Source organism: Chelon labrosus (genome assembly GCF_963514085.1).
Source record: "Chelon labrosus genome assembly, chromosome: 16".
NCBI lineage: Eukaryota > Metazoa > Chordata > Actinopteri > Mugiliformes > Mugilidae > Chelon > Chelon labrosus.
Window position 1 is genome coordinate 19520850 of NC_140349.1, and position 64602 is coordinate 19585451.

The 64602-nt window shown below is 41.3% G+C and overlaps 2 protein-coding genes across 3 annotated transcripts in view; both read right to left on the reverse strand.

Annotated features, from left to right (window-relative positions):
• Positions 1 to 6969: 6969 nt before the first annotated feature.
• septin7a (septin 7a) lies at positions 6970 to 32328 on the reverse strand. 2 transcript variants are annotated; one of them, XM_084563769.1, is made up of 13 exons: positions 32208 to 32328; positions 26168 to 26274; positions 18024 to 18124; positions 17792 to 17926; positions 14771 to 14888; positions 14446 to 14538; positions 14163 to 14259; positions 11145 to 11196; positions 10524 to 10649; positions 10091 to 10111; positions 8837 to 8972; positions 8588 to 8733; positions 6970 to 8093 (listed from the first exon to the last, which is right to left on the reverse strand). In XM_084563769.1, exons 1-13 carry the CDS (start codon positions 32215 to 32217, stop codon positions 8057 to 8059), a joined length of 1179 nt encoding a protein of 392 aa, XP_084419895.1. In that variant the 5' UTR covers positions 32218 to 32328; the 3' UTR covers positions 6970 to 8056. The 2 variants fall into 2 exon arrangements, with proteins under 2 accessions (XP_084419895.1, XP_084419896.1); XM_084563770.1 differs by lacking the exon at positions 10091 to 10111.
• Positions 32329 to 64259: 31931 nt separating this feature from the next.
• The window catches only part of lrrc3b (leucine rich repeat containing 3B), a 2373-nt gene continuing 2030 nt past the window's right edge, over positions 64260 to 64602 (reverse strand). The window contains exon 1 of the mRNA XM_084562701.1: positions 64260 to 64602. This exon is cut by the window's right edge and continues 2030 nt beyond it. The gene's annotated coding sequence lies outside the window, so the exon portion shown is untranslated.

The window sequence follows — 64602 nt, forward strand, 5'->3', positions numbered from 1 at the left end:
ATGTGGACACGGCGAAGGCAGAGCGGCCAACAACACCTCTGGAACTCCTTCAAGACTCCTTCAAGACCGTCCCATGTGACTGCGTCATGAAGCTGATTGAGGAAAAAGCCAAGAGTGAGCAATGCTGCCATCAAAGCAAAAGGTGGATAAAACATATTCTGGTTTGTTGAACACCTTTTTTGTTCCTTGTAGTTTTGATGTTTTCAGTATGAATCTACAATATAGAAAAGAATAAAAAACAAAGAAAAACATTTGAATGAGAAGCTGTCTCCAATTATATATATATATATTTTTTGGTTTATTTCTACATTTATTGCACCATATTTATTATACCAAAACTGTAGCCCAATATTCTTAATTTAAGGCCCATCTTTCATTATTTTTGATTGGATGTCTGTTATCATACACATTTTCTATTCATTCACTTGTTTATCACAACAGTGGTACCATGGCAACCAGAATTGGAATTGAGCAATTTCCCAAACTATAATGTTACAGAACTCAAATGTGATTTCTCCTTAAATGCACACATTCACTGCAGCTTGTGCTGGTGTTTTTGGAGTCTGAGAGTCCACAGCTGCAAACAAACAATTTTTTTAACTCGGCTTTTATTTTGAAACCAGAAACTGGTCTGGTTAGACGCTTCCTTCTTTCCCTCCTTTATTAACAACCAAATACTTTATGTCATTAAGGAAGAGGGGCTGATTACATGGAAATGTTTACAGGCTATATCCAAACCTCCATTTTAATTTTGGTTAATCATTTATTAACCAGGATACAAAGCATAAAACACAGCTGTGCTGTATATGTACACACGCAGAGAAGGCCTCAAAGGCAATTTAACTTTTCTTAAGTCACCAATCCATTTACTGCAAACCTAAAATCATGACTTCTTAGAGGATGTGGGGCCGTATCTCAGAATTTCTTGCATGTAAAGATTTTGTCCTTATCAGTCCAACAGAAATACAGGGCTAATTAAGTCTGAAGCATCCAGCATCCAGTTTGCTGCACGTGGTCAAAGCATCACATCCTTCCATCAATGCAAAGATTTAATTACCACTCCGGTTCCTTCCGCTGTGATCCTGACTGACTGGATTAGCATAGCATCATCATTTCAGATGAGACACGGGCTTTGTTTTCATTATTCTTCGACAAAGCAAGTGATTACCTACTGATCTTATCCTTTCTCTCACGGTGTTGCAAAAGCCCTCATTACTTCATCATGCTGTGGTTTACGAGTTCAGCTGGTTTAAATGCATAAATCCAAATGAGAAACACAACAGGACTGTTATGTAATCTTTACACTGAGGAATACTGTATGGGCACCGTTGTTATGTATCAACATTATTTAATGTATGGTAATGTATTATGTATTACTGCCACACCAGCATACTTGCTTCAGAGCAGATTAGATTCAAAGACCATCTCATGACGGGGACCTAAGAGGGCCCGAGAGAAGATTAAACATATTTGAAGAGATTCATGGGTTCTTAAAAGTGTCCCGCTGATCCCTAAATGAGTTCCCTGGGAGATCACACTTTAAGAAGATTGCGGTGGTTCGTGGAGACCTGAACAAAATGAGGAGTTTATTTGTTTTGTATTCCCATTTTTGCTAGATTCTTCTATAGTGCTTGGTTTTAGGGTCTGGATTTGAGCGAGACGGGGGATTCTTGCCAACTCCAGAACTCTTCTGGAGGTGTTTAATGAATTCTCAAGGGGTACCTGTGATGTAAGAACGGTTGTTGGAGGTGATGGAGTAGGCTGACAGGAGGAGTTTGGAACTTCCTAAGTAGTTATAAGGGCATTTGAAGGGGTTCAAGTTAACAGTGGGTGACTTTTAGTATGAAAAGAGTTTTACAGTGAGAATACCAGGGACACCAGAGTCTGACACTCATCAAGGTAATAATACACTTCAGTTGGGGTTTCTCTTTTAGGGTTTTCTTGGGACTCTTGAGGCGATTACAATGCTTGCTGGTGAATGGTTCCAGGGAGGATCCTTGTGTGAGCCAGCACGCTTCAGTAGCACTTCAGAATATTTCCCTTGGTGTACTAGGAATTTCCTGTTGTACCGGGAGTTCTCAGAAGCAGTCCGCAGCCTCTCCTGACGATTCATACCGGCATTGAACCTACATTACCCAGGGTACCACTATGAGTCGCCCTAGAGTTCTGCATTGCAGGCCTGATGCCTTCACTGCACCACACACTAAAGCTAGTTTAAATAGTTAACCTTCACGACACACTAAGTTGGTGGAATACGTTTATGCTGTGAGAATCAGCATTACGTTCAGGTAAATTACACCGTAGCAAGTCAGGATGTAATATATACAGTGGCTGTTTGCACATAATGGTACACACACCAAAAGGTGAGTAAGGGGATAATCAGCACTCACATACGTTCATGGTTCCGTCCTTGTGGTTGAGAACAGGCTCCTTGAGGTGGTTCCTGGCACCTTGAGAGGATAGGCAGTTTCGAGGCCTCCAGGAATTCTCGTTCTCGATGAAACAAATGAATTTAATGAAAGGTTTCACGATTGGCGCCGTTCCCTACTCTACTAACCACTGTGTGATATATGAAAAATCACATCCGTCAAAAGCTAATTCTACCACATGACACCGTTTTATTTTACCGCTGGCACTGACGGAGGCATCTGGTGCAGACGGTCAGCTGTGTAACAGGATTCTCTGGTCGGGAAAGCGTAAGCAGCAGTCCAGACCGTAGCTCTATTTACAGGCTGTATGCCCCATGGCATCATACTGAACATTGCCACCTCTGCCTGAACTCATCTCTTATGCAACATGGACGAAGCAGAAATCTCAGGCACAGGTTAGAGCCAAAGGGAAAGAAACCATTCAAAGGTGAAGGCACCCAGAGCCCTTAAAAGGACAAATGGAAGAGAGGAATGACTCTGACTGATCCAAATCAGTTATGGGGGATTTAGATTTTATGGTGATATATAGCCAAAGCACATGATAGCTGTTTAGGAATCGTGTTCTCTGATGCTATCGTATCTTGACCCTTGGCTGACAGCTGAGATTACAAATCCTGTGTGTACTGTCGGTCACCCTTCTTGCCCCGCTTGATTTGGTAAGTGAAGTGAGTGTGCTGTAATCTAGGCTGGGTATTTATGTATTCATTTTGCTGTGTACCAGATATGACGGGCCGCTGTGTTCTGGTTTGAGATAAATATTACCTGCACCGCAGCAGACGAGTATGTTTGAAAGAAGCAGATTCAATGTCACGACCGTTGACACACAAACTCATTGGAATTTAAATAAAGATCATGGTGGTCATAAAATCCTAGTTACAATTTGTCACCTGATTCTACTGCTGGCTGCTGCAATGCTACCTGAATAACATGCTTTTACTGCCGTTACAACACATTTAGATGGAGCGAGTGCTGTTAGACTAAGGTACACCTTTCCAACAGACTTATCATTTTGCTCTGGGCTCAGACTAACCCAGAAACACAGTAGCTCCCTGTGCACCAGGTCAACGTCAGAACATGTACCAACACGATTTCATCTGATAAGGGAGAGAATATGGCAGCAGTAGTGTGGGTGTTCTACAAACCTTGTGATGTGTATAAAATATGTAATGCAGTCAGGGAAGTCTGGGTGGTTTATGTTCAGTGGTACTGGGCAGAATTAGATTCGTGACCGCTTCTTGATTTGTCATGTGGGCTGATGCACCAGGATCGAGAGTAGGCTTTTGTAATTGGCCGAGAGTGTCTGTACCTGGTCGACAAGGGGGGGAGAGACCGGCCAATCAAAAAGGAGAGAGCAAAAAGCAGACCAGCAGTCAGACTGGTGGAGCTGTGGCGTGATGCTGCAGCACAGCAGTTTGTGTGTGTCTTTCGTACTGCACACCTCAAGTCCAAAGAGTCCAACTTTTGTTTGAACACGCCGGAGGGGAAAGACGAATTTCAGATCAATTCCAAAACACGTAGGCCCGGTCAATAAACTGGCTGTGGGAAGACCTAACGTTGATCCGATTAAAAGGCAACGCTTAGGTTAACAAACTTTCCGAATGGTCACACTTTTATCTTCTGTTGCAGTGTTTGCTGGAATCACCCATGCACAGTGCTTAAACCAGGACCCAAGTGGTTTCCTGGAAATCCCTAGAAATTCAATTTAAGCAGGAAGTGTCCCACAATGGTCTAAATACAGTCCAATTTATTTGATCCCGACAAACGTACTGGCAAAACATTGTGAGAACTCTGTTTGTATATCCCATTAAGGATATTGTGCTTTCCTTTGTCCACTAAAAGACAACATGAAGAGGGCCGAAGTGCACCGATCTGGCATAACATTATGACCACTTTCCTAACATTGTGTAGGTCTCCCTTGTGCCTCCAAAACGGTTGTAACTCAACAGAGAATGGACATGGGCCTTCTGAGGGTGTCCTGTGGTGTCTGGCAACAGAATGTTGTTAGTGGGGGCCTTTGGGTCATATGGGTTGAGGGGCCTCTGTGGACCATCCCACAGATAGTCGATCAGTTTGCGATCTGTTGAATTTGGAGGCCAGGTCAACACCTTGTGCTGTTTTTTATGTTATTGAGTTGTTCCTAAACCATTTTTGTGTGTGTGTCTGTGTCAGGCTGCATCCTGCTGGGGATGGCTGCTGCCATCAAGGAGTGTCATTGCTATGGGGTGGGGGTGCCTGGTCTGATCTAGGTGGGTGCTACATGTCTAAGCAACATTCACATGAATGCCAGGTCCAAAAGTTTCCCAGCAGAACATTGAATTGTCACAAGATGGTCAATGTTATTCACTTCTCCTGTCAGTGGTCATAATGTTATGCCTGATCAGTTTAAGAATGAAAAAAAAAAAAAAAACATGTGTATACAAAGGGCAGACCAAGAACCGCCTCTAGTGTAGTTGAGAGGCCACTTAAGAATCATTAAACGTCTCACAATAACTAAAGTCTGTGCTTATACAATATCCTATTCCCAGTACGTTACCCTAACAAGGATTCCTGTCAAAAATGCCAGAAGCCTCTTAAAGACTCAAGTATTCCAAGAACCAGTTCAACACACCCTTAAAACCAGATAATAACCCCTCACATCACCTCAGTGACAACCAAAAGTTTGAACCCCCAAAAGATTCACAAGGATTAATGTCAAGAACCCTCGCAAAGCCTTTAGGGATTGGATTCCAACAACCAGCTATGGGGAGGCTGGACGCTCAGAGAGAAGGGGGGAGGAGGAGGAGACATCCGATCTCCTCTTACCTCTCTGGAGCCTCATGAGCCTTGTAAAATCTGTGAGGAACATTGTATACTCCTAAAAGGCTCCCCCGGTAACTTGGAAGTTTCTTCAAGAATCATCCGTTACCCGTGTGACCCTCACAGAGAGCCCAAGAACAACATCAAGGATCTGACGTTCTAAAAAAGAACAGCTCAAGAAACTCCTTATCCCTCGTTATTTCTTGATTTCTCACAAGGAACTCAGGAACTGCTTCAAGAGCCCAAGGAGTCCTTTTAAGTGCATACAGAGTGCTCTCAAGAATGGCCACATGACCGCTTAAATCAACAAGAGCTGTCTCAGAATCAGATTTTAAAAACAAACTAAGCACTCACGTTGAATAAAATAGGAATTTCAAACCATTATAAAACATTTAGTTTTACTTGAATGTTAGAAACCATTTGCTTAGTCGACATCAAAACCTGCAGTCCTCAGACTAAAGTACACCGTGTCTCTGATGTAGCCTCTAATCAGGTCTGTTTAGGCAGAATGACAGTACGCCAGAGGTCAGAAAGGAAAAGCTTTTTGGCAGGTCAAAGGTTATGACAACACAAACTGACAGGGAGTCCTTTGCTCGGCATAGCTGGGGTTTTAAGTACGTCAAGACAAAACCAACAGGGTCATGGTAAAAGCTCGGAGAGACGCTGATAAGGCTGATCAAAAGCATAGCTCGTGTCCCTGAACCTGTCAGCAGGAGGAGGATCAGTGTGTTGTTGTGCTGCCACCTGCAGGACACACAGCAAACCTCTGAACATTTCAGTATGTCCATGACGTTTAGTTTTATTGCCTTCTAGTTCTTTTGAGATTGCAAAATCAAGAATGCCTCTCCCTACTCACTGCTTCATTGCTGCATGGCGGAGCTAAAAATATACTAATACCCCAGAAGAGCAAAGGAAGCCATCTCTGTCAAACTGGAAAATCCTTCTCTGAGCAGGGGAGGTGGACTGAGATACAATACTAAACTTCTAACAGTTCTATCAGTTCACACCTTGATACTGGAGCCTTTGACTAATAATGGGACATTAGAGCACAATTCACTGGAGATAGAGGACAGGGACAAACAGTCTCTCGAAACTACAGGTAAGTATCTAGTCGTCAACAGACACTGGACTAGCCAAGCAAGTTTCTGACGGGTAACATCCACAGATGTTTCTGTTGAAACCCCAACTCCCCATCAGTCTTTTAGAACGCAAGAAAATACTTCCACGAGTGGAAAAACATCTTCAAGAATCTCTACAAGTCTAGTTGCCTTTCTTTAATGTATTTGGATATAATAATACGCCAATATTGTTACTCCCAGCGATTTCACCACCCTCCACATTTAGTCACTTTTCCAGTGTAACTACATTACATTCTCAATACATTCTTGCATTCAGTATATAGTTTGGTATTAGGAAATCAAACTAGGCAGCCAAACAATAGCCGTTGTTAAAGTAATGAATGTCTTAATGCTGCAGCATAAATGTGCACCAACAAGTATTTTTTGTTTCAGTTCTAAAGTGTTTCCTAGTTAGGTGTGCAAGAACTCAGCTGGTCTGGAGTCCTGACCTCAACCATATCCATCGCATTTGGATGAACTGGGACACTGACGGCGAGCCAGGTCTTATCTCCCAACATCAGTGTCAGTGTTGACCTCACTAATGCTCTTGCAGTAAATCCCTGCAGCCAGGTTCAAACGTCTGGTGCACAGCCTGAAATCACAACGTGGAGGTTGTTAGAGACGTGTAGCCAATTTACCATCACAATTTTATTATGTGACTTTGTACAATTAAAAACAAGACATTGCAAAACAGAGCTGCAGCACAACCAGTGTTAAATGTGACGTAAAGAAAGCCAGCCTGCAACAGTGATGCAGTTTCCTGTCGTTTGACCGAAGCATTTCAGCCCCAGCTTTCCCATCCACCAACATCTAACACAGGCCTCTCCGCATCCTGCTCCTTGAAAGATTCAAATCTGTTGGACATTTTGACACAGAAATCTGCACAGGAAGTTCAAATAGTTTCGTGTGGAAGCACCTCATGAGCAGTTGCTTTCATTTGTTACACTCTTACACTTGAGTGAAGTCAGGAATACATGTTTGGTTTTCGAGAGCAAGGCTGGAAAACAGCAGCTATAATACTCAAAAACGAAATGAAACAATTTCTATACCAGGGCCAATACAAAAGAAGAAAAGAAATGAACAACAAGTAAGAAAATATCACGCACGGTTGAAGTTAAACACTGCAGCTCGAGGTTAGACAATTTACATTAGAGGAGTAGGAGGTGCCTAATGTCTTGTGAGGAAATTAAATGCGATACCAATATAAGTGAACTGAGAGATATTCATATATATAAAAAAAACAGTGCCTGAGGTGAGCATCAGCCTGACGCTGTCTACCAACGTGCAGAAAGTGAAAGGCTGGCCTCTTGGTTTGTTTGTATTTTTTTTGGATTAAAGGGATGCATTACAGAACAGTGCAGCATCAAACATTCCCAAAGTACAACAAGAAAAGGGGGAAGAAATGACTGGACCCTGAACTTTGCCCTAACTTTTATCAAAAAAGGTTGAGTACCAGCTGTGCTTTCCATGTGAACATACTTGTTTTAGTGAGCGGTGACCCAAATATAGTATACCGATACAAAGATTAGAACAGTACTTTAAGGAGGGGGAATTCAGAGTCCAGGCAGTGCTGCCCCCTGTCTTTAATTTGGTTATTACACAGTAATATTGTCAGATGATGGATGTAGTTCATTGACGGATGTTCTGACAATCAAAGCTGGCAGGTTGGCAGAGAATAATAGGCTGTGACATTGGGAAGGTCCTCCAGAGTTATTAAAATATCTTCTTCTTCTTGATCTTTTCCAAGGTCCTGAATAAACAAGAAGAGAAAAGAGAGGTCAAGCATTTAACAGAAGCTGCTGCCATCATGCAACAACAACAGTCTGGTTAGTCTGAACAGGCTCAATATATTTTCAGGGGATCAGAAAATCAAAAAATATTCTCATCTACAAAAGGGGGCCCTTGCAGAAAAACCTTGGGAACCACTGAGTTATTAAGTTCACTGCTATTCGTCGTGGATCAACCTCCACTCAAAGTTACCTAGATTCCCTTTTTATATTGCTACATTATTACAGACAGATCAAAATGTTCCGTTTTTATTTTTCACATTTTTGGTGATTCTGTAATCTAGTTTGTTGTCTAGTTGGTCTGCAGAAAAGCTTTCCTCCTTGGTGAGCAGCTAGCAGTATTCAGGCTCAAGCTGAGACTTGTGCTTAAGTTGTATCTTCCGTTTAAACCTCTATAAAACACAGCCCTTTCACTCTGTAAATCATTACTGGATATAATGCAAGGAGGTGCATTTACTTGGAGGAGTCTAGTTTCTGCTGTTCCAGAATCCTCTGCTCGGCCTCCCAGCTGGCTTTCTCGTCCTCGTACTGACGGCGCTTCTCCTCCAGTTCTCTGTGCTGGGCGTCCAAGTTCTTTTTCATCTGCTCATGACGTCTCTGGAGCTGCAAGGACACGGAAGTACAGTCAGAGGTCAGCCAAGAATTCAGGAAGGAACACAACACACAAATGAAAATAAAAACAAACAGAACTGCGTCGTTAATTTACCTCAGCCTCAGAGTCCCTAAGCTTCTGCAGCTTCTCTTTGACCTTCATTTCGAACACCTGTTCCATTTCTTGTTCCATCTTTTTCATTTTGGCCACGTGCTCCCGCCGTTCCTCCTCCATCTGAGCAAGAGGACTCCTGGAGACACAAACCAGTGTTCATACAAACAGCACATGGCGGTGGGTGCCCACACATAAAGGCTGTCACTGCAGAGTGAGTGCAGGAGAAGAGACAGGACCAGGAAAGGAGAAAAGGCCTGGCATCAGTGGAAGCCCTCTGTGATAGATGGCTTCCAGAGAGCACTATAGCTGGAAGGTAACAGGGAGAACAGGCATTCTGAGAATAGACTGATACCACCTAAGGCCTGCTACAGTGGTGTCTGATTATGCTGCGTACTTGTTTGGTTGAAAAATAAAGTTACGAAGCTAACTTGCTGAGGTCCAGTGTGGCAACTAAAAACACAAAGACCTTTACTACAGCCTGACAGTAAATATGACTAATATGACAAAATATCAACTACGTTGTGGTTACAATGGCACTGAGTTTAAAGCCACTGTGCCTCTTTCAAGCAGAGTATGAACTTGGCAGAACCTCAGCTGCTTTATATAACATTCCTGAATTCCTTAATTAGCAGCTGTTGTGCAGGATATAGGCATGGGTTGCACTGTAAATTCTTCAACAGAAATGCATGATGAAACTGCAAAGCAAGTAGCCAAGCCAGATGATTGCGTAATATATCTAATCGGTGGCATTATCTAGTCCCTTTTGGCGGCGATCATGTGGGGCTTATAGGCCAGTGGTTCTTAACCCTTCAGAGTCCAAAAACACAAGCTGAAACAATGGCAACTGGACTTTCTTGAAGGTGAAACATCTTGAAGAAACCCTACAAGTCCAGTTACCCTTGTTCCAGTTTGTTTTTTTTTGGATATACCATGACCTGAAAACCCGAACACACATAATCCCTTTAGAGGATAACATCACCCCCCGGTGCCTGCAGAGTGTCCCTGTTAAGAACCACTGTTATAAGCCATGACCATATTTGATGACATTACTGTCTCTGGTATCAAACTATTTAAAACATGGTCAAAGAGGACCTCTAAGTATAACATTTGTTTGCATAAAACAATAGATTAAATATTGCAGAGAAAAAGGAAAAATAGCAAATGATGCAGGGGAAATTGAAAATGATCAGAGAGAGGAGTAAAATCCATTCTTTGTGAAAAGTAGTTGTGATGAAGTAGTGAAGTTACACTTACATGCCATCAGCCGTGTCAGGTCTAAAAACAAACAAATGCAGACACTTAGCATGCTACTGTAAACCATGCATTAGCTTGTGAGAGTGTGCTGAGTGTGACGGCTGCAGCCGGTGGATTAGGAGTCAGATGGTGCCTGAGTTAGTGCTGTCAGATTAGACACAACTGATACTGGTGGTCAGTTAGTCGGGGGGTTGGAGCTGGCTTGTTGGAGTCGGGAATGAGTTTAAAGGTTTGCTCCGTTTAGTGACAGCTTGCCAGCTTTAATCTGAGGGTCATTTGCCACGGACTTCGACCCCTTCAGGGTTAGGGTTAAACAATAAGTGAGCAGCTCAGTATGTCCTCACAAGACCAGTAGTCAAATCAGCAACATTATTCAACTATTTATGTGCATTTCAGAATCAAGAAGCTGTGAAAACTACACAGATAAACTCACTTGGTTAGCTGTCCCTTGGTCTTATTGTTGTCCACACCGTTGTAGGTGACTGCAGCCAGTTTCCTGCTGCGGTAGTTTTCGTAGTGAACATTGTTTGTCACATCCTTCAAGTCCTGCATGTGTGTCCTGGACAACATCAGGAAGAAGAAGGAAAAGGAGTGTCAGTAAATAAGCACGTTCACTCAGTGACACCAGTCCTGTCTTTCCACCAGAATCAGACTGGTTTACTTTAACTGGAACTCGTGAAACTTTCAGTTAAAAGGAAAACATATCACACTCTTCTACAACACACTTTCGGATAGCAGTTTAAATACTACAGCGTCAGTACACAAAATATTACCATCATCTTTTTTAAACTTCTCTGTACAAACACCACATTTGCTCCCTGCGAATACTTACATGAGAAATGATAATAATACAAACATTGCAGAACGGTACATGATTAACTCTTTGCTTTTTTCAACTTTATTTCTCAGTATTACAGTATCAGCAGAGACAGAGGTTGCTTCTACTTGAGACACATATAATGGAGCTTATTTGTAGCTTAAGACTACATTCAGCATTTATGACCAGAAGTAAAGGTCAGTGTTACTGTCCTACTATCCTGATGGTTTTCCTCACCTTATGAGCATATTCCGGAGGATTGTAAAGTCACAGTGCTCCCCATTTTCCACTGTCAAAAAAAAAGAATAGAGTTTAGAAAGTGCCCCTAACATCAAGAACACCCAAGACATTGAAGGAAGTCCTGTTAAACAGGAACCAGGTAACAATGTCATTAACTGTGGGTTTTCTTCTGAAGATGTAACCCTGAACTCTAGGACACCAGGACGGATATGTTCTACATTATACATTGTAAAGACAAACCTATGAATAAGAAAACAAACTAGCAGACTGATCAGTAAAGAAAACGATCCTTAGATGTGGCCCTATGGTGTGCAAAATAATAAACGATAGTAGGATAGTAGGTGTCTCATAGTGAGAAAGATTATAAGGCAAAAAGTTACATGAAGTTAAAGTTAAATATATGACAGTAACATGCATGATATGGTTCATGCTCCTCAGCTTCTCATTTTATATTTAAATATCATTTGGATTTATATTCCATATCAAAACTATACAAGAAGTTTGAAGCAAAAGTCATCCATGAAATTAATTGTACATGTAGGTACTTAAATCAAGAGTTTACACAAATTTGTAAGTATAATATGTGCCCTTTGGGTAACCTAGATGGTGTTAAAAATCTGCAATTCAATCCCTTTCAAACCATATATTCGTTCCCCAACCTATATCGATTTCTATTTTTCTCATGTTGAAGGACTTAATAACGTTTGCAGTAACTTACACTGATACATTTGTTTTATTACACTATACAATTACATTAAACTCCTGGTCGCCATGCTTATCGAGGCTCTTCAGGCCCTGCAGTACCAGAAACGGTCAGCATGTGGCATGACGTGTTGCTTTTTCCGTCCCTCCTACAGTGACGCTCACCACAGTCCTCTGAGGTTTCTCTGTGGTAGAGTGACTTGCATAGCTTCTCAGGGACCTTGCCCTCTTTCTCTCTCTCCTCCGCCCTCTCTACATATTTATGCTGACAGGGAGCCAAAAACATTTTTGGTATTCCAAAACTCACTCCCCATGGTCGACAAACCCCGGCAGCAAACCAGTTTCATAGTAACACTCCCGTTCCTCGATCTTCTGCTCTTGTGTCTTTTTCTTTGTAACATAAACAACGACTGTATCTTTATGATCTGGAATGTTCCCTTCACTGCCTCCGATTCATCCGTTACAGTAAATACTTGGCTCGACCACTTTAACGTGTTCTCATCACTTCAGGCTGTATCTGTTGTCATATTTGATACGTCTCGCCACAGTGTGACAGCAACTTCCTGTGTCACGTTAGACATGACTCTCATATCCTGTGCAGAAGAGAAGAATGTAGTTTGCAACTATGCTTTATATGTCACTGCTCTTCTGTCATTATCAGGCCTTCTTGCTGTGCGGGGTTCTCACAACGGCTAAATGTGTGGTAAAGAGCATGACTGGCAGAAACACTAAGGCCTACTCTCTTGAGGTCAGTTCATACAAAATATATATAATACAATGAAATATGGAGAAAATACTATTTTTATGACTGGACATCTATACATATGGAAGCTGTAACTAATGATTAATTTGATACTTTTGCCTAAAAAGTTCCTTTAACAAACATTTTTGTTAATCAGCAGTTACTTCACTGACTGTTTCTGATCTTCACCAGATGTCTTATGATTATGGATATGAACAATAAATAGACTAAAGAATTTCAAAGCCCTTACTACATTTTTGGGCATGTTGCTACCAGCGATTAATAAGAAGACACGTGAGACACTAAGGAATGCCATATAGATGTGTTTAAATAAAAACTTGAAGCCACGTGAAGATGCCAGTTTCGTTTACCATCACATCATGATGAGATTAAAAAATGTCAAGAATGTTCTGGAGCTTCAGTTACACAATCATTTTCAGATCATCGTTAACAGATTGCGTTTCTCCATTGCTGTTATTGCGGACCCATTTTGTCCTGAATACCTTAAGGGCGTCTTGTCTGGGTTGGCCCAAAAGATTTGAAGTTTATTTTTTTTCCATACTTCGTTCAGCTGGACAGTTGCTTTTGCAGACAAACATGTGATACACAGTAGCGAAAAACTATCAACCTTGTAGTGGGACTGCTATTCTGCCAATAACTCATGACATACAGTAGTCCCTCGCAATAACGCGGTTCACCTTTCGCGGCCTCGCAGTTTCGCAGATTTTTTTTAGTGCAATTTTGCATGCTTTTTTTTTTTTTTTTTTTTTTTTAATTATTTTTTACAGCGCATTGTTTTCTGCGTCCTGATTGGCTAAGGGACTGTAGACCATTGTCAATCAATCTCCTCTTACGGTGTCTCTTGTACAGTACAGAATGCGTTCAGCTTTCCAAATTTACATATACAGTATCTTTGATCGCTGGCAGTGTGACTGAAGTGCGGTATGTTTGCAAGTTATTGAGAAAAGTGTATAAAGTGTGTAGTGAGGGGTTTTGCAACCTTAAAACATGTATCCCGTTGATGATATTATTTTTGACCATAATTATAAATTCTAATTTTATATATCACCTCCAGCAACCAGTCCTTTAATTTAGAGGTGAACTAAGCATAACTACACTGGCTACTGATCGATTTTGGGATTGATTTGAAGGAATAATAACTCATTTTAAGGCTATGCTCAAAACTGTATTTGAAGTTTATCTCCTCTCACTAACCTGAGGGCCTTAGGAAATAGTTTAGTAAACGTAGTAGACATAAAATAAACATACTATATACGAAACAGGATACAGGAAGTCATCATTTCCTCTGCATGATGGGCAGTGATGCATATTATCGCCGTCTTTCCACCATCCCTTTGTACGTGTACTGGTGTCATAAAGTAGTGCTTGTGTTTGGGGTGAGTTCACTCATGAGCACGTGGATTGCGTTAGTGCTTTACAAACACATGAAGCCTGCTCAATAATGCTATACAACAGTGGAAACATCAGTGTGCTAACGCACGTGTGTGAGACACACTCTATTTTAGTGGATCAATTTACAGGCTGGAATCAGTTGACCTTTGTCCTCTCACCTTCAGCCACACCCCAGGGGTACTGCCTCCCACGAACACGCTTTCCATTGACCTCAATAAGGGTGTTACTACCGACCACAGCCAAGGGTAAACGATCCTGCAGAGGGGAGGGAGGGGGCACAACTGTTACATAGCTCACACAGACACAAGGGCTAAAAATACACGGCAGGCTATGGATATCCATGGATGTTAGTTCACAGAGGAACTGTACACATGCTGTAATTCAACATATGCAGCATAAAAACTGTTTGGTGCAACTAAAAAAGCATCATCCAGGGCTGACCTTGATTTTCCTGACCATCTTCATTTCCTCCTCATCGTCCGTCTCGGGGAACTCGTAGATTTTGATTTTATGCTCCTGGATTTCTTTCATAATCTACACATAGCAAGGAAGGCACAGAGAGAGGCAGTGTTAAATAGGTGAAATGGAAAATCAGCATGAGAGCGGGATCTACGAAGGGAAAACATGTCCAGAAAGACCACGAGTCAGAATGAAGGGTTGTCGATACACACCTGTTCATCCAGCCAGTGGTTGAATTATTTAGCCACATTAAATGGGTACAAACCTATGACATTTAAGGCAGGAACAATGACACACAGACACACACCTGTTTCTTGAACTGTTGACACTCTTCAGGAGTCATTGTGTCAGCTTTGGCGATGAGAGGGATGATGTTAACTTTTTCATGTAACCGTTTCATAAATTCAATGTCGAGGGGCTTCAGTCTGCAGAAAAAGAAGAAGTGACAGTTTAAAGGTTAGTGATGCAGTAAGGTTTAAAGGTTACAGTGAACAGCTCTGGTGAAGCTGGTAAGTGGAGCTTGAGGGCTGGTTGACCTCAAACTGCACATCTGGATGGACCAAACAGCAGTATAAATCTGTCTGTTTAGACTGTTTACTGTGGGCGAGAGACTACCATACACACATAAGATCCATATGCACTGTATATACCCTGACCCAGACGAGCAAAAGTTTCCAAAGGTTGTTATATTTAAAGGAACCGAACTACACTTAATGCACATAATTCAGAAGAGTCTGTGACTGAATAAAATATAGAGGCTTCTATTTTTCTGGTCACATTATTCAACATAAAGGGTTCTTGCTACATACAAAATATATAATGTAGTTAAAATATGTAACAGAAGTAATAATACTAGTAATTGTTGAAACACAGTGGATCTGAAACAGGATTAGTGTGTCATGTGTTGATAATACATTTGTCATATTGTGCACAGAGTGTAAACCATTTTAAGTGCTGCAGTAAATCACATGATGTGCAGGGATAATTATGGGTTTTCTTACATTCTCAGTAATCTCAAACAGGAAATTCATGCGAGTTTCACTTTGACAAAGCTTAGCATTGCATCTGAGAATTTTCATATCCTTTTCCATTAAATTAAATTGTTTGCTTTTAATGTCAAGTAAACGCTGGCATACCAGACATGCTTGCCGGTAATTGGTCACCTCACATCAGGTCACAGAGAAACACATAATAGAGAACTGGGTATACATTAAGAGTTGAGCAGAGTGGATCTCTCTGAGCACTTAATGGAAGGTCAGATTCCTTTAGTTGTTGTGCATTTGTACAGCATCACACTGGATGAATACCACTGACTGCAGCTTGAAGACAGTGTTAAATCCAAGTATTTATCTAGCCTGGGATCAGGCCAACTTCCCCACCCCCAAACATTTGCGGCGGAAAGTTGGTCTGAAACCCCTCGGTTGGGAACTGACTATGCTCCAGTAGTGATGGAAAGAACAGTATCTGTGGTGTTGAATTTGTTTAAAACCAAATCGTTCAGACTGGCTGTAGGACTATCTAATTTTGTGCAGAGCTATTTTTTTCCTTTGTACTGTTTGAAAGATGCCCCTTAATGAAATCCAAATGGTGTTTCCAGAAAATGAATACCACCATAACAATTCAGAATATACTGTGCAGTATTCTAAATAGCTTCATGTTAAATCTACTTATAAATCGTCAATCCTGTTCTCCTGAAAAGTGAATATATACAAAACTAAACTGTGGCAATTCCCATAATGCAACTCACCATTGTCTAATGTAAGGGGCCATTAACTTTAAGTATGTTGGACTGAGACAGGAGCAGAAACAAGGAGCAGAGCTGCAGTTTTCACCTGCTGCATGATTCTCTGGACTGCACTTAAGTAGTTCAAGGCTGCCTGTGGCTTCCTACCAGGCTACCATGCAGGAATAACATTGGTGTAATCTGCCCTCTGTTCACTGACCTGGAGACCTCATTCCTCCCATCTGTGTCTTGGCTGTGACTGCTGCCAAACATACACACAGGCACACCCACACAGTATTCACACACTAGGCCTACACTGTGCTGCGTACAACAACAAAAGGTGGTTTTGCAGTCCAGTGCTTGTTGAGCCCGTTGAGCCACAGAGACCCAGTGTGGGATACTGACCGCAGCCTTGTTGGTTCTCTTGGCGAATGAAGAGCACCATATGGCTCCATTTATTTTCAACATCTGCCCTGGAACTGTGTTTGTTTTTGCGTGTATGTTTGCACATTCCTCATCAGGGAATTAAAGCAGCATTTTACCAATTTCTAAATCCACAGAAAATGTTTATAAAAAGGGAGGTCCTGTTATTAGTGATGTGAAGTAATACTGTGTGAAAAGCCACAGTCACTGATAAGGAGGTGAATTATAAACCTTTGAATCTTCATGAATCCGTATCTCCCAGTGTGCTCTGCTGGTTTCCCGGGAACTGCTCTTAACGTAGGCATGAAAATTACACAGCAATCTGCTTAAGTTATGTTGTTTTTAAATGTGTCTTGACTTGATATTTTTTAACCGAATGCTGCCCGCCCAGTGTTCTTCACGCTTGAACTTTTGGTCTCTATTGTCAGCGATGGCGAATACAACCCAACAGGTGAGCAAACCCCCCTTCAATATGATTTGAATATTTCAGTCACAGACTCAAAGGCCATTGAAATACTAATGCTCATATAATTAGCTAATTAGACACGCTTTAAAGACAACATTTTGCAAAATTTAATAACACACGACCTAGAGCAATATTTAGGACTTCTGGTTTTAAAAATCTCATATTTCTCAAGTTTGTACTCTGCTTTTCCAACGGTTGTTTGATATTCTCATTATTCTTGGTATTCTTTGTCTGCAGCATGATGACAGCATTATTTTACTTCAAATGAACTTTTCCTGCGACTAACACATTGCGGCCTGCTACCATGACTCAACAATTATAACACAAGTCACTGTTTATGAGACTGTAGTGCAGCAGAGCTTCTAATTCTATTCCAGGCATTAAAATGTTAAGAGTTATACTGCAAATGTGGACAAATATTTGCTGAATGGCTTTAGTTCAAGTAATCATAAGCTATCCCATTCTGTCTGCCATTTAAGCAATCTGAAATCACACGTGTCATGTCAGCAGCCATGTGTAATTTCATTCCAGCCTTCTTGATTATCAGGTCTCTACTCTGAACCTGTTGTTTCCATCTTGATGCAAAGTTTGTATGACAAAGCCGGTCACATAAGACTATATTCCATTGAATGTCTGTGTATAAAATTCTATTTGAAATATATACTAAAAATGTCATGACTTGGCAGAAATTCCAGTAGGATATGTGTGGTACTCACCCATGCCCTGACGGGGCGATGAAATACAGGCAGCAGTGCACCCTGTTGTCCGGCATCTGACGCCTATTGACACGCGACTCAGCGTTGAGGTAGTCCTCAAACTTACTGTCGATGTAATCGATGACCGGCTGCCAGCTGAAGACCACATACCATTCACATGAATGTCAAGCAACGTATTACATTTTTAGCCTATGGTGGCTTGCATTGACCAGTGGCAGATGGCTTAGCTCACCAGTTACTGTTGTCAACCGCATCACCAAAGCCGGGGGTGTCAACGATGGTGAGCAGAAGGTGCACTCCTCCTTCCTTTACCAGAACCCTCGACTGTTCCACCTGCAAACACAAGAACAGGGGCACAAATCCATCAAGATACGTTTAAGTAATTTCAAGTTTTCTGTATAAAACAGGCTCTTTACTTGTTGGCAACAGCAACTATTTTAGTTTTGTAGTTTCGCATGTCGTCCGATTTACGTTTAGCATTACTGAAAATACCAAATTCAGAGAGATGACAATGACTGTCCTTGATTTGCAGTATCTTGGTGAAAAATTCAGAGACACACACACAGAAGAACATAAAGGCTGTGCAAACCAATCAACCAAAACCAGTCAAAACCATTTAAAGCTACTAGATGGTCAATCTAAGAACTATAAAGAGCATTGGACAGATAGAAGTTGGATGGTAATGGGGTGGCCGCAGTGGATTAAGAGCAAACCTGCCTCAGAACAAACCAATGAGGTCCCGAAGAGGTCAGGCTTTGATCTGGTCGAGGCAAAACTCGTGATCAGCAGATGAACAGATTTAATCAACGGATCTGAATCATACCTTGTCTGCTATTGCCTTGTATCAGACACAGTTCACAGACTGTGAGTGAGTGATGAGAAACAGTCGGTGGGGCTGAGGTCAATCCAGGACCACACAGCAGTTAGCAGACATTTCACTCCCCAGAAAACAGATGCTGCATGAAGCCTTTGATTTCAGTCCAAGTGAGAACATAAATTTTCCGTAAACTGGTAACTCCAAATATATATTCAGAATGCAGTGACTGTGTGTAGTCCGGTTGAGAAATACTTTCTCTGAGGGTAGGCATTTAAGTTAACCATAGCCGATAGCTCTTCTTATGCTCACACACTGACTGGGGCTGGGCAGTTGCACTGTAAAACAATGTCCTCACAACACAAAGCTTCGCAAGAAAAGGGTGGTCAAAGAGCAAACGTATAACAGAAACTTGGTGTCTGAGCTTATACACTAGAGAGACTGCTGGACTAAATGAACCAGACTTTTTGACAGTTGCTTAACCAATAGACACAACACTCAGCTAGTGGAGGATGTGAGACAGTTTTAATGTAGTGTTAAAGTACCGCAGTGGGACACTAAAACCATGAGTTCCAACACACACAGGGTAACTCCAAGATGATGTTCACCTGAATCATATACTAATATCTGTCAGCTTTCATAATAGTCAACTCATTTTAGTCCGTTCAACATAGGCCTTCACAATTTCATCAACTAAAGTTTAAATCAGTCATCTATATTTTGCTTGCATCAATATGTCTAAACTGTATAGTTGTTAATCAAGCCTTAGTAATGACACTGACATACATAACGGTATGAACAAATGAGCCATTATAGACATTTTTAACACAATACAATTGGAATATGTAGAAAAATACAACTCATGCCCAGTGTTTTGCTTAATAGTATAATAACAATTATGTCATTTGTTAGGTTGAGGAACTGAATCGTGGAAGTTGCTAGTGAAATTGAATTCTGGCGGTTGGCCTATTTCTGTTTCCCATGATGAATGCTCTTACTTTCACCTGTCATGTTTGTTATTCTATTTCTTTAAGTAATTTTGCAATCAAATTTAAGATTAGAAACTTGATCACAGTAAAGGCCCTCCTCAAATTCCTGTATCTGCAGCCTGCCCAAACTATGACACAAAATACTGCAGGACAAAACTCCCAAGCGGAGCTTCCACAGCAGACCTTAATCCCTATGACCCCCACCCAGCACTGTCATGGCCTGGAATCCATTATGGGCTGGCTGTCTTTAAACTGACCTTTGTCCTCTAGAACTGGCTACCAGGAGGGTCAGTTGGCCACACAGATGCTGACAAATCTATCATACAGACAGTGCAAGTTCAAAATGGCATTCAGGCCTCTTCCACACATTGAAAACTACAGCATCTCTGAACATACAAAGGTTTTCCTTTTAAAAAGCATAAAGGCCGGATACTGACAGAACCGTTCTAAAGCTAACTAGTTAGGCTACACCTAAAGACCTTGATGATCGCTTGTTATTTTCTCCACTCCTTAACCTTAAATGCACTGGTCACAACCGGTTCTTCCCACACAAATGTTGTAGCATTGGTTGGGTGGATTTCCTAAAATAACTAATGTAGTTAACATTGACCAAACCTGCTCTGCTCTCTCAGCAGGTCTGAACATGCCCAAGGACTAAGGGGGGTGGGGGTGGACAATAGGGATGATACTGCAGGGTATTTCTTCTACTACTTATACTGCATAACAGGATGAGTCAAGGCACAGGCATTCCAATTAACTACACAGACAGTGACCTCATGGGAAATGGAAACCAACACTGGCTACACTGTGTCATTCAGGGAACGCAAGTATTAAAGTCAGTGGCTGACAGGATCACAGGACTAGAAGATTAATGTATTATACTGTGACTGTACTGTGGTCAGTCATGTCAATAATCTTGGTTAGTTCAATAACACAATAATTAATTACAAACTACAAATTCAGTACCTACAAATAACATATTTTTTTAAGGCTGGACAGTTTCCCTGAAGGGTTAGCTAAGTATTATTAGCTGAATTTAAGCTGGTCCCATTGTCTGATCCTGTTCAGGGGTGCATTTACATCAATCAATACTTCACAAATACTGCAATGCTGAAACAATTTATCATTTGCATTTGCAAGTGAGTTCTTACAGTAGTGGCCAGACTCAAAAGTTCAACAACAATCATTTATCACTCAACTGAACATGGTCTCATTTACCTACAATAGCAAGTGCAAGCATATGGTGCAATTATTAAGAGTTTTTTTATATATAAAATTTAAGAGCTACATGTGCTTATTCTCCATTTGATTCCATTAACAATGCAGAAGAAGACGAGATGAAGGAATTGAAAGAGTGCCCGTCAAAATGCTGCACATGATGTCATCTCAGACAAATTTTTGATTTGTTAGTTGCTTGGATACAGTTGTTAGTGTCATTTCAGGTTTCACATGTATGATATCATTGACTAAGTCAAATACACCTTTTCACAACAATCTGCTGCAATCTCAACCAAGCATAACAATTCTGTTTTTAATTTTTGAAGGATTTTTTGTTCGAATTTTTTTATGCCCAAATAGAATAAGTGTCATAAATCCTCCAATGGGAAATTATATGATAATATATTTAATGGCACATACTTTATTTTTACGTGTTTGCACATTAGGTATTTATATATCTACTACATCTTTTAAACACACTGTTTGTTGAAAGCTGCTTCAGCTGTGCCTTGTGTCAATTCAACAGTTTATCTTGTTATTGTAATCTTAAAATTCCAATGAAGCAGGAGCAGGTTCGTGATATAAAAAGGAGGGCATGTCTGTGCACCGGCAGGACAAGACTGAGCTCATGTGTACGCCGTCTTGCTGGCTATTAACCAAGGCCGCGTCCTAGTATGCTCTTATTAACCAGGAACAACAGAGACCATCTATCCACTCAAGGCATTTATCTCCTCCAGTTAACACCCTCTCTGTCAGCAGGCCTTGACATCTTTTCACCCCCATTTTAAACAATGAACTGGATTCTGTTACAAGCAGCATTCGTCATGGTTTCAGCACGTTTTGGAAAGGTTTGGAAAAAAGTGGCCACAGTTATTTGAAATGTAATTAGCTTGTGGTCCCTGGAGAGAGAAGAAGAGTTCTGGTCTCCATATAATCATCTCAGTCCTGGCAAGGATAAACAAGCAATGCATGGTTTCACACACAAACACACTTAACTTTAATTACTGTTAAGGAGGAGTAATGGGCAGGTGAACAAATTGGAAGAAGCAGTATGTTGAGGGCAAACAGAGTCCCTCAGTGTGTTACCAAGGATTATATGAGATTTAGGGTACAGAGCTAGATAAGAAGGAACAGGTGAAGAGAAGATCCTCAACATGCAGCTGATCTACCATACAGCAACTCTTATAAATCCCCTCTTCGGGCCGTTGAGAGGAGAGGGGAACCCGTCGGATCTCCTTCGCACTAACAGTATCACCTTTCACTGTTCAAAAGGAAGCTCAAGAGAAACTATGCAGCTGTGAGCTTTGTTTGATGCAACTGCCAAATCCTTATCCTCTGCTCTGTCACTGCAAACAGAATCAAAGTCTGGAAGGCTCAGGGCGCAAACCACATGCCTCACACATTCAGCATAATTCCGGGTAGAAATGGAGTATGTCTTGGCAAAGTCACACCTGCAGCTTTGATGTGTCTGCTGTTGCTTGATCTATGACAAAGATTCGACTTACAGAGGTCCCGGGAGGGTTTAAACATTTGCTATTATAAACAGATGTCTGGTACGAAAAAACTTGATGAGCTTTAATCAGACTCTAACTGTAGTCAGTAGGGCTGGGTCATGGTTGCGGTTGGGAGTGATGGTCTTAGTTTCAGGGCTCTGAAGTCGCTTACGAATCCAATATCAGCTTTAGAAAGTGGTCAACAGAGCAAAGATCTCTGTGCGTGTATTTATGCAACATGTACTTGATGTTGCACTCCAAGAAACACACACTACATGAATCAAGCATTCATTCACCAGTAGTGTAGGTCTTAACCTTACTACCATGTGTCTTCAGATGGCTTTGCTGTCCGGATCAAATTCTTGTGGCAGTAACACCACTAAACTTTGGAACAGACACAGATTCAATTATTTACTGTTAAGCTGTGTAAATCAATATATTTCACCTCAACACTGTATCAAGTTGAGCATCATTAAGCATCTGCTTTTGGCTTCATAGTACCCAATGTTTATGTTGATGTGGCAGTTTTCAACACTTAGTTTTCTGGTATAGAACAAAACAAAAGATATAGGTGGCTGACTTAGTTTAGGATAGTCCTTCAAAGTCTAAGCAATAATATACCACAGCATGGGAAAAAAAAAAAGTTGTGTAATGGTCTAATCCACTGAGGGACGTCTCAAGTGGATAAATGTGCTGTATGACTGACGTAATTAGCACTGTCATGGCACTAACTGACAGATAACACAAGCGAAATTAGACTCAAATTAGCCTAGGATTAACTTAAAGGGCCTGTGAAGCAAATGCTTTTCGTCTTGGGGCTGAGAAATGAGAGTTTTTATCGTCACTAGAGACTCATGCTGTCATCAAGTCATGAAAAGAACACTTCTTGTATTGGAGGGGAGAGCCAGTGTACTGTATGCTAAGGCGCGTGCCTTCTTTTATCAGTACATCTCCCCAGGAAGTTGTCTGCTTGTTTGGGGTCTGGTGCAGTATATACTTGCGTACACAAGAGTACAAGATCTACTATCATCTTGGAAACACAGGAAACACAGCGCCAGTCAAGTCTAATCTTTTTAATGAAAGTCGTTGTAGCTCTGATGTCAGTGCATATTTTTCTAAATGTACATAAGTATACACTGATCAGCCACAACATTAAAAACCACTGACAGGAAAAGTGAATAACATTGACCATCTTGTGACAATCCAATGTTCTGCTTGGAATTTTTTGGACCTGGAATTCATGTGGATGTTACTTAGACATGTACCACCCACCTAGACCGGACCAGACACTCCCACCCCAAAGCAATGACACTCCTTGTTGACAGCAGGATGCAGCCTGACGCAGGCACACACACAATAATAGTTTAGGAACAACCAAAAAAAACATGAAGAACAGTACAAGGTGTTGACCTGGCCTCCAAATTCACTAGATCCCAAACTGATCAAGTATCTGTGGGATGATCCACAGTGCCCCCTCCCCTCAACCCATAGGACCTAAAGGCCCCTAACTAACAACATCCTGTTGTCAGACACCACAGGACACCCTCAGAAGGCCCATGTCCATTCTCTGATGAGTCATAACTGTTTTAGAGGCACAAGGGAGACCTACACAATATTAGGAAGGTGGTCATAATGTTATGCCTGAAAGATGTATGTATGCATGGCTGTAATTGAAGATTAATTTAACCACCAGTCATCGTCACCTACCTGAAATTTGATGGATGCAATGGATTTTGTTTGATTTTATACATGGAAGTTGAAAAGATACTTAAATACAAGCAGAAAGTGTAATGCTAAAGTGGAAATACATTAGCTGTAGCCTATATTTCTCTACAATCTGGTAAATCTGGAAGCCAGCATGCTCACACCTGGAAAAGTTTCTCAATCTGCAAAGGATATTCATTGGGAAAAGAAATAAATTCAACAATCCCATCTGACCTTGTGATACTAAACAGATGGCTGCATGTTGTCCAATGCATGAAAAGTGTGCAAGCACAGATCCGTTCCAGTACAAGTACACGCATTCAGGAAAAACAAAACCCAATATCCCCACCCTATGTTTTGAGAAAGTGAAATCATATCCAACCCTTGGGGAGCATAAATAAATAAACACAGTGTCTGTATCCAATTGGGCAGAACCACTTGACATGACTAAACTATCTAATGTCATGACTAGCATTGGCACACCTTTCTATAAAGCAGCTTACATATGACACTCTATCACTCTGACTGTATACCAGTGCTCCCCTTCAGCACATGACACCATTATTCTTTTACCTACAACCTACTGTGGCATAACCTCAGCCAGCCACTCAGAGATCAACAGCATCATTTAGTACGGTAGCTTCCTTTTAACAGCATTTCATCTATGCTCCAGCCCACATGAAAGAGTTCCTGTGGGGACTGATGTGCCAAAAATAGATTTGTTTGTCCACTGGTTCTGGTCCAGTGTTGTGAACACTGATATATACAGATAGAAGACTTAAACTAATAATGAATTTATCCTAGTGAAAAGCAGTGATTTGTCTTATTCTCCTATGCCACAAAGGCTCCATTGTTAACGGTCAGGGTAGTTACTGTGTCAGTTCATGATTCTGTCTGTTGCTCACAACAGAAAAGTAAAAGAAAAAAATATTCTTGAATAGCACCCTGTGTCTTTTTAAAGTAAATGGTCTTGGGTGTATATAGGGCCGCTCTACCGATTTATTTGGATCTTCATTAGTCACTACAAGGCAACAATTATTCCACATCATCCTTTAAAGAAGTAAATACAACATCACAGTGCATCTTTAAGGTTAAGTTTGAATAATAATGCTTACCAAAGCACTGTTGACCTCAGAGCACTACTACAGTAGATAAAAACTTACTTGACGACTATTTTTTAACCAGATTACGTGGGTGTGGCATGAACACATTTAATTGACAATGGACTAGCAACACACCCTTCAGGTTTCATAGTGTAAATACCTCAACAGAAGCTGCTTTTGAACAACGTTAAACACTGTTCGAAAGCATATTACCTACTAAACGTTGAATGTTATTCCCCATTGCTTAGTTGAGGCATTTCCTGCAAAAGCAGCGCAAAGGTTCTGGCCAGAGCCACACTACAATATGCAGTGAGTATGCAGTAGCTTTATGTAAATATCTATGAGAAAATGAATGAATGTGTTTTGTGTTCATGAACAAAAACAGACAGACTAAGAAATAAATTTGCAGTGTGACTGACTCTGTGGACATCAGTATGATACTGGTGAATTATTACTTCTAACTATTCCTGGGTTATAAATCTTACTTAGTGTCCTTTTTCACTTTTTCACTATCTCCAGGAATTCCATTTAGATCAAAAGTCAGAGATGGTGTAGACAAAACAGGAAGAGACTATTGATACATCTTCATTTACATGAAAGATTAAAAAGTATCAAATATAATGCGGCCATACATTTTCGTTTCCAAACAACTGAATGTGGCAAAGTGCTCCGAATATGGAACCTAAAAAAACTACAATTTTATTGGCTAAATTGATATTATGACAAAGCAGACAAACTGGTTTCGCTGTGTAACACAAACACATGGATAGCAACAGCTCAGGGGAGCACGTTCACAAAACAAGAGCAGCTATTTAGCTGTGACGCTGAGAGACAGAAAGGTTAGGGCACACCTGTGTTACAGCAGCCTCAGGCTCTGACACCTGAACTGGTCAGAGTCACAGTTCAGGGGGAAATAACCCTTAAATCTTTATAGGATAAACACTGAAGTAGTTAATTATCCAGACTGAGCATAGAAATATACCAATATGTGCTCATGCTTGAATAGAAAAAATGAAAGATGGCAGGTTTTGTTCCTGGAATGAAAAGAAAATTACCTGTACAGTTTTTTTGATCCTATGGGAAGGACCTGGGTATTCAGTGGAGTATAAGTCTGTCAGAAAGAGTGAGTTGATCAGCGTCGACTTCCCCAGCCCAGACTCTCCTGCAAGACAAAGAAGGGGCCAGAGTGAGTGGGTGGAAGCAAACTCCAGAGAAGCATTTCACACTGTGCTTGTTTTCTAATCCTCTTCTATGTCGGACTGAGGCGCAACATGACACAATTTCCAGATGTTTATCGACTCCATTTCTAATGCAGCCCTTTGTTGTTTGCCATTCTTCACATATTTATGAATCAAAATATATTTCAGTACAGGAAGTCTACCCTTAACCTTTGTTATTTTTTTTAAGAGAAGGAAGAGACAGGGTGGAAGTTTTGTCTCCCCAAATTCTTTTCCTGTCTGCATTTCAGGAATTTAATCAGAGAGTAATGAGAAGGGAGGAGAAGGGAAGGACGATTTTTAAACCAGTCAAGAATTCTTGTCTCTTCACAGAAGAAAATCAGAAATCACATATTCCATCACACTGCAATAAAAGAAAACCAAAAAGCTAAGATTGCATGGGGCTAAAGCTTCACATGCACTCAGACTAAATGTTTTTGTGAAATGTTCAGATCATTTTGTTTCACTTTCAGCAGCTGGACTGAATAAGACGGACTGACGATTCTCATCCGAACAATCTTCAAATGAATTGAAGGAAAGCAAACGTTCTCAGTGTCTTTGTGGAGACAATGATAAGAGGGGGCTGTTCACAAAAATAGTGTCACAAAGTATTAATAAATAAAAAAAAGAGAGCTAGAAAGATGAATCCCTGGCTTCATTCACAGACAGTGGTGCAATCATAGTGTGAGGCAGGGGTGAATTGAGGGTGATGGATTTGCAACACAATCTGATCATCACACATGCAGTTCGGACAGATCACTAAGCAAGCTTCAAAACCCAGCTACACTACAGGGGGAAAAAAAATGGGAAAGGGAGAACTTCTTGCATGTATCTTCTGATGCAATACATTTTCAACAAGAACTATAACGTGAAAAGTAATGTCTTCAAGCAACTCAGGAAATAAGTTGTGCAAAAGGAGAAAGAAGTACTACACATACATAGTAATTAATTTCACACTACTACGTCTGATACAAAGAGCATGTCTGCTAACATTATCCTAACTAAACCCTGTATGTACTTACTTGTAATGCAATATAATAATGCACTGAACTAAATATAAACTGACTGCTGGCTTTGGAAGTAGTTAGTGATAATTAAACATGCTGTCACTTTTACTTCTGTATTTCCGTAAAGCCAAACCCTTGAATAATCCATCTATAAAATGAATCTGACATATCCTCTCTCATTCACAGCTCTCTCCCTTTCCACTTCTCTACTCAGCCTACTACGATAGTTTGCAGCCTAAACTCTCAGATCACGTCATTGCTGCAAAACTTTCTTCTGCTGTTTGTAGCCATCATTTCAGTTTGAAACTGCTGTGACCCTCCTCTACCCAGTTCACCTCCAGTCTTCACACCCACATCCCAGGTCAAGCTCAACAAACCCTAACTCCTGGTCACATCCGGAGCTCCAGCCTTATCCTTTACTCATCACCACCACTGGTGTCTATAACCAAGGATTTATCAATACCAAGTACGGCCTTACCCTCTCGCCTGATGATGTTTGGGTCTGATTTTCAAAAACTCTCAAATTTCTCTTACATAAAATCTTTTGTTGTTAACTCAGGAGAAATTCTTTCCTGTTTAAAATAAAATACAGACATGGCAGTTAGTTTCTGAAACGTGATGATTTATTACTTTTCTTTTTTTTTGGCATCTGGAACATTTTTTGGTTGGAATGTTGGGGGTGGGCTGTACCAACAACATACAAACAAATCTATTTAAATATGACAGCTTAGATCATTTGTATGAAGTAGTGATTTTGTGCTTTTGAATTTTGGAGCTGCAACAAATATGCACTCAAGAAAAAAATCCTCAAAAACTAGAAAAAAGAAACCTAGAGGTTTTGACTGCGGTAAACCAGCACCATCAGTGGAACGCCTGTTAACACTGGGGTGAGCAGAGGGCTGCAAGGAGCTGCTGAACAAAAGCTCCAGTGTGAGCGAAGAGGCAGTCATATGCCGGCCTGGCACCGCAGCCAAGGATCTCCTCCCGACCTTTACAAATGGCCTGGGACACAGCGCTTCGGGAACAAGGAGGAGGACAGCAAGATGGAGTAAGCTTTACACAAAAAGATCCTTCACTCAACAGAATCTCAGAGTCTTAAATATTATCCTTAGAGGGTACGGCCTCTGTTTGATAAAAACATAAGTGACCACTGTAAACATTTCTTCAAGGATACAAGGGAACGGAGAACCCTCATGTAGTGGAGGCTGAGGTTTTGAGTAAACTGTGGGTGAAATGCACGCGATAAAAACGTCAGCTTGATTTAGGCTAGCTCAGAAATGACAAGAACAGCTGAACCACAGAGCTGGTGAGATCCAGGTCCAAGTCTAGAGACTAGTGCGAAGAGGGGGAAGATGAAAAAAGAACACCTCATCAAACTTAAACTTGCGATGGTGGTTGTGGCTTATTTGGCTTGTGGCTGCCTGTTTGGATGGGAGTAGGTCGTGAAGACTGCACCGTTGCAATAAAGGCAATATGAGCATCGGAGATCTGATCAGCTGAAAATTGGCTTTGACTGACTGAAAAATATTCCCTATTTCTCCTCTGAGACAGAATTACCCAGTGAAGCGTGACGATTCAACCACAACACTGAAGTAAAGATGTTGAGCTGAGATGCACAAAATGGCGTCACATGTCTTTTACTCCATTTTAGCTGTACAAGAGATCTTTGGATGTCAGCCTCTAAAGCAGGACTAAGTATTGCATGGATTTTTATTCTACAGAATGAGTCTTGGACAGGATGCAACTCATGGAAATGTTTAATATTAGACGATAATAATCATTTATATGTAATTTTTAGCTTGTTTACAACATAAGCTGCAACCTCTCTATAATAGGTCAGACTCAGAAGACGGGTGCATGTGACTGCCCTCTTTTTCTTTTACACGGGGTCTATTTAGGGGAAAGAAAAATCACACGTAGAAGCTGTACTGGTTTGAACTAAAATTTCTTATGTCTGCGGTGCCAAGGGGTGCAGCACAGCCGACCATTTATAACAAAGTGTCAATCACACTGCGGAGTGAAAGCGGAGGAAGCGGTGTCAGGGTGCGCTCAATTTTAGTCAAACTGACCTCAGACAGAAGGTGAAAGGTGGAGAGACGGAGCTTGTGTCACACTGCTGTGCATTTGTTTCTATCATGCTCCATCAAGCAGCCATTACAGTGATGTTTGCAGCTGGTTAGGTTTGCTGTGATCGTGTGAAGTTCTGTGTTTGAAGTCCTCAACTGATCATTTAACCAAATGATGTTTAGAGTATGAGATGCTCAGTTTCTACAAACAACATAAGGAGTGATAAATAATCAAACAACTGTAGGCAAAGTGACTGAACTTTTTTTTTATATGCTAGTGTACTGTTGAGAGCTCATTCAACTGCAGCTTGCAGGCTTTTTGCATTGCTCAGCACAAATACAGATGCTGTATGAACCTGACAAAACGTTTATGGATTATGCTGAATGAATGAAAGCACCTCATTATTATAGAGTTTAATTAGAGTCCTTCATGTCAGCTAGCTATTAAATAAGGGTGAATGACGAAGGCATTTACTGTCATTAAAACTGAGCATCCTGGCTGCAGAGCGAGAGGAGGGCCACTCATAGCGAGCCAGCCCGCCAAGCAGAGGCCCGACAGCTCACTCAGCAGCCAGCACACTTCCTTTAAAGGAAATTTCCAGCAGCTGTGTAAACCGTGGGGGTTTATTCAAAAGCACTTCCCACTGCATGCAAGAGGTTGGTGGAGGGGAAGCAGGAAAAGTTGGACATAGGACAGGGAGACTGCATTAGGTTAATTCATTTGCCAGGGCCTCCAAGACCCTGGGTTACTAATGTGTAGTTATTGTGAAGTAGTCTGTTGGTTTCTGAAAGGGAAATTCTGTGCGTTCAACATTCACACCTGAAAGTAGTCATTTACTCTTCACCTCTGTGTTTATGAATGGGACTTTCCCTTCAAACACAAGAGACAGTAAAGGTTTAACAAGTCTAGGGCATGACGAAAGTGTTACGTATAGATGTGTTGGCAAAGCCGCCAATTTCCTCTAGCTTCTGTGTCAGATTTTGTCTCCTCCTCTAACAAGCCTCACTTGTTTACGTCGGGTCATTCTGTCCAAAAAGATAACAACAGAGATCATTCAACACAATGAGCTCTGGCTGCAGTGGCCAACATCAAGGTCACTTCCTACCGACATGGAAATCACTGGCAAATATTGACTTAAACAAATGCTGCTGGCCCACTTTCACCGTCCAATAACAATAGTCTCCCCTGCATCCACACTACCACACTAGTGCTGATGTATACTTTCACACAGACAGACCTTTAAACTAAGTACTAAGTTCTGACATGTGATTTCTTCCTTTCACTCATTTACTTGAATATTTTTTATTTTCAAACTTTACTAGAAGAGATAAGATAATCCTTTAATTTATGCCACAGTGTGATTTATTCGCTACACTTGCTGCTAAATAGATGTTATTTACTGGCACACTGCATCTGTCTTCTGCTTTTTGCCTCCGCTGGACACACACAGCTTTATGATGTGTTCATACTTCACTGTATTCTGCAAAGATCCACATTTTGATGCCATGTACATATGCACTTTTATTCAAATACTGCAAGAACCATGGACATTTTTGCTCTTCTGATCTTATGCATGCATGGATTCCCTTCACAATTTCATTTATTAGATTTGTTACAGTGTAGATAATGAGTGGGCGCAGGGTGTGAGTTGTGAATGTGGTATATTCCAATGAAATCGCCAAAAAAAGCTTAAGCTCATGAATTCATTCTGATGTGTTCATACTTTCCTGTAGCTGTGAGCAACCTGGTTTTAGCTTTACTTGTGTCCAAATTTCCTTTCTAATGCTGTAATGTCTAAGTATGAACTAAAAGTATGTACTAAAAACAAGAAACCTGTGTGTAGTGTACTTCATACTGTCTGCAGTATGCGTCTATAAATTCCATGACGCCCCATAAATTCTGTAACTGGTCTGTCCCGGGTGAATAGGCTTTAGTGTATTTATAACACCACCTTCAATACCTAAAAAAAACTTAAAACGCTATCTGATGCTTCACCTACTACAGCATGATAAGAGTGTGACTTTACCAGTAACGCTGTTATTCTAATTACATGCTGCACATAAAAGTCCCACATAACAGCCTCTTTCCTGAGCGAGTACAGTTGGGGGAAACTCCAGGGCGTGACTACTTGAACAAATCCAAAAGGAGGAGGGCGCTCTGATTTCTATAGCCCCTGAGGCAGGTAAGGCACTATCAGCCATGAATCCAGGGGACAGGATGTGACATCATGCAGGCATTTAGGGCAGCTTCCTGCTCAGGTAGTGCTGAGTGGTAGCTAAGCAACGTGCAGAAAAGAAAGGAAGGGCTGTATGGGTGCGCCTCCCTTCGAATCAGCTGCTCAGGCTTTGACTTTTGGCTGCATGAATGGAATGACAGGAAACCTCCTCCCTCCCCACAATCCAAGAGAGACACACACACACACCCACAGAAGTAGCACTAGTGGGCTGAATGTACTGGTGAATGGCAAACACTTGTTTGAAATTTGCTTTCCCAGAGTCTTGTCTTACATGCAACCTTTCCACCTCAACTAAAACCCATCTCTAACGCATTTGGACAGCCATATGCTAGCGCTTTTCAGACATCACTGACATCTGAATGTAATTCAATACTACCCACACATGAGTGTGTACAGTAAGACACACAAGTACATACACTGACAGATTATGTGGATGTACCATCATCTTTTTAGACACTTGAACAGGCAAAACTGAACCGAAGAGCCGTTCATGTTTTCCAGTCAGATGAATGCTTCCGTGTCTGAGTAGACACAAATCAATAATAGGTGCTACAAGAGAATTACTCACCGACAACCATAAGTGTGAACTCGAAACCTCTCTTCACAGATTTTCTGTAAACTTGATTGGGAAGATTTGCAAAGCCCACATAGCCCTCCAGGTTCTTTGGTTGCTGTAGAACAAAAATAAACACAGCTCATGCTTTACCCCAAATCCAAAAAAACTTGAAAATGAGCACAGAGTGGGAGATTGTACCATCTGAAACACTTTTAAGCCATTTTATACTACTTTGGTGGCACGACAACAAAGCAAATAGTGTGGCAGGATAAAACCGCTGACACCTGATCGAGCATACGCACTGTGGTTCAGCAATATTTGATATTCTAAAGACCCTTTTTAGTGATGGCACTGTAGGCCTGTCATATACTAAGGCCACCATTAGGCCCAGACTGAAATATTTTAAATTGAGTAGAAATTTGGTCCAAATACAAATGAAAAATAAAAGTGACATCAGTATAGAAACTGTTTATTATTTAATCTAATGATTTTAAATTGTTGTCAGTGTGCTGAACATAGTACATCAAATAACCCAAAATGTATGCTGTAAGTGTAAATAGTTTCAAGTGACTTGCTCTAAAGATAAAAAGGCAAAACAAAGAGCAATTTTAAGAATTTGCTGAACACAGATTCCTATTGAACTAGTTCTACTACAGTCATGGAACAGGCGCCCTGCAGGCTGGCGAGACATAAGTACAGTACTTACAGCTGGATTGGCGAGCAGGCAGGTTGTCATGATGACAAAACAGTGACATGGGAAGGCAGCAATCAGACAGGTCCATGAGGCAGGAACAAATGCAGATAAAAGAGAAGAAAGACAGAAAGGAATCATTACAAAGACATTTTAAATGACACAGGAATTATCCTTTAGTTCTGCTGGCAGATTTGCTGCCTCTTGGTAGAATGATGATTAAATTGACCAATTTACTCAAAGACAGGAAATATCAGTTTGGCTCACTCAGTCACTATAAGCACAATGGAAACACGAAGAAGAGGCCGGAATATAATTTTAAGAGCAGACACAAAACACAGATGTGCCATGAATCTGAAGCCCAGGTTTTACTCTTTTTTATAGGTCTCCATTTGCTCCTTAACAAACAATAACGATCCAATGAAACGGAATTGTCCCTCCATATTACAACAGCCACATTATGATGTATTACATAGTCTTTTATCGTTGGTAAAGATCAAGTGTGAAGAAATTAACTCCTCCAGTAATAACTTTAGTAAGTTATTTATGTAATCCTGGTTCTCCGAATAGCATGCGTGACTGTGACGGTCTCACATTGGGAACGCCTACAGCATGACCTCATCAGATCACTTTTCCTAAAGCTTTTAGTCATGTTCACGTGTTTGTGTAGAATCGCAGCGCCCCCACCGGACATAACACACGTAATTGCTCCTTTGAGGAAAACGCGGGGGATACCCATGCCAAGCATTGTCACATACAACTGGTGAGTGTCCCAGCTCGATATTTTATTGCCACAAGGGCAGGCTCACGCCTGAGTTTTGTCATCTGCTTTAGCGTTGACATAAATGGGAGCCATGGGGACTAGCAGGGCTTATTAGCTGTGATGCTAAGGGTATGCTATACCTGAATATGCTAACCTGGTGTGGCTAGGGGATAGTGGGACCCAAGTGGGAGTGTTCCTAATGTGAGACACAAAACATTATCATTACCAACCACTGAAGTGTAATTCCACCAGAGCCATCTTGTTTATTGGAACTGCTACAGCACTAAAGCACAATGCAACTGTTTCAAAACAGAAATATCTTCAAATGAAGCGATCGTATCGTGACTCTGTGAATCAGAGTCAAATTGATTCTGGAAATCAGTAGCGATAATCAGCCCTACAGTCAAGTCAGTCAAGTCCAGTCATCAGTCGTGCCATTGCCGCCATGTCAGTGTTTTCTCCACTCTGGATCAATCAGAAGCAGCGAGCTAAGTCAATCAAAATGATCTGATATGTGGAATAATCATTTCAGAACATGCCAGAGAGGGATAAAGCATTCAGCTAGACGTACACTTCTCAAAACCACATTCTCTAGACCACGCTAACTGCCTCAATCAGCCAAGTTTCTGGGGGGCGGGGAGGACCCTGCCGTATATGACAAGAGTCTAATTTAAAGAAAGCTTCGTAGGACATCATTGAATCAGACCATGTGCACGTTTCATTACTGCAGTAATGTGGGTCAACAAGTCAGACCTACAGTAGAGTAACTGTACAGTATCCTCAGGCAGTTATTTCCCAGGTGTTTATAGGAGCTGTCAATGTTAATCTGAGAGCTTAACGTGCATCCTCACACCGTTCCCACTGTAACTGCAAACTGCAAAGCAGCACTTTCACATTTCTGACAGGCTACCGGTCCCGCTCGTTTACATCCCTAAGCCGTCTCCCCACCGCTTCCTGTTCTGCAGACAGTTGACGAACAGCAGAGCAGTCAAACATTCAGCCTGAAACGCTGTGCAGCTGCGGAAAACATAACCTCATTTCTGACGTAAAGGGATACACATAAAACACAAAGGTACTTTTCAACTAAGAAAATATTTTATGTTTGGTCTTAGTTGCATTGAATATAATGTCTCTGTCACATAAAAAGCATCCACAGACACTGAGCTGCTGTGTAGGTGAGGCACCTTTATCTGCAGGATAGGCGTCACGTACACGGATGTGAGTTTTAATTTCTGAGCAAAACTGTAACCACGCATGCACACACATTATTTCAGAAAAACAGCTTGCACAAGCAGCAATTTGATTTATTTATTTATTTATTTTTAAAGCAAGCACATAAATAGGTATGGTATCGCTGTCAAAAGGTGGATGAAGTACCAAGCCAGAGTAACTGAATAATGAAATCAGTGCAGGAAAGTAAATTGGTCATAACAGACAGTGAAATGCACAGTGCACTTTTCTGTTTGCTGAACTACCGGAAACAATGTGGTGAGCCTCCAGGAAGCTGGGGTTACAAAGACATCCAACCAGCCCCAGAGGCAGCAGGGCCCTGAGCCCAGAGTATGCATTCAACAGCAGAGAGGATAGCAGAGCTTTCTGACAAACCCTTTCCCATGACCTTAGGAGAGCTCAGACATTTCACTGTTATTCTTCCAAACATCTCTGCTGATGTGATGTGGCTCCAGTCACACTATGCTCCAAATTAGATTTTTCCCTTCAAAACTGAATACAGAGAGATCCAAAGAGATGGAAATACAAAACGTAAAAGGAGTGTTCCGAGTTTTTAAAATGAATATATAGACTCCAAGCCACAGCATAAGCCAGGCATACTTGAAAAATCAAAAATCAACTATTTTAAAGACTGAATAGTAGACATTTTCATCCCTCATATATAATGACTAAAATGTTACAGATAGCATGAACAGATAGTTAATATTTATTATTTCTTACCTAAGACACTGCAGATGCTTTTAGCTGCATATTGCTCCAGTAAGTGTTTCATCACTAGTGGGTATTGCAGCCAGTCTTTTTAAAGCGCTCATACGCCATATCGCTCATTTTTCAGAAACAGAGACAATTCATCAGTGTTCATAAACAGCTTCAAGTTCCTGGAAGATGATGCTTTTTTTTGCCGTCCACTCTTGCATTAGTGTCACATGGTGAGTGGGCCACTTTAACTCGTGGTAGGCCACTAGCCTGGAGTCACTAGAATCACTTCTTATCAGAATACGAGTCAGGTAACACTCCATTTGGATTTTATTATGGGGCATGTTTTAACAGATACAGAGGAACAAATACCTCTGCATGCAATGGGATAGTCCTACAGCCAACGAACAGAATCAGTTCCTAACGGAGAGACTCCAGACCAACTTTCCACCACAAAAAAAAAAAAATGTGCAGGCGGGGAAGTTGGTCTGGCTTTCAGTCTAGCAGTTCACTGCTGTTCAACTCTCATGTGGCACAAGAACCGCAAGTCACTGTGTGCCAGTGACAGGTGCAGATTTTCATCAGCAGACACTGTATGAAACTGTTCTCTGTGGGTCAAATACACCCAAGTGTCATTTTTATTCATTCCATTCCAAAAAAAGCAGTCGCCAGTGGAACAACAACCAGTTGCTGTGTTCACATATTTCACAATTTCAGCTGCGTGACTTTTATAAAAAATTGTTTAAATCTGGTTGATCGTAAGTGCTTTCATAATTTCTACATGGCTAAGGTTATTTGCCGCAGTCTGCAAATAATCCCCACAATATCCTTTGCTTAAGTTACTAAACCGATTCAAATTAACAGTTTCATAACACAATACATCCCTACACTGACATGATTTTTGTCAGGTTATAATTATCAAAAAGTGATCTCAAATACGTGAGTTCGTGATGCAAAGTCAGGTCTGAAAGAAAGAATGCACTTAAACCTAAATACAATTTACAGCCTATTTCAATATGCACGGTAACGCAGTCAACATTGCACTGACAATAAAAGATACTACAACAGAAGAGACAAAAATAAACTGAACAAACAGAAGACTTTATCTAAAGCCAACAAATGTCCTAAAACACTAGTCTGTACAGTGATCTTGCTTTGTTTAAAAAAAAAAAAAAAAAAAAAGTCTCCTCCTTTGATGGCTTTAGACATGACTCTATTACACAAACTTCGAACAGACTCTGCTCCATCATCACATACTTCCCTGTCGTATCTGACTGCCATGCCCATCTGACACACTGCGACTGCCTGGCAGAATGCCTGACCTGCCCATCTGTGCTATGTCAGGGCCACTATGCAACACAGACAACACCTCACTTCTCTCTGTTTTTATTCCCATGATAGCCTCAGATGTTTCCTTATCAATTATGTAGAGGCTAAACACATCTTTATAATGGATCTCAGGACCATGCACTCTATTTCTCGTCTCTTCTTTTCTGGATGGCAGGGTAAACATCAGCAGCTGTACAGGGAGGTGCCAAGTCCAAATGTAGGTGAATTAATGCAGATGATAAGGCATAAAACAACGAAATATATCAAAGTGCTGAAGCCCGTCTCCCACCCACAAACCTAACAAACACCCAGATACAATCAGGTCCACAGGCATTTGCTAAAAAGTTTATTTTTGTTCACGTCAGGGGAGTAATGCACCTGACATAACACTGAGACTTAGCAGACTGACCTGTTTCACCACCTGATTAGATCACGCTAACTTACGTAGCTCATACGTCCTCCTAACACCAAGTCAGTGGTACTGTCGGGACAACGACAGTTAAACTCTTCTACATGGTACGTTTGAGTGCAGCAGGAAAAAGTTCACACTCCTCCCGCAATGAACAGGCTTCACTAAATAGCTGCTCGCTCATGACAAAAAAACACAGGAAATGCCTGGCTAACATATGAGCCACCTAAGGTACTGGTAAAAAAAAAAAGAGTACGGTGCACTTATCTTGCGACTTCCAACACAATCTGAAGATGCTAATATACTAAAACCTTTAATAACTAGCTTAGACGCTACTTCGCCAATGTCTAAGATTGAGTATTTACTACTGCTGCATTATGCTCCAACTAGCCACAACGTTGAACACAAACCAATACAAAGAGCTAGGGTGTTTCACATCGCAGACATGCTTTCGAAATAACCTCTATTAAAAAAAAAAAAAAAAAAAAGTTGTAGCATAACGCATGGTGGGCGGCAGTGATAAAGCATGAACTGGGTTAACTTTACTTTTAAAGTGAGTGCCAAATACATAGCTAACGCAGCGCCAAATTTACCGGAAGACCACAACAGTTTCCGAGGTGTGTAGCTACGAAGTTCGAAAGACAAAGCGACGTTACACTTTTTACACGAAGTTTGATATGACAGAAAATAAGAGGACCGTTGCTAGGCTAACAAGAGTGTTCCGGGGCGAGTTCCCACTTTATTCCCAAGCATTTAGTTACATTCCACACTGAAGTCTGTTCGCTAGACAAAAGCTGAACTATCCAAAGAAGGTAACGTACGGCTACGGTCAACTTTACGAACAGAACAGAACAGAACGGGATGTTTAAAAATCTGCCGAAACTCACCCATTATGCCGCCGTTTCCGTCTGCCTCACTGACCAGTGGTTCTCCGGTTGACATTCCCTCTCTCAAACTCGGCACAAGTAGTAGTAGTAGTAGTAGTAGTTGTACCTAGAGGGATACGTTCATTATTGGACGTAATGGTATGTGAGTGACACGAGAACGTCAAAGCAAAGTGCGTACGCTCTCCTTGGAGAATACGGCCTGCGACGTATCGCGAGATTTGAATTAAACCAAATCCCACTCACGATTACAGCCCATTACGAAAGATGTGCTGTTTATTCTTTATTACGAATCATGTTTGGCTACTATTCATTATGGTAGCGACAGCTAAACTCTGATAGTCGGCCAGTGTGATGAATTACAGAGTATTTAAGCGTCTTTGATAACAACTAATGCCTGTACAGAAACGAACAGATGGTAGACGGTATTTTTCCATCTGATGGAAAACAGTCAACAGTGCCACCTAGTGGATATTTACAGTAGCTGCATATTATACGACTTGAAGGAACGTGTGTGCAGAGCATCACGTTATATTTAACGTTGTAGTGTTGTAGTGCAAAAAAATATTAGTCAGATGTGTGCACTGTCTTTAAACTGTCTGGTGTGCAATGCTGTCTTCCCGTAAAGCATCAAGGTCTTCTGTGTTTATTCATGGGTCACAAGGTCCAATACTTAAATGCAAATGACATCAGCGATAAAAGCACTCGCGCCCATTACAAGTAGTTCATTCAGTATTTTATTGAAGCACTACAGGCAGCCATTACAATCTTCTTGTGTAATCTCTGCAGGCTTTGCACACATGGATTTGTGCAGTTTATCCCCTTAAACTTTATCAGGCTGAGGGGAGGGGGGAGCTGTTATCCTCAGGATTCTTCAAGTTTAAGTCCAGGTTCTGGGATGGTCACCTAAGGACAGTCTCAAAGTCACTTTAGCATTGTCTTGTATGTCTTGTATGTCTTGTATGTTTGCTTTGCATCTACCCTGGAGCAGGTTTTCTTCATGACTACCTTGTACTTGGCTGCATTTTTTTTTTCTCTCAGTTCTTTCCAGTTTCCCTGCTGCTTCTGCTGAGAAGCAGCTCCATCTCATGCTACCACCACCCTATTTCACTGTAGGGAGTTCCTGCTGTTCAACAGAAATTGGTTTTTCGTTCCACACAAATCCTTCCTTAGTGTTCCTTCAGTCTTTCATATCTCCTCGAGACTCATCTCAAGTGTTATTAAAGCAAAGAGTAAGCACCAGACAACAATTTATAGGTTTTGCTAATCGTGTTTTTACTTTTTCAGTATTTCATTTTTCACCTTAATTTTCACAGAAGTAAATATACAATGAGTATATGTTTGAGTAATTATGTGTGTTAACCACCTAACGCTGCACCTAAGTGTTACACTGACTGCCGGGTTGCCGTTAGTGTGGTAGTAAGTTACAGTAAGAAAATTACACACGATTGTCATTTGTAACTTAATTAATTATACAGAAAAAGAAAAGAAACGAGCACCAGCAGAACAGAGCTACATTGCTGCTCAGGCTCCTGGCTGTTTTGGGGAATAAACAAGCAATCAAAGAGGACAGCAGACATGAACCATCCTACGCAAAGCAGCAGTAAAATCAATCCACGGAGCAGCCTCACTCAGCTCCATATACGTGCATGACAGCCCCCGGCTGTTAAATCAAATGAAATGGAGTGTGGCAAAGGGGGAGAATGAGCTTGTCGCATCACATTATACGAAGCTGGCAGCTGATGTACACAAAGCTTTACATGAGACACCTGTGCCTCTGTGTTATTCCTATGCTGTATTGATTAAGCTGTTTCGTTAGTCTTGTACACACTGAGGAGACGCTGTAAAATATATAATTGCACTGACAATGGACAACATTCTTACTTGATTAATGTTCTTTAACTTAGTGCGGTTGTACGGTAACAGCAAAAGAGAATATTTGCCTCCACTTTGTTAACAGCATCGTCTACAAATAAACTGTGTTGCAACAGATTCAAATGCAACATGCCTCCATGAACATACTAATAAATTATAGTGTATTTGGACGCAGATTTGGTGGCATAGTGGCCTGGTGGTTAGCACTGATGCCTCACAGCAAGAAGGTTCCAGGTTCAAATCCAGGCCGACTGGGCTTTCTGTGTGGAGTTTGCATGTTCTCTCCAGGCACTCCGGCTTCCTCCCACTGTCCAAAGACATACTGGTTAGGTTAATTGGTGATTGTAAATTGGCCGTAGGTATGCATGTGACTATGAATGGTTGTCTGTCTCTCTGTGTTAGCCCTGCGATAGACTGGCGACCTGTCCAGGGTTTACCCCACCTCCCGCCCCATGACAGCTGGGATAGGCTCCAGCAGACCCCGCGACCCTTCACAGGAACAAGCGGTTACAGAAGATGAATGAATGAATGAATGTATTTGTTTATTCAGGAAAACCAGCCAATGTTACATATCAGTCATGTGCAAAAGAAAGTGCTCTTCTGTGATTACATGTTAGTTTCAATGTCAGTTTAGTGTCCAGCCGTTCAGAAGTGTTTCCAATCGATGTAATGAGACTCAGGTGTTGTTCAGTTAACCGTGCCATCATTGATGGACTACTGAATTCAAAAGAAAGGTTAATGTTTTGGAATGGCCAAGTCAAAGTCTTGACTTTAAGTCAGTAAATGTTGTGGAAGTTACCTGAAGCCAGCAGTTCATGTGAGGAAACCCACTAACAGGTTCTGTACTGTGGAATAAATTAAAATCCCTCCCTAGCCACTGTTGATGACTGATCAGCAGTTACTGGAAATGTTTAGGGGTTCACACCAGATACTGAAAACAAGGGTTCACTTACTTTTGCAACTCACAGATATGTAGACATTATTCATTTTCTTGAATAAATAGTTGCGCAAGTATTAGAGCATTCACTTTCCCGGTGGACGTCGGGTGCAGGGGCTTCACTAGAGCATCCACACAGTGACTCCTGAAAACTCTCGGAGTAACAGGCCACAAAAGGAAGCGGGCCATGCAAGACCTGGCAGAGGAGGCGGAGCAAGGGAGCTTTTGGCTCTGGCTATGGAGGAAGGATAAGGCATGGGGAAAACAAGGATCCTAAGCAGGCTGCAAGGAGTGGTAGGGAGACGTCCCTACCGCTGCCCCACCACCCAGAGAGTCATCTGCGAAAGGTGGCTCCCGGCTGACGACCCTGCAGCCTGCACAATGGCGCCGTTGGAGGCGCGACAGGCAGGAATGCCAAGCAGGTGGATTCACCTATGCTCACGTATTTTGTCTCCTGTCAAGTGAAAATCCGCTCATGTTTTGAGTCATAATTTCAAGCAGCTATGTACAAACTGTACATATGTGTGCATAGGTATATACATTTCTATATGTTGTCTGTTCTTTTTCCTTATTTTATTTTATTTTATTTCAAACTTTTTTATTTTAGTTTTAGTTCCGGTCTTCTTTTGTGTATTTACTGTCATTACTGAGCACTGGATATATATATATTATAGTGTAGTGTACATAAGAAATCCCCAATATTTTATACCGTATGAACATACCTGTATGTTTTCTATATATGTGTGCAGGTATGTTTGTATAATGTCTGCATATATACACTGCAGTTTAATTATATGGCATCAGTAACAATACAAATGTTGTGGTGATGAAATATCAGTTTCACTTGTCTGTGTGATTCTGGACAGATATCCCTACTTAAGTTATAGCACTGTACACACACAAGGTGTCAGTGTGGGTAATGTAATACAGCAGACGAGGAGCCTAATATATTTTATGAACAATGGCATAGTTACATAAGAAAACACTGAACTCATACTTGAGAAGCCCAAAATCTCATCGATGAAGGACGCAGTGAATGGTTAATGCATAGCGCACTGAGACTACTGCCGTAAGATTTAATACCACCATTGAGATGGAATGACTGCACATAACAAAGCTGTCTGTCCTCCAAATAGTCCTTTCATGGATCTAATTTCAAATCGAGGAAACTGAATTATGGTTCAGCATCTCCATGCGATTCTAATTTCATCATCAAGGAAGCCATTTGCTTTCTCGAACATTTAGGGCCCCCATTGGCGGAGACTGAAGGATACCACATGCCTCCCTGCTATTCTAATACATTGGCAGCTGACTCAGTGTGTGCAAATGCTCCGTTTGCTTTATTCCATGTCTATTATATAGAAGGGGAAAAATGTTGAAGCAAATAGATGCCTGCCTCTGTTTTTCATCAGCACTGTTTGTCTCAGTGCACTAGCAAACAATTGTCCCTTTGCCAATTCAGCGCGGATTTCCTCGGCGCTCATTTCATACACCGTATCTATTTACCTTCCCTTTGTAGTAGGTGCATATGCACTCATGCATGAGCTACGCGGGCACGCAGTGTGGTCGGCACGCGCGAGAGAATAATGACTGGAGCCGGTGGAGGAGCTGCCTGTCATCTCCAGCAGCGGCTCATTAGGAAGGAAAAGAAAGCGGGCTCGTCCTCCCGGAGCAGACCAAGGAAAGCTGAATGCATGTAGCAGCCTAACAGGCCTCTCACTCTACAGAGCATTTTCATATGTACGCAATCTCAAGAGACAGGCAAACGGAATTAATTCACCATTCTTCTTGCACGGGGGGTGGGGAAGGGTGTGGGGCACACAGATTGCAGATGAGGCCTTTTACTCTCTGAAGAGATTCATTGGGTTCCTCAGACACGTGATGGATGCAAACATCAAGGACAATGTCAAGCAAACACTGACGATTTTAAAACGATTTTAAAATTTGTATCATCCAGCAGTATCATTAAGAAGCATTACTGTTGCAATGCTTTGTTGTTGTATAGGTAAATAAATAAAAGAAATAGGGTTTTAGCATCAATCTACTTCAACATTTTGACTTCAAGAACTTAAACTACTTAAGAAACCTTATCTTCACTGAGGTTTGAGTACAGAATTCACAGTAGCTTTTATTGTGAGCAAATGCTTTGTTAAATTCAGGCGTGTCCGTCAACCTACTCCCATGACCTTGGACCTTACTTGGCGAGTTAACATCACGGCCGTGCAAAACAACACGTGTGAAGCCACGCGACCGATCACGTCATCCTTGCTGCGATGGCTGAAGCCCGAGTGAAAAAGCCAGATGAAAAAGAGGCAGTTGGTGGCGACTCCGCGTTTATGTCAGACTAACACACCAAAACGGCTGGTTCCAAGGGGGAAAAAGTCCTGAAAACACTATTCTTTATCGTGTGACAGATAACATTTTGAAGGAAATGTGACTGTGATTGCTAATTCGTGTCAAGTTGCACATAGTATAAGTTGAAAATGAATCAGGCTGTAAGATGTTCAAAATAGAATAATATGACAGCAACGTTCATTTTTTGTGGTTGTGTTTTTTGGACATGGCTTGGTTAGGATTTTGGGAAGATTCTAGACCACTGTAACACAATAGCATAAAGCAGAACGACAAGAAATCACTCAGAAGAATCATAAGGACAGCAATCTAACCACACATGGTTCTAATCTTGGTCTTTGGTGCGGCATTCCTATGGTTTGCACACTCACCATCCACCCCAACCCATTTTCATGGGATTCTGGCGCAGCTCATACGTGTGAGCCTTCATTTAATAAAGTTGCCAGTTATTATGTTACTACTTCTTTAGTTGAGTGGATAAAACAGATTTGGGAAGATTTGTTTTAAGTATATTTTAGGCTCCAATTTGTACCATTAGTGTGCGCTATCCTCATGAAATGGACTGTACAGGGCATGAGAGGGACAGGTGCATGTAGGTGTTCTAAAAACAGCGTGAAGTTCGCTTACAGTGTCAAAAAAAAAAAAAAAATCCGCTTGACTGAGTCATAACGCAGTCAGATCTGAACTCAGACATGATACGCGTATTTTTAGATAGAGCGTTATGCTTTCTGGGGATATCACATTCTCCATTGTCCGTCCAAAACCAACCTAATGCACCAAAGAAATGTCACAGGATTTGTGTTTTCTCCTACATAAAAGTAACGCCGCGGCATTCATGAGTACGTCCAACAGATAGCGAAAAGAGAAGTGGATTTAGAATGATGGGTTCAAACAAGGGATAAAAAAAACAGGGTTTAGATTGTAGCCCTGCAACTATGGCAACAATATACTTCCTGCTTTTTGAAACACGGGGATGACTTTTTTAATATTTAATGACACGTTTTCAAAAAAGTTAATTTTTTATCTCAAACCAAAGAGGGAATAAAAGCAGATTAGCTCGTTGTGGCCACATAATGCTTGTGGTGTCCAATGAGATCCAGATCTTGTGATTATGACCATGGTTCGCTGACACAGCCGGACCTCCAGGTGACCGCTTCCTTGTCCACAGTTTCACAGCGACTTACAGCCTTGATAATAATAACCCCCCATCACACCTGTTAAATGTGCATTACATGGAGTATTGCACCATTTAGAGTCATGCACAAGAAATGATTATACACTCACAACCTCCCACACCATGTTCATAGAAGACTGAAATCTGATTAGTGCATCTTTATAATGATAGTGCTGTAATAACGATGCCTTAATGATCATAACTCCTAAGCATCTTGCACGCTTTTTGGATTATCCGCACGTAATTCACTTTATTTCATATTATTCATTCATTCATACTGCATGCATGAATACATTTGTCCCCGCAGCTTATCGCTGGCAATTCTCTCTTTGATGCCCCTGCAAGTTTGACATAAAAAGCCTCATCGCCATCATTTATTAATGTGTGAACGTATATTTCTGTTTCATCTCTCACCCACACCGCCGCACAAAACCCGTCAGCCCAGCCGCCATTGATCCGGAGGCTCACCACATCAAAACTTCCGCAGGGGAGCATCGATTTCAGGTTCACTGAGGTGTTCGGACACTCACGAGTGTGTACACACACACACATGCAAAAAAAACAAAAAAAAACAAAAAAAAAACTTCAGTGAATATCCACTGGCCTGTTCCAGACTTCTTTAAAAAAATAATTAAACACATCCATTCTGTGGGGAGATTTATAGTCTTTTTCTTTTGCTTCACGTTTATCTCCGGGCTGGTGTGCTTCAGTGTGGGAAGCCCAATTACTGAAAAGTGAAAATTTCCAGCCCTGAGGTTGGAATTATACTTCTTCCTCCAGACATTACTATCAATGCAAGCAAGCGAGAGCTACAAGAGCGGCCTCTCCATTTATCAGCCTCCGCAAAAGAGCTGAAAAATCACATATGAGCAGCGAGGCGAACAGACGGGAGGCCTGCATGTGTTGATTACGCGTGTGTGTACGGTCTTTTCTCTTCTTTGTTCATATGCGATAACCGGAGCTCCGCGTTACCCCATCTGCTGCGACGTGGTGTTCGTCCCTACAGCAACGTGAGTGACGCTCGAGTGAGAGAACTGAGCCACAGGAGACATAGTGTGCACCCAGGAGGTATACATAGTATGTATTCTAAAAACGTCTCTTAATCATTGGTAAATACTTGGTCACAGCTGAGGTGACTGTGTGTGTAAGGAATTGGTTTTCCGAACTAATGAACTAATAGTTAGATGGGAGGTGTTAGGGATGGAGTCTTGATGCAGCTTTTGGGTGAATGAACATATAACATAACATATAACATAACATAAAGACACAGGAACATATATCTATCCATCTATCTATCTATCTATCTATCTATCTATAGATTTCTGTAAACCGTCTTGAGACAATTTAAATTGCTATTGACGCCATAGAAACAAAATTCGAAATCCTGCGTAGACCGACGCGACTCCTTGCAAACACATATGGATTCATGAATGTACCAGTGAAATGTAACAGCTTTTGCAGCCCGAGCCGGTCTGCAGGTGGGCCGTCAGTACAATGCAGAGGAAATGACACGAACTGAGAATAACTCCGCCGAGAATAATACCGTGCGGGGCCTCCCTTTGCCCTCGAGAAAGCAGCACTTCCCGCTGTTATGTATTCCTCCGCATGTCGGGGAAAAAAAAACAAAAAAACGTTTCTTTGAGATTTGTGTTAACATGACTGCATCACATCATTTCTTCACATTTGTCAGCTGAACATTTAATGCCAGGAGTGCTCTGCTGGATTCTGTACTGGATGTGTTGACTCGGGAGAACACTGAAGACTGCAGAAATGTCACGTTTCTTGGACATTAGGAAAAAGCCGGATTACTATCTCTCATCTCACAAGACCTCTCATGGTCTGCTTACATCAACGCTCTGACCATGAATGCACAAAAAACTTTAAGGAACATTAATTTGTTCCAACGGCTTCTGGTGTCCTTCCACCGCCGCTCCATCAAGTGTGTCCTGACCAGCTCTGCAGCGGACATAAAATCACTTCATAGAGACGTAAGAGCCGCCCAGGCCCACACAGGCACACACCTACCTTCCCTGGACGACATCTTCACCTCCCGTCGCCAGCAAAATGTTAACAGTATCCTGAAGTGTCTTGTCTTTCCACGTCATGCTGCTCACATGTGCCTTAAACTGCCCTCCCGGGGACAAATATAGTTTTCTGTATCTGAAAACATCACCTGTTTGAACAGCAGCCCTCTGGAAAACGCTAAAGCCATTAACGTTACCCCTAAGCCATTACCACACTGAGCTCTGCACTGGAATCCCACGCTCCAAGGGATCAAGGGATAAAACTGTGGATTGCAGTAAGACACAATTCCATTTCTGATGAATACATTGTCACAGAGTACTTGTTTTAAATGTACAGTTTACGTAGTGGATGATGTGAGCAATTAAGATGTGATATTATTGTAATTTGAGTCTTGTCTCGGATTTCATTGTATATTCTGACTATAAAGAATCTCATCTCATCTTATCTTATATAACAAGTGTTCACCAGTCAGGCATAACATTATGACCGGAGAAGTAAATAACATGTCACATCATATTGTGACAATTCAGTGTTCTTCTGGGAAACCTTTGGACCTGGCATTCATGTGGATGTTACTTAGACATGTACCACCCACCTAGACCAGACCAGGCACCCCCACCCCATAGCAATGACACTCCTTGATGGCAGCAGCCATCCCTAACAGGATGCAGCCTGACACAGTCACACACACAAAAACAGTTTAGGAACAACTCGTAAAACATGAAGAACAGCACATGGTGTTGACCTGGCCTCCAAATTCACTAGATCCCAAACTGATCAAGTATCTGTGGGATGATCCACAAAGACCCTTCCCCTCAACCCATAGGACCCAAAGGGAGACCTACACAACATTCTGTTGCCAGACACCACAGGACACCCTGTGTGTGAGTCACAACTGTTTTGGAGGCACAAGAGAGACCTACACAATATTAGGAAGGTGGTCATAATGTTATGCCTGACTGGTGTACACGCACTCGCAGTCAAACTAATTTCCTGGGTAATCATGTAGGCTCTCGGCTGAAATTACACACAAAAGCAAGCGCCGATAATTCTCTTCCTATTTGAATCGTCTAAAATACAGCTGATGACTAACACAGTAAAACGTATACTCAGCAAGTCAAGAATGGAAACGGGAGGGTTACCCAGATGGTAACTGTCAGAAGAACTGTCAAGACGTGGTAATATAAGCCCCGCTTGTTTTTGTTATACATTTCATTAGATTTGAGAGAGCCTGGCACTTTTCCCATGACTCCCTCCACTGTCAAAACTACAGATAAAAACATTGGGAGCTCAAGTAAGTTCAGCAGAAAATCTGGGATTTCTTTGAAACCACCTACACAGTCCTACACGAGCACAGGCTGAAAGTTAGAGATTTTGGTTGCGAATAAATAAACTTTCAAGATAATAGCGAGAGGCATCCGCCTTCCACGAAGTAGGAGCTATAAACAAAGAGGCTTGCAGTGGAAGTCAGCTTTCATTACTCCGTCCATGAATCAGTTGGAAACTTACCGGTAGTGGACATTTTCAATGCTTTCCTTCATCACCAAAAATTTGGATCAGACATGTTTGATCGTATTTCACTATTGGAAATCCAAGGCGGTACCCGTGCCTGGAATGAGATATCGCCTATTATTGGGAAACGTGAAAAGAGCAAGTGCATGTTTCTCCTTCTGACTCATCTGTGGCCGGCACACACACTGGCAGTTCGATTCCTCAAGGGTCAGGAGGTGAACCGTTCCCAGATTGGTGTCATCTGTGGCTGCACATGTTCTGAACATCCCCTCATCTCCACAGTACAGCAACACTGAGCTACTGCTACACGCCATGGTGCATTTACTCAAAATGTTTTCAAAGTGTTATGAGCTAATGCAACAGCAGGCCAAGGTTTTGCACCTCTCGGTTTATCTGCAGCCTTGGGGGAGTCGAGGAAATGAGCGTTCAAGGAGTGAGAGGAGCAAGTGAACGTCGACAGTCATCAGGTGTGAAAGTGACTAAAAACAGATTGTCTTCACAGGCGCGCAGCACTCAGGCTCCTCCGGGTCGGCCCACATGCGATAGAACGAGAGCTGTGACCTCGTACGCAGGAGAAGGCATGTTTGTAGTGTTAGAAGCAGCAGAGGTAAAAACAGAAGCATTGTGGGAGTTACTGCGGCCTCGGCCTCGCAGGCTTGACACAGATGTTGCCATGGGGCAAGATCACCTCGGCCTTACGTAACGCTGGCAGCAGCTGTAACAAGTGTGTGCCGTGCATCGCGCAGGGCAGATGCAAAACTCCATTACCGGGTGTGAACGAGAAACAGAAATCATGCAAGAGCCAAGCACATGCAAATGTCTTTTACTAAATAATCAGTGATATTTATCAGTGATTAAACAACAGGCCTGGCTTCTTAAAATAGAAAAACTGAAACTGTAAACCCAAAAAGCAGAATGTTTCCACCTTCATACTGAAGAGTTTTTCTTTATTCCCCAAAACAAACCTCTAGAGATTGTACCCAAAGGTGATTTGAAAATTCATCCGTCCATCCACCCAGTCTGATCCAGATGTTTTTTTTTTTGCGGACTTCAAACACTGACGTTTTTTTTACGAGGTGATGAGGAGCCAGGTGAGGCTGCACAACGACACCGCACAGCGATCAGCTTCTCTGCGGTCTTAGCAGGGATGGTTTCATTCTCTCTCCGTTCAGCAGACGTGCAGCTTTAAGTGAAGGTTTCATGCTCTCCCACATTTGGTGCTGACTCCCACAGTTCCCCTTAACTATAAATAAATAAATAAATAAAAACCCAAAAGTGGCATTTTTCCACCGTGTTTCACTCTGGTCAGTAAATCTGCCATGATGAAATTCTCTGTCACTGCATACTGTAATGGTGCAACCTCAGCATCCAAATGCTCTGGACACATGTTATAAAATAGTTATATTCTCCTAAATGAATTGAAAATTCATTCATTCATTCATCTTCTGTAACCGCTCATCCTGTGAAGAGTCGCAGGGGGGAGCTGGAGCCTATCCCAGCTGTCATCGGGCGAGATGTAGGGTACACCCTGGACAGGTCGCCAATTAATTGACAATGATAATGAAAATATTCCAGTCATAGAGCATTTAAACTCAGTTTATCTCCATATCAACAGTGAGGAATGCCATGTTATAATTGGGTCAAGAGTCCCCTTGCCCTCAAGCATCATTCGTTCTTGGTGTCCAGATGTTGGAAACATTCCTTTGAGACACGCGTTAAATGTGGTTGCATCTCATAATTTCTGCAGGTCTGTCAGCTGAACATGCACTCTCTCAAATCCCTTTCCCCACATTCCAACAGCGTTCCACTGGATTCATATCTGGTGAAAAGGGGAGGACACTGAAGTCCACTGAACCAGCTGGAGATTACTTTTTCTTCATGACATGGACCATTATCATGCTGGAAGTGGCCATCAGAATACGGTCACCTGTGGCCATCAAGCGATTCACGCTCCATTTCACCAGAAGCAGCCTGGACTGTTCACACAAGCAAGGTTGGCACAGTTTCAGTAGCAATGGGGGATTCATCAGAGCAGCTGGGTTTTTTTCAGTCCAGGTTTGGTGAGTCGGTGCCAAGGCGGGCTGACAAGAGAAGGACTGGAAGTTTTACGTTCACCAACCTGAGTACACTACACAGCAGCAATCAAGGAAATCCAGGAGATCGGCGGCTGCCATCAGCCATGCTGACCACACCAACAATCATTCTGCAGCTGATTTCTACTGTTCTTTCTTCCATTCTCATGTTTGATGTGAACGGCTACGGTCAGATTGCCAACATTTGGCATATACAGAATGTATCCAGATTGATTTTATTAATATCAACACAAAAAAAAAAATAACCAAACAAAAAAATTGGATCCAAACTACACTTGGAAGTGGTTTTGAATGCAATTCCAATCTGATTTTTAATAGAGATGTCTCATAGTGGATGTTCTGGTCACTCAAACAACGTCTAACAGAAGGTGCTGACTCCTATCTGCAGGACTGTGTGCATTACGTGCTTACCTGATTGGATAAATGCATCAGTAGGCAGGTATACAGGTGTTCCTGAATAAAGTGAACGTCATCTCTGGTTAATTGAAGAATGGCTGAAGAATTGGAGCTTGAGTAGAGATGAGGTTGGCAGCTGGAAACATAAGTAGTGACCTGAGAGGGCATCCACCAGTCAAAGCCATAATATGCATTACTATCAGCCTTGTTTAAACAGGTGAGTAATGTAAAAGTTCACCTCACTCGCAGTTTTGCATCCCGCTTTGTCTAGGGTTAGGGTGCTCACGGTTCAAGGAACCTTAGATATGGACATAGGCGGATGCAAACCTTTGACCTCTGCCTTGAGCAACTCAGGTCTATGAGGAACCAATAAAGGAAAAACAGTTAGTCAATAGGTAATAGCACTTCTGTGTTTGCTTAAAGGTGAACTACTACAACCTGGACCTTATTTCTGGCATAAAATACGGTTGTTTACTCACCCATATAACTTTTGCGTCATTTGTAGTCGTTTGGGAGATAATTAGATCAGCATGTATACGTATAGTAGGAGTGACTGGGGCACCGAAATGCAGTCTCTAAATAACGCATTATCTGCCGCGAAACTTGTTAATTTCACCAATATTTTGTTATCGTACGCTAATGCTATCCCTGTTGAGTCCAGAGTTACCTGTTATCATCATCCAGGGTCTGTAGGTCAATCTGCAGGTCAATCATGATGTCTTTTGACCTGGATGATGTCATCTCTGAGCGCCACAGGCACCCACGATGGTCGGCTTGTTTACCTGTCATTTGTTACTGTTATGGTTCACTCACAACCTCAGAATCGGAAAAATATTCAGCCATGTTGCAAAAAACTAGCAGTAGCAAATAACAGGTAAACAACCGTTGCGGGGGCGCACGGCGCTCAGAGATGACATCATCCAGGTTCCCCAGTCACTCCCACTATATGGATATACTCAGATCTAATTATCTCCCAAACGACTACAAATGACACAAAAGATATATGGGTGAGTAAATGATCGTATTTCATGCCAGAAATCAGGTCCAGGTTGTAAAAAAACAGTAGTCCCCCTTTAATCTTTCATCCCTGGAGGTTGTCACTCTTGTTTCTGCTGCCCCTGAGCGGCCAGAATATCAGTGATTACAAGTTTTAACTGAACACTTAGTTAAACACTTTTCTAAGATTGTTGTACGTACGCGCATGAGAAAACACGCGCTCAAAATGACATCCCCGGAAAATATTAGGCTTTTATTCTGAGTAAAGGAAAAATGACTGCAGTAATGGAAACAATTATACGGTTTCACAAGACGCACAATGTGACAAGATTTCATTTGTCATCTTAGTGAGCGGCAGCAAATTGAAAGCACTGTTTTAATTAAACTGCTTTATGCATTTATATAATTTTACAAATGAGCAGAGGACCTCAGTTTGCTCGCAGTTTTTATGTTCCACCCTAAATTTAACAATTTCCTCATGAAGGCATCTTTGTCGGAGCTGAGTAATCTCGCCAGGAGGAGATAGTGTTCGCTTCATTACATCATCAACACAAAAAAATAATTTCCAGATGGTCCATATTGTCCCTCTGTAAGGCAGACTGGGCGCTGTGCCTCTGAGCTCGGCCTCATTTATTATTGTAGACGGTGCAGCACGGGCAGACTGCGGCGGCGGCAGTGGCTTGATAATGGCCATGTCAAAACACAATGCTCAAAATGCAGTCAGACGGAAGGAGTGCAGGCTGAATTTGAAGCCTTTCAGTGAGTAGAATCATATTTTCACTCTGCCCATGAAGGTATTCAAAGCTGTGAGAGCCGTTTGACTGAATCAAGGCTGCCGCACAAAAAGATATATTCCTTTCTGGTCTCTGGGCTCTAATGTGTGTAGTCAGTTTTACTTTTGGAATTTTGAAAGATTTTGGCTGAAATGTACATAGCAAAAGACGACATATCAGTACTTTTAATCCCTTCTGATTAAAAGTATTTAGATTTTTTTTAAGGTATAATCTAGTTAAAGTCTGGAAACCAGCCCACGTTCCCTGATATGCTAAGTTTTTGCAGTGGAAAGTTGGTCTGGAGTCACTCTGTCTGTCAAACAAATCACTTATGTGAGCTTTATATGGTGACAGAAGAATCAAAAAGAGAAAACTCTTCTTTGAAAAGTATTCATACCTGTCAGTACTTTGCATAAGTACTGACAGGCAGTGTTCTGTCAAATTAGATGGGAAACACCTGAACTGCCAGCTTCAAGTCCGTCCACAGATGTTCCGTTGGGGGTTTAAGTTTGGGTTCTGGCTGATCCCACTCAAGAACAGTCAGTGATTTGAAGCCACTTCAGCCAGGTTTGAGATGCCACAGCCCATTGTTGTGCTAAAATTGTCACGAACGCTATGTGTGTGCTGTGCTGTGTGGCAGGTTTTCCTCTTCAGGGACATCTCTGTATTTGGTTGCATCCCTCCTTCCCTCAGTTCTGCCCAGTCTCCCTTTTTCTGGTGCTGAGGAGAACCTCCAAACCTTGATGCTTCCTCCACCATGCTCCACTGTTAGGATGGTAGTAGCAGGGGATGAGGAGTCTGGTGATTGCCGGATACATTTGTTTTATCGGACCTACCAGTCCTGATGAGCTTGCAAAATGTTGCTGAAATGGATGGTTTCTAAAGCCCAACAACATGGTTGAAAGCTAGGGAGGAAAACAGTTGTATGCCAGCAGTACATACAACCTCAATCATGTTTCTAGATGCTCTACCTGACAAGGACATCTTGGCCATGTGTCTGTTTTTATGGGAGGAATAAATCTTTAAGTAGAAAGAAGTGATTACAGAAACATAAAAGTTCACATTTAGGAGGTCTGGGTGGACATCGTGCATCAGTGCATCAGTGCAGCATTCAGCGTAGGTCATGGTCATTTTTTTCTTATTTTTAACCGTGCTCACTTTTCAATTTGAAGTCTGCGATCAACATTTGGCCCTTCAAAAGATGCTTGGCTACCCGACAAAAGATGAACATTTCCTTTTCACAGTTGTCAGGCTAACCTACCACATTGAGGCTTGGCCTTGGTAAGGCTGTAGCAGCAGCGGCTTTGTGAATGAGCAGACGTTTGGAGAGTTTCTTGGGTAAGAAAATCCTCAGAGAAGGCAGAATTTGTATTTAACTTGAAATGACTGGCAACAACAAGATTTCTGACTTTTTTGAGAGGTTTTGAGCGACTTAAGAGTGGAGATGTGTGTTCTTCTTTTGTGACAAACACATAAACACAATTATCTGTTGTTACTGTGCAGTACAATACTACCGTGTAGTTTTCTGCATATACAGTATCTGATGACAGAGCACAGTGAATCTCTTGTGGTAGATAACCAGACCCGGAGCTTGCTTGGTGTTAAAGTCACATAAACTTCATTCAGACCTTTGGAGAGTTTCTAAGTCTTGTCCAGTCTACCCATCTACTATTTTTTTTATGGATTTCTCTTTCGGTGCATTCATGTACTAACCTGGAAGCCAGACTAACTTCCCCGCCTCCAAATTTATGACAGTAGAAAGTTGGAACCCCTCCGCTGGAAACAGATCCTGGCCAATTAAATCCTTTGGGTGTCTGATAGTGACAGCGAATTAACTTTAAAGGACAAACAGCAACAACAATGCATTTTTTGAGACTGTCTTGATTACTTAATGTCACATACCTTGTTGCTCTGATTGGCTGTAGGACTATCCAAATGTGCGCAGATTTTGTTTGACTCATACTCATGCACATCGTTGCAATTTGAGGATCCAGTCACAGTCTACCTATTCTTTCTGACTGCAAAGATTGCAAAATATGTGTATGCTGCTGAAAACAAATAAGCTTGTAAAGGGTTTGTTAATAACGAATTAGTGCTTTTTAGCTGTGTTCCATGGTGGCATTTAGTAAAGCGATATAACAGTAACTGAGTGTGTGTTTGACACTGGCCTTGAGAATCCGGAGGAAATTGATTCTCCTAGGTGTCGCCTGGGTTTCTCTGCACGATGAAGTGGCCTGCATACCACGCTGCCCACTCTGCTGACTGCCCTCGCTGCTTTCACCTCAGTGCCATTAAACGAAACTATGTTATATCATTATGTTCAAGCCCTTTCAGAAGAAGATTCTTCTCTAGTTCTTCATCACATGAACTATACCACTCATTTAATGGTCTAACACAACAATCCTTCATGTAATTTGGTGTGTTGATGTTTATTGATTTGCACCAGTTCTCTATATTTATGCATTCTTTGCACGCTATGTGTTTTTATACACCCTTTATATGATTATTTGCAGTGTTGCTCACCACAGTTGACGAGCGGTCTCATTTGCCGTCCATACAATCAAGAAGGAGTCAGCAGCACGGTGTTTTCCTGTTGAGCTCCAATTTTCTGAAATCGCTTCCTTCGCGTAATTAGGGAAGCGAATCCAGCGGAAGTCTTCAAATTAAAACCACCCCATCTAAAATACACCGACACAGAGTGCAATGTAATTATCTTGCGGCGCGTTCGGGACCAGTCGTTCTGTCAGCGGACTGCCGTGCTCCCTCTGTGAAATCACCGTAGGCCAGCTTGTGTCACCCGCTGTACCGATGGATGGAGGCCTGTGGGACTGCTGGGATGGTGTGCTGACAGGACCAGGCACTATTTATCAACACCTGACTGAGAAGGAGCTCAGCATCACACCCGAGCACAGACAGTGAGTCATGGTAGTTCTATGTACATCTTCGGCTCCTACTGCATATGGAATACATCCACACCTGTATATCTTGATTCAGTAGCTTGAAACGTGTTCCTAATGTGATATACTGTGATCTGACAAATATGTTTCTAAAGCTTGTCAGTTTGCCGAATTCACCTCTGTGTCACAACGCTTTAGGCAGGAAGTCGGCTAGTCACTGATCACGTGACAATAACAACACAGACGCCTCCGAGAAGACAGGTGAGGAGCCCAGTCTGTCATTGCAGCAAACTATTAGCCTTCATCAAGTGTGTCCTCTCGACAGAAGTCAGTTAGCAACCTCACTAAATGCCCTGCGGTAACAGAGAGAAGGAGGCTGCACATCAACAATTTGTTGTTCACCCTGTGTAGTACTATTAAATGCTATTGATGGTGCTGAGTTGCTACCTGTTTTTATACAGGCTATACATACTGTATCTGCAACACAATATGCAGTACATGAGCTGTCTGTTCTCAGTATATGTATTCAGGTCAAGAATATAGATTTCATTTTGCCATGAAACAACAATTCTGTTTACAATTATATTTATTGAAACAAGTGAAAACTGATAGTTTCAACTTGTGACCTGCGTTGCATTCACGCTTCCTAACTTTTCAGATACATGTTTCAAATTCACATTTCCTTGCTGAGTCCAAGGGAATTCTTAGCTACACTCACCGTTACCAGGCGAGAAAACTCACAGCTGTCCTTTGTGATGTTTGAAAATGGCATGGAAGATATGCCCCCAGTCCTATCACTTCCAATTTGTCCTCCAAACACATCAAAGAAAATGGATGAAAAAGCCTGCTCCTTTGTTTTTGCGCAGCTATCGGCTACATCCCCCATCACTAATCAAAATTCAGTGGCTTGAGGGCTGCAGTGAATTGAACCCTAATGATGAGCAAATCCAGGAGATATGCCACAACACCTCTCGCTCACTTAACGCTAGGAGGATCTGTGAGGAAGTCTGTGAAAATTTCAGCCACGGCCAAAATAACGGACAGACAACCTCACAGAGTCATCCACAGAGCCATGCTGCAAGGAAGGTAGAAATTTAACTAAAGATTTATGTGATTTACATTAAATTACCATTAGTGGCTGATGGCTGATTTAATAGTTTTTTGGTTATTTTTTTTTAATTTGTGATCAAGGATTTCAGGATGTCATTGAATCAAAATATCTGCCTTATTATAAAATACTATTTATAGTAATATGAACAAGGTCATTGCAGCCTTCCCCACATATTTGCGTAAATCACAGTAGTCTGATATCTGATATCTTGACGGACAGAGTTAAGCCCATTTATTCAGTGTTACCATACATGGCCTCCATGTGTATTCAACATTCATTATTTCTTTGGTACTTCATAAGCATGAGAAATGTCGAAGATTGATTCAGTATTTTCTCTGACAGCAGAAACTGTATTCCTCCCATGCTCTATTTTTTCTTCTCATTCTGTCAGTTACTGTAGAAAGAAAGGATGAGTCTGTCATTTTATTTTAATTTCTTACATCCAGACTTTCAAAGTTAAGGTCTGCACGCAGATAAACAAACACCGGTGGAAGAGGAGGAAATTACGAGCGACTGTTCTTGGACTTCAAGTTACTTCCTGGGCTTTATGTAAAATAATATTATGAAGTGCAATTAAGAAACAAGCTTATTTTGTTTCCTGTGTTGAGAAGGCGAAGGCAAAGCCTTTATCTTCTTATTGACCGAGGAGCGCAGTTCACGTGCTTCATCTCAGATATGCTAGTACGTAAGCAGTAACAACAGTATGAGCACATATTCAAGCCAAGTGGGAAGCTATGAATTCTACAGCGAAGCCACTCACTGTTAATGCCAGGAACGGCGCGCACAGTTCCGCGAAGGTCAGCATCCGCAACACCTGCAGAGTAAATAGATTTCATTGAAACAATTCAGCTTTTGAGCAACTCTTTGACAGACTGAATTTTAAAGAAATCTCATTTTATTTTTTTTACTTCATACTGAAGCGGTGCCTTTGTCAGAAGCAGAAGGAAACATTGTTTTAATTGAACAGGATGTTTCATTGTCTCCTCCTGGGTAGTCATTTCATTTAAAAGGCGCATTGTTAGAGCAACTGCATGGTGGAGACGGAAGCTCAAACCTGTCTACACATAATTTGCTTTGCAAATTTGCATGACATTTTGTTACCGCGTTAACACACTGTGTGGTATAAAGCATTTACAGTGTGTCTGTATTGAATTATGAATTAGGTTTTAGTTTAGCTCAAAGCTGCAGCCAGGAGATGGTTAGCTTAGCTTAGCATAAAGACTGGAAACAAAGGGCAAACTACTAGCTATGTCCAAAGGTTAACAAGTGATGCATAGGAGCACCTCTAAAGCTCACTATACATATAACATTATGACAACACTGCAAGTTTGTGCACATGCACACTAAACAACATTGGTAACATTTCAATTAACAGTTGAACGCCAGTCAATGCGCATCCTGCTACACTGGAGATTTTAAGGATATTAAATGTAAATAGTAATTAGCAGAATGAAGCAACACGTGATGCCAAACAAGAACAGACAGATGAGCACCTTAACAACATGTCATGTTTTTTTAGAACTCAAAAATGAGTCATTGATGGTTTGAGTCAGACTATTTAAAAGACAGAATCCCACACCGGACCTGCTAGAAGTTTCTGGAGTAGAATAAACGTTTCTCACCACAGTTTTAAAGTATGGTATCCCCAGAAGCCTAAAACAGTCTTGACGACCACTGTGTTGTAACTTTAAAAACAAAAGCAACAGAGAATATATCATAAAGGATAAGTGAAGGTTCAGATCATTAGCAGCAATCAGAAATGACATTGCTGACAAAGGAGCAGTGAACAATTTCAACGGTAAGGGTTCCATAGTGAGGGCAATGAAACCATTAATGTGACAAGTGTTACTCCCTTTAGGTATTTCACAACGCTCGTACTATAATTGCGCTTTTGACTGCATCCAGATTAAAATTATATTTGTCTCCCGAGAAAACATCTTCTCTGAAACTGATTATTTTTTTTTATTATTATTTTGAAACATTCATTTTTCAACATTGTAGTACAGCTCTGTAGAATTGTCGAATGGCTGGATACAGAGACAATCTGCAATATGAACAATGCATCAATACTGCCAAAATATGGACATGACTTATTTGTGATGAAGAAAATAAATCAACTTAGAGTAACTGTAGCAGTTACTCACAAAATGAACATCAGCTACGTGGCAGTTTCTCCAACGAACCATCCTTCATTAGCTTAGTGATGATGTTTGTTACGAAGGAAGAGGTTAGCCGTCTCCTCCAGCAGCACTGATGCCTCTCAGCAGGGCCGCAATAGCTGAAAACGTCTTTTCTGATGGACAAACAGCGGGAGTGCATCACTCATTTACAGTTTGCACGGTGCACTGATAGTCATGGTGCTGTGCTGGCGGTTAAAGTACCTGCGAGAAACAGGAAATGATGTAAGATGTTTACCAGGAAATTAGTTTCAGTGAGTCAAATAATTGATTATCTTCATAAAGAGAATGCAAAATATTTACTTGGCTCGGTCTCTGACTATTGATTGTTGGCTGAAGCAAATGATAAACTGAGGGGAAAGACAAGGTTCCCCAACCAGGATCAAGATGAGAATGTTCTGCCAGCACGAAGAAGGTGTCGAAAAATGATACAAGGTTTGTCGTGATGGTTGGTTCTTTACATTCTGATGGTTCATTATGTCATAATTTGGAGTCATTCGTGTCAGACACATCCTCATCCCTCTTACGCCCAGTAGAATAACCCCTATTAACACATACTGATGAATGAATTGATAAAATGTGTCTTGTTGTCCTTGGTTAAGTTTGTTTCATAACAAAGGAGTTCGTGATGTAGGGTGAAGCTGCACCGCTGTTGCTACAGTTACATAGTTGGACAGTTATATATATAAAAAAATTCTATTAAAAAAACCTCTGGTACCAGTGTCCTTGTGATTTTCCTTGAGCACAGCCTGATAAAAATTTCTCAGACACCCAGTTCAGTTCATACTGATCTGTTGAGATTAGCATCCAGAGAAAAGTCATTTGGAAGAGTCCAACTGAAAACGGCATGAATCTGTAGAATTATGACAGATTTGTGTTGTGAAGTTGTACCATCATGGAAAGGCAGTAAAATGAAATATTGAACCACTGAGCCAGTATAAAAAATAAAATAATAAAGTCTTTGATAACGGCCCTTTATTTTGACTTCAGACACCATTGTCTTCATTGAGACGTGGAACTGATTGGCTTTGGATCCATTGGTTCATGCTTTATTCATAAAGTGATATTTTGCATTCAGAGATCTCTGTCATATGCAAAGGGCAAGGATAGTATCTGAACAGACAGAGTGTTGTTAGTGGGGGCCTTTGGGTCCTATGGGTTGAGGGCAGGGGCCACAGATACTTGATCAGTTTGGGATCTAGTGAATTTGGAGGCCAGGTCAACACCTTGTGCTCCATATATATGGTGTCATATGTTAAATATTTTCTATGGCACCATTTCTGATTTGGCTTTTGCGGTAACTTTCGTCATAACCTCACTGTCAAAGAAGATGCTGCTCTGCAGGTGCAGAGAAAATAAGCTTAGAGATAACAGCAGCAGCATCGTTACGCCATGTTGAAAAGAGTTGACTGCTAAATAAAGACTTGAGGTACGCATTAAAGACGTAATAAATACAGAAATGAGACACTGTAGTTGAACTTCACCTTGTGTAGGTATTTTCTCATAATACTAAATTCACCAATGTCTATTGCCAGACAGTTACAACCTCCCACCAGGCAGAGATTAATGGATCATCCCAACATGGTCGCTCCCGCTGCTATCGAACCCAGAATTCAGAGACTTGTAATGACATTTAATCATTTAGTCAAAAACAATAATGCTAATCTGTTATTGTAGATGCGCGGTGGGTTGTTGAAACAAGCTGCGGCAGCTGGGACCCAGCCTGTTTGAGTCACATTTGCAGTAGTGCATTTTAAGTGCATTTGACAGCTAGTTCTATTATGCTCCTATAATCTGTCTATGTAACATTTGATTCTAATTCCTTTGAGACAAAATGTTTTAACACTAGTCCTATAGTGAATGCCACAGATAGATAGATAGATAGATAGATAGATATAGATAGATAGATAGCACTGCAAAGCTGTGCACCCGTCAAATGAGCAGAAAAAGAAATTATACCATCAACCAATGCATACCTCCTTTATTTCATTTTCTGTTATGTCATGCCATTGCAACACAACCATGATGGTCAGTGCTAACACTGCTTGAGTCGGTCCATCACACACTGCTCTGTCTGTGCACGGAGAACTGTGGTATGGTACAGTATAATTCAGTTTATTAACAGCTCTTTACATCAACGTGGTTGATTCAGGATATTTATTTTTTTTTCTCTTCTAACTTGCAAAATTCTAAATTGACAAATCCACCAAACAGTAGGAATCCTAAACTCGGGGTGTTCGGAACAAAGACCAGAGGTGGAAGAAGAAGATGTCAAATAAAAAAATAAAAACAATGAGAGAAGTATTCAGGCACTTAGAAATACTCTCGAGTCCTTGGCTACACTGTGCTTCAATACATTGTACATGCACTTGATAGACTATCCTGATCCTGTCATGAGGAGTATGAGGTTGCCTCTACAAGACAAGGCTAAGGGGTGTAGCACATTCAAGAACATCTAATTAAAGGGATTTCAAGTATATCACAAAACATCAACGTTCCTATTTACATGTGATCCTAGTGTTCTCTACCTATTCTCATTGCATATCCCCTAAGACGTCATTTTAACAACCATTATTGTACAAATTCTGACAATTGAAAACACAAACCGAAAGGAGAATTCACAAGATATGAGCAGAATCTAATGCGTGACTAATGTTCAGGAGATCTTTTGATTATTATCTAAAATAGGCATTTATGAAATTACATTTTTTTTGTGTGTGTAAATCCAATTTCCTACACCAGTACATATCAATATTTTCTTTCCATCTGGCTTTCAGTGGCTTTTTCTAGTCCTACGTTTTACTGAGATTCCAGCGACTGCGATGAGAAGGAAGCCAGTCGAGAAAAGACAGCATCAATTTTCTTTTCAGTCGTTGCTGGGTACATTACTGTACACAGTGTTATTAAAGGGAGATGATGCATGCACATTGGCAGTGTGGCTTGAATGGGATTGCATGTGATGATTTGTCATGACGGAGATGATCATATTGATTGCCGTTCCCAAGTTCGAGGCGTCTGTCCTCCCCTTGAAAGGGACTGGTAAGAAAGAAATGAAACGAAGGCAAACAGTAACAATTACCGGTAACGGCGTTGACACTGACGGATTTGAGCAACCACAAAAACACCAACAAGAAGAAGAGACATTAAGCCCTGTGCTTACTTCTGCTCAGTACAAATATACAAAGACTGACTCTGATTGACAACAGCCAGCTAAAGACAATAGGAATAGGCAAAGACTTTACAAACTGAGGGGAAAAATGCACAGTACACCACGGCAACAGTCTGTCCACAAATGTTGCCCAGAGACAGAAGACGTTTTCCAGAACGGCATCTTTTCGTCAGCCTTTTCCACATAATTCTGCAGCATCTCACAGTCAATTTGCTCAGCTGTGGTGTATTGATTTAGGCTCGCGTAGCCACACTCGATTCTTACCAGAATACGAGTCTGGTTTCACGATGGGGCGTGTTTCATCCAAAACAGAGATAAAAACATACCTCTGCATTCAACTGGATAGTCCTACAACCGATCAGAGCCATTTGGTTGTAAACTATTTACACTCTACGGCACCCGGATGGCGTCGCCGTTACTCTTCTGTCCGTCATAAAGCCTGACGAAACTATTTGATGATTGCTGGAGCACAATCAGTTCCCAACGGAGCGACCCCAGACCAACTTTCCGTCACAGGCATTTTGCGGCTGGGTGAAGCTGGGCTGGCTTCCAGGTTAGGGCAGTCTACACTATATATGTACAGTAAATCTGTACATGGCATATGGTCATGATAAGAAAAATAAATAAACTGTAACTATTAGTTAGGCAGCTCATATATCATTAATCTGTAAATGGTTATGGTTAGGGGCTAAGAGAAGGGTTAGAGATGCAAACTCCCATTTCTTGCATTAAACTCAGAGTTAGGGTTACTTCCAGTCTTGCTACATTCGTGTAAAGGGCACAGTGCTTTCTACAGTGGCACTGAATTCTGACACCGGGCATCAATCATGGGGTGCAAAATCGTCTATTATGGATTTCTAGGACATTGAGCGGTCTCAAGAGACCAAAGATGGTCTCTGTTATCAGATTCTCAGTCTTTCTCTGGCTGTCTGCTGACACCTGGTCAATGACTTTGACTTCCTCCCAGTCAATCACGTGACTGGATTTATTCTGGCGTTCACCGACAACTCTGGTAAATGAGTCCCACTGGATGTTTCTGGTCGTCCATATTCATTTAGCCGTGTCTTTCCTGATCTTATGTTGGGGCGAGCCAGTACAGCCGTCTGTTGTCTAAAGTAAGTACTAAGTAGTAGTAGATACTTTCCTTTACCAAACAAATGCTGCTGTAGTATTTCAGAATTTTGCTTTGCAGTGGATACATTACATATCATTGCTTGCAGTTAACTGTAGAAAGTTCTTAATGTTAATTTAGCCTTCGGTCTTTCTTTAGGCGTAAGTTCCCTTTAGGCAGTTTCCTATTAAAAATAATACTTGTACGTTTTCATGAAGACCAGCCAAAAGAACACAAAGAACTTATTGTGCGCTCCAAAGACCAAGGAAGCTCTTCGCCAAATGTGGGGCACACTTCAGGACGGGCCATTTTACCGACCCACAAGAACATATTTAACAGCTAAAGACCAGATTTTACAAGAACAGAAGAGGTTTGTGCAGTGTGTTGTCCAACTATGGCGTGAATCGCAAGTGAAAATTGTCACTCCCAGGGACCACAGTCTAAGGAGAAGGGGGTGAAAAACCAGCCTTTGTAGAGCAGGGAGATGCAGTAACATGGGGACAAAGGTTGACATTTTTAGACCGTCTCTCCAGGAAGACACTCACAGCAACATTCACACACTTCACAACAATCATAGTGTTAGATGGGTAGGAAGGTCATCTTGTTTTGGAAAGTAACAAATGGTCTGACACAACTGCAACCTGCAGCGTTCAGAGCGCCTGGAAACGTATTTTCCTCAGTTGGCCTCTCTCTGTATGTGAGGCATGTGCAGAATAGAGAATCTCAAAATGCTGAAGAGATTACAAACTGAGGGTAAATTGTTATGCACGGCATCCCACACAAGTTCTAATTCCTGTAATATATAACCAAAACATTGTATTTTATTTTATTTATTTTTTGTAAATGGAGTAATTATGCCAGGGTAAGATCCAACACAGGCCACTCTACTTATTGATTAGATTTATGGATATATGTCAAGTAATTACATAACGCAACCTATTTTATGTTTGTTCTGTGATGGATAACATTTATCACTGCAGAACGTAGAAATTCATACAATGCAAAACTATTTCTGGGTTGCACGTATGACATTTTTGCAGATTGTCTTTTGACACTGTTGCTTGCCAAGACAACGTTTCAGAGACCAAAACAGTTAATCACGATTGTACAGTAGCATGTGTTTGTGGAGGATGAGCTGTTCGGTAACGACTCAGTCTGGTAGGCAGCACATTGCTGGGGCCATGTCAGTTTCTGATTATATCACAATGAGTTTCTTGTTATAAAAGGCCTTTATGATACAATGAGTCCTGTTACTATGCACACAATTTATACTTTTATCAATAAACCTTTCCTGTTATTACACAGAGGGGAGAAGGTTTGGTTTCATAAGGGTACCATATGAATTCGTATCTCTATAATCATAAATACTTTGGAATTTATAAAAATCGTGTACATATTTGATTTAATTTTTTTTTTATGTATATATAATATTAATGAATTCTTAGAAATATTCATTATTTCTTACACAGAGTTTCTATTTTGGCAGTTGTTAAAGAAGACAGAACAGCAATGGCAGCTACTGAAAAGTCTTCTAGAAATACGAATTTCTTGTTACGAGAAGGTGAAGTGAAATGTCATTAAAATAGCAAAAGTCGCAGGTTAAAAATGAATAATCTTTTAGAATCTATCAAAACAAAATGTTCTCCTTTTGTGAGAGCGGCAGCAATAGGCAGCCATGGTTTTGGCCCAACGGTACCACCAACCTGCCATGCCATTTCACACTAGTTATTGGTCTTTTATGTGGCTTACCATTATTATTTATCAATCTTTTAGTATATAATACATAGTTTAGTTGTTGCAAATGGTA

What these genes read in the sequence shown, in the direction of transcription:
- septin7a (XM_084563769.1), bottom strand. An exon ending in GTCAACAGTTCAAGAAACAG is followed by an intron (nt 14,539 to 14,770) that starts GTGTGTGTCTGT and finishes TGCTATGTGTAG; the next exon opens with ATTATGAAAGAAATCCAGGA. An exon ending in TTAGGGACTCTGAGGCTGAG is followed by an intron (nt 8,734 to 8,836) that starts GTAAATTAACGA and finishes GTGTCCTTGCAG; the next exon opens with CTCCAGAGACGTCATGAGCA.